Source organism: Notamacropus eugenii, chromosome 7 (genome assembly GCF_028372415.1).
Source record: "Notamacropus eugenii isolate mMacEug1 chromosome 7, mMacEug1.pri_v2, whole genome shotgun sequence".
Lineage (NCBI taxonomy): Eukaryota > Metazoa > Chordata > Mammalia > Diprotodontia > Macropodidae > Notamacropus > Notamacropus eugenii.
This window is the reverse complement of record NC_092878.1, coordinates 24269529-24341617: the sequence shown is the minus strand read 5'-3', so window position 1 is coordinate 24341617 and position 72089 is coordinate 24269529. Positions and strand designations below refer to the sequence as shown.

At 37.6% G+C, this 72089-nt stretch overlaps 1 pseudogene; it reads left to right on the top strand.

The window, feature by feature from the left end:
- The first annotated feature begins 30141 nt into the window (after positions 1–30141).
- Positions 30142–31158, top strand: LOC140513508 (actin-related protein 3 pseudogene; annotated as a pseudogene).
- Positions 31159–72089: the final 40931 nt, after the last annotated feature.

Genomic DNA, 72089 nt, shown 5'->3' with positions numbered 1-72089 from the left:
AGGCATCCTTGAACTACTGGGGAATAACTTTTTCTTGCCATATAATCTGGAAGGCCACTATGGTGACAGCGAAGTTGCAGACACAAACTCAAAAGAGGAAAACAATGTCAAAATGCCAACTTGCAAAGCCTCAAATGGGAATATGAATTGGTCTCAAGTACAAAAAGTCCTTATGGAAGACTAAAAAGAATCTTTAAAAATCAAGGAAGAGAAGTAGAAGAAAAACTGGGAAAAGAAATGTGAAAGAACTATGAAAAAACAGTCAACAGTAGGAAAAAAATCACCAAAATTGACTAAAGAAAATAACTTCTTAAAAACAGAATTGGCTAAATTTGGAAAAAAATTCACTGAAGAAAACATCTGCTTTAAAACTAGCGGAGGTCAAATAAAAAAGGAGGTACAAAAACTAAGTGAAGAAAACAATTCCTTAAAAATTGAAATTGTGCAAGTAGATACTAATGATTCTATAAGACATCATGCATCAGTCAAACAAAATAAAAAAATGATCCAGGAGAAATAATTTAAAGATTGAAGGACTATTTGAAAGCCATGATCAAAAAAAAAGAGCCTGAACAGCATCTTTCAAGAAATTTTGAAGAAAAATTGCCCTGACATCCTAGAATCAGAGTGTAAAATAGTCTTGAAAGAATTCATGATCATTTCCTGAGATTCCCAAAATGATAGCCTGTCCCATGTGAGTCCATAAAATAGTCTTTTTGGCAAGCATACACTTTGCAGTTGAGCAACATGGTGAGCCCATCGGAGTTGCGCTCTCTGAAGCATAGTTTGATTGCTTGGCAGTTCTGCTCAAACAAAGACTTCAGGATCTGGTACCTTATTCTGCCAGGTGATCTTCAGAATCTTCCTAAGACAGTTCAAAAGGAAGTGATTCAGTTTCCTGGCATGGCACTAGTAGATTGTCCATGTTTCACAAGCATACAATAATGAAGTCAGTACAACGGCTCTGTAGACCTTCAGTCTGGTAGTCAGTCTAATACATCTTCTCTCCCAAACTTTTCTTCAGAGCCTCCCAAACAGTGAGCTAGCTCTAGCAATGCATACATCAAGCTCGTTGTTGATGTGTACATACCTGAAAAGTACACTACCAAGGTAAGCGAACTCATCTACAGCATTCAAAATTTCTCCATTTGTTGTAACCAATGGTTCCACATATGGATGGTATAGTAGTGGTGATGGAGCACCTGTGTTTTCTTGGTGTTAATTATTAGGTCAAAATTAGCACAAGCAGCAGAGAATTTCTCCATACTTTGCCTTTTTGTCTTGGTTTGTAGCCTTTTCAAATTGAAGAACTTACCATCAGTATGGTAATTGACCTTGATGCTGTGTTCATCCTCATTGAAAGCATTAGACAACATGGCTGAAAACATCATGCTAAAAAGCAGGAGAGCAAGCACACAGCCCTGTTTCACTCCATTGGTGACTGGGAAGGCAGGAGAGCATTGTCCACTATCCAGAACCCAGGCAAACATGCCATCAGGAAATTGACATACAATTTTGATGAACTTCTCCAAGCAACCAAATTTGGACATAATTTTCCATAAGTCCTCATACCTAACAGTGTCAAAGGCCTTGATCAAATCTAAGAACATTATATGCAGACCTCTCTTCTGCTCCTGGCATTTCTCCTGGAGTTGTTGGGGAGCGAACACCATATTGACTATTCCTTGGCCCTTTCTGAAGCCACACTGGCTCTCAGGCATATGACCATCTTCCAGGTGAAGGATCAGCTTATTAAAGACAACTCTAGCAAGAATTTTGCTAGCAATGATTAAGAGAGAGACCCCACTGTGATTGTCACAGGACCATCTATTCCCTTTACCTTCATAGAGATGGACAATGGAGGCATCCTTGAACTCCTGACCCAGGTGAGCAAACGCAGTGTTGTACACCAAATCTCTGAAAGCTGCCCACTCTTTTTCTTTTTCTTTTCTTTTCTTTTTTTAAGCAAAAGCAATTTTATTTATTTTTTATTTCTTTAAGGTTTATTTATCTATTTTTAGTTTTCAACATTCATTTTTACAAAATTTTGAGTTCCAAATTTTCTCCCCATCTCTCTTCTCTCCCCATCCAAAAATGCAGTGCATTCTGATTACCCCTTCCCCCAATCTGCCCTCCCTTCTATCATACCCTTCCCTTCCCTTATCCCCATCTTCTCTCTTTTCCTTTAGGGCACGATAGATTTCTATACCCCATTACTTGTATTTCTTTTTTCCCAGTTGCATGCAAAAACAATTCTCAACATCTGTTCCTAAAACTTTGAGTTTCAACTTCTCTCCCTTCCTCCCTCCCCACTCATACCCACTGAAAAGGGAAGCAATTAAATATAGGCTATATATGTGTAGTTTTGCTAAAGACGTCCATAATAGTCATGTTGTGTAAGACTAACTATATTTCCCTCCATCCTATTCTGCCCCCCATTTATTCTCTTCTCTCTTTTCACCTTGTCCCTCCTCAAAAGTGTTTACTTCTAATTACTCCCTTTTCCCATTTGTCCTCCCTTCTATTATCCCCCCACCCCTCTTATTTCATTTTCCCCTACTTTGCTGTAGTGTGAGATACATTTTCATACCAAATTGAGTGCGCATGCTATTCTCTCCTTAAATCAAATGTGATGAGAATAAGCTTCACTTTTCCCTCTCATCTCCCCTTTTTGTCCCTCCATTGAAAAAACTTTTTCTTACTTCTTTTATGAGATAACCTGCCCCATTCAATTTCTCCCTTTCTTCTCCCAACATATTCCTCTTTCACCCCTTAATTATATTTTTTTGGTATCATCCCTTCCTATTCAACTCACCCTATGCTCTCTCTCTCTCTCTCTCTCTCTCTCTCTCTCTCTCTCTCTCTCTCTCTCTCTGTATATATATATATATATATATATATATATATAGTATGTGTGTGTGTGTGTATGTGAGTGCATAATCCCTCAAACTACCCAAAAAATTAGGGAAGTTTCAAGAATTACAAATATTATCTTTCCATGTAGGAATGCAAACAGTTCAACTTTAGCAAGACCCTTATGATTTCTTTTTTCTGTTTACCTTTTCATGTTTCTCATTGTTCTTGTGTTTGAAAGTCAAATTTTCTATTCAGCTCTGGTCTTTTCATCAAGAATGCTTGAAAGTCCTCTATTTCTTTCAATGACCATTTTTTTCCCCTGAAGCATTATACTCAGTTTTGCTGGGTAGATGATTCTTGGTTTCAATCCTAGTTTCTTTGATTTATGGAATATCATATTCCAAGCTCTTTGATCCCTTAAGGTAAAAATTGCTAGATCTTGTGTTATCCTGATTGTATTTCCACAATATGCAAATTATTTCTTTCTGGCTGCTCGCAATATTCTCCCCTTGACCTGGGAACTCCGAAATTTGGCTACAACATTCCTAAGAGTTTCTCTTTTTGCATCTCTTTCAGGAAATGATCAGTGGATTCTCTTATACTCTGGTTCTAGAATATCAGGGCAGTGTTCTTTGATAATTTCATGAAATATGATGTCTAGAACCTTTTTTTCGATCATGGCTTTCAGTATTCCCATAATTTTAAAGTTGTCTCTCCTGCATCTATTTTCCAGGTCAGCTGTTTTTTCAATGAGATATTTCATATTATCTTATATTTTTTCATTCTTTTGGTTTTGTTTTATAATTTCTTTGTTTCTCATAAAGTCATCAGCTTCCATTTCCTCCATTCTAATTTTTAAAGAACTATTTTCTTTAGTGAGCTTTTGAACCTCCTTTTAAATTTGGCTAATTCTGCTTTTTAAAGTCTTCTTCTCCTCTTTGGCTTTTTGGACCTCTTTTTTCCAACTGAGTTAGCCTAATTTTAAAAGTGTTATTTTCTTCACCATTTTTTTAGTCTCCTTTAGCAAGTTTTTGACTCACTTTTCACAATCTTCTTGCATCACTCTCATTTCTGTTCTCAGTTTTTCCTCCTCCTCTCTTATTTGATTTTCAAAATCTTTTTTGAGCTCTTTCATGACCTGAGACCATTGCATATTTTTGGGAGGTTTTAGATGCAGAAGTCTTGACTTTTAGGTCTTCCCCTGATGGTGTGCATTGCTCTTCCTTATCCAAAGAATGAGAGAAAATACGTGTTCACCAAGAATGTAGCTTTCCAGTCTTATTTTTACCCCTTTTGGGGGCATTTTCCAGTTACTTGAATTTTTAATTCTTTGTCAAGAAGAAGGTATTCTCTGGGGACCTGTAAGTTCTCAGTTCCTCCAAGGTGGCACAATAGAAGAAGAGGAGTTTACTCCTCTCCTAGCCTGTGCTGTGGTCTGAGAGCAACCACAAGCACTCTTCTGCCCAGGATCTTTGAGTAGGGTTCCCTGTCCAGAACCTCCAGTGCTAGTGTTCCTTCTCATGCCAGGAACACCACTCAGGGCTGAGACTCAGATCAGCTGCCAAATTCCTCCAAGGTCTTTAAGCCAAGGGCTCCCAAAATGGATGCTCCCACTGAAGTGGCTGCTGCTGGAGGGACCAGACCACAGTCCCTTCTCACTCAGGTGAAAGAGCTCTCTCACTGACCTTTGAAGTTGTCTTCAGCATTTGTGGGTTGAGCAATCTGAGATCTAATGTTGCTGGTGCTCTGGTCCTGTCCCTTCTGTGCCATGCAGCCCAGGCTGGGCTGTGCTCAGGTCCACATCCGGTGTGACAGATCCTTCCTATCAGTCTTCCAGACTTTCCTGGGCTGGAAATCTCTTTCCCTCTGTCTCTTTGTGGCTTCTGCTGCTCTAGAATTTGTTTAGAGTCATTTTTTACAGGTATATGGGCTATGGGGGGGAGCTTCTACAGGTTTGTCCTTCTACTTCACCATCTTGGCTCAGCAAAAACCTGCCTACTCCTTCTCTGCTCCACTGTTGCTAACTATGTGTTGGCTCAACTTTCCCTCCAAGTTAGCAACAAACTGTTCATGCTCAGAGAAGAGCTCTGATTTGTTGACATTAATTCTTCCAGTAGTCATTTTGCCTTGGGGGTGGCACTTTTGATGAATAAGAATATTTAGCTTGGAAAGGATAAGTCTATGATCAGTCCAGCACCACACATTGCTTTTGTCATTCTCACATCTTATTTGTCTCTTCCCCTTACAACTGCATAGTCTATTAGATGCCAATATTTGCTGTGAGGGTGCATCCATGAAGTTTTATTGCATTTAGGTAAATGGAAAACAGTGTTGGTGATGAGGTCATGTGATGCACAAATCTTCAATAGTGAACGACCATTACTGTTGCTGGTTCCAATTCCATTCCTCCTTAGGACTCCCTGCCAAGTCTGATAGTCTGAGCCTACACTAGCATTAAAGTCATGCAGATTTATAAGCTTGTCCTCTTTTGGCACATTGATAATAAAGCTCTCTAGGTCTTCATAAAATTTTTCTTTGACCTCATCAGGGTTTGTCATGGTGGAAGCATAGGCACTGATGACGGTGGCATGGCATTTTCCTACAAGTGGCAATCACATTGTAATGAGCCTATCATTCATACCTTTTGGCAGGCATACCAGCTTATTGATTAGATTAGTTTTGATTGCAAAACCTTCACCAGCTTCAAGGCACTACCCTTCACTGTGGCCACTCCAGAAAAATGTGCATCCAACTCCAACTTCAGTAAACTGACCTTCATTTGCCAGCCTTGTTTCACTGAGGGCTGCTATTTGGATGCAATACCTGTTGAGTTCTCTTGCAACAAGAACAGTTTATCTTTCAAGTCTACTGGATTTTGTGTTGTCTATAAGTGTATGTACTTTCCATGTGCCAATGGTGAGTGGAATCATCTTTGCAGATGTTTTTGTACATTTTGTACATATTTTTGTGTTTTGAGCACATAATGGGATTCCCCACCTGCCATGGTAATCAGGCCAGGGTTGGATAAGCAGACAATGTTTAGTGCACCTGTTCTAGCCCCCTTCCTCACACCAGGAGGTGGGCAGTGTGATCCTTAAAAGGCTGCTCAGAGAGCCAGGGGGCTGCCAAGTCCCACTACTGCTTCCAGTGAAAAATGATCCTATGGCCTCGGCCATCTGTGTGCAGAGTTGTGACTACAGCTCCCAGTGTATCTGCACCTGTTGTTTCATCACTTGCCTGTCACCACAGGACCTTGAGGCATAATAGTAAAATGGTATGGATGACGTCTTTTGATTTATATGTAAATGGGATTTAAGTGAGGCAGAGTTGCACGAAGTCGTTAGCCTCACTCTCTCCTCCAGAGTCATTATAGTCCAGTGGCAGGACAGAGTCAAGATGGCTGGAGGTGGCTCAGGATGCAGTGGATGACCTTGGTGTCTTTGGTATCTAACCAAGCTCTAAGCACTCCACATTACCTGCTTCAGATGTCTTAATGGACATTGGAACAAACTGTTCTCACCCATCCATTCCAGCAGAGGAAGTCTTCACATGCTTGGGATAGACATTCCCATAACTCACCAATAGATTTGAGAACCCTTGGTTACCCTCAACCTGTTTCATCTGTTGAAACAGTTTACTGGTGTGTGGCCACTGCGTATGCTGCAGCTTCTTGGAGCCACAGGTGAGAGTTGGGTGGAATAGGTGGACACTAAAGGTGAAAAGAGCCCCAAAAAGGGCTCAGCAGCCATCACACCAAAGGTACTGGCCCTCCCTGAACACACCCTATAGCCCACAGGGAAGAAATAAGATGGAGAAAAATACACAGTTAGTAATCGTAACTGAGGATAACACTCACATAAAATGAAGTGGATAACAGAGTGAATTAAAAACCATAATCCTACAATATGTTCTTTACAAAAAACACATTTGAAGCAGAGAGAGGCACAGAGAGTAGAGGTAAAAAGTTGGGACACAATATATTATGCTTCAGTTAAAATTTTTTAAAAAGCAGGTACAGCAATCCTGATCATGGACAAAACAAAAGCAAAAATAGATCTAATTAAAAGAGACAAGAAAAAAACTACATCTTGATAAAAGGTATCAGAGGTAACAAAGAAATATAATACTAAAAATATGCACCAAGTGTGATAGCGTCCAAACTCTTGGAGAAAAAGTTAAATGAGTTACAAGAAGAAATAGACAGCAAAACTATACTAGTGGGGCACATCCTCCACCTCCTCTCAGAATTGGATAAATTTAACCACAAAATAAACAAGAAAGAAGTGAAGGAGGTGAACAGAATTTTAGAAAAATTAGATATGACAGATCTTTGGAGAAAACTGAATGGGGATAGGCAGGAATATAAGTCGTTCTCAACAAAAGTTGATGCATGAATTAAGGCACAAACAAACCTCATAATCAAATGAAGAAATATCAAGATCATGATGCAATAAAAATTGCATGTAATAAAGGGCCATGAAAAGATAGATTAAAAATTCATTGGAAACTAAACAATCTAATCCTAAAGAATTAGTGAGTCAAATAACAAATTATAGAAACAAATCAATAATTTCATCAAAGAGAATGACAATAGTAAAAACAAATACCAAAATTTATGGGATGTGGTCAAAGCAGTACTTAAGGGAAATTCTGTATCACTACATCCTTATTTGAATAAAATAGAGAAAAAGCAGATCAACGAATTAGGTTGAAATTAAAAAAGACAGAGAAAGAAAAAAAATTAACCCCCCATTTTAACACCAAATTAGAAATTCTGAAAAGCAAAGATGAGATTAATAAAATCAAAAGTAAGCAAATTATTAAAGTAATAAATAAAACCAAGATTTGGTTTTATAAAAACAATAAATATATAAATCCTTGGTTAATTTAATTTAAAGTAAAAAGAAAGAAAAGCACATTACTAGTAACAAAAATGCAAAAGATGAATTCACCACAAATGGAGAGGAAGTCAATGCAATAATTAGGAGTTATTTTGCCCAACTGTATGCTAATAAATCTGAAAATCTAAGTGAAGTGGATGAATATTTACAAAAATATAAATTGCCCAGATTAAGAGAAGAGGAAATAAAATATTGAAATTACCACATTTTAGAAAAATAAATTCAACAAGCCATTAATAAACTCCCTTAGAAAAAATCTCCAGGCCCAAATGGATTTACAAGTAAATTTTATCAAATATTTAAAGAATAATTAATTCCAATACCATATAAACTATTTGGAGAAATAGGTGAAGGAATCCAACCAAATTAATTTTATGACGCAAATATGGTGCTGATAGCTAAACCAGGAAGAGTCAAAACAGAGAAAGAAAATTACAGACCATTTCCCTGATGAATATTGATGTAAAAATTTTTAAATAAAATATTAGCAAAGACATTACAGAATTTATCATGAAGATAATACACTATGACCAGGTGGAATTTGTATCAGGAATGCAGGACTTGTCTCATATCAGGAAAACAATAGAATAATTGACCATATCAATAACAAAATCAACAGAAATCATGAGATTATTTCAATATTTGAAGAAAAAGAAGATGACAGAGTAGGATGGACCTCCTCTAGTTCTCCCCCCATAGCCCATAAAATACCTGCAAAAAATGACTCTACACAAATTCTAGAGCAGCAGAAAACAAAATGATAGAGTGAAATAGATTTCCAGCCCAAGACAGCCTGTAAGGTCAACAGGAAAGGTCTGTTGCACCAGTCTTGGAGCAAAGTCCAGCCCAGCCCAGCATGGGCCACTTGGCACAGACAGATCTGGAGAAGGCTTCAGGGTGACAAATCATGGGCAGGTACTGCAGTTCCCAGATTTCTCAATCCACAAACACAAAAGACAGCTTCAAAGCTCAGTAAGAAAGCTCTTTCAACTGGGGAGAGGGGAGCATGGTCAGGCCCCAGTCCTGGCCCCAGGATGGTGGCAGCCACTGCAGGAGCAGTTTCCATTTTTGGAGCCCTCTGCCTAAAGACCTGGGGGGAATCAAGTGGCTGATCTGGGTCTCAGTCCTGAATGGCAGTCCTGGGATGATGAGGAGCACTGACATGACTGTGGGGAGGGAATCCTACTCCTAGTTACAGGACAGAAAAAGTGCTTTTGTTGTTCATAGACCAGAATGCAGACCAGAAGAGGAGTAAACTCCTCTCCCTTGATTGTACCACATTGAAGGAACTGAGAATCTACAGGTCCATAGAGATATCTCAGTGATCAGCTGCACAAAACCTCTGAAACTTTAGGTAGTATACTATCCACTTGACATAGGACTCAAAAAAATCAAATAACTTGCTGGGGAATTGCCCAAAAAGTGGAAAAAATAAGACTATAGAAGGCTACTTTCTTGGTTAAAAGGTATTTTCTCCCATCCTTTCAGATGAGGAAGTCAAAACACACCATCAGAGGAAGTCAGTAAGGTAAAGGTTTCTGTATCCAAAACCTCCAAAAAAAAAATATGCATGAAAGAGCTCACAAAGGATTTTGAAAATCAAGTAAGACAAGTGAAGGAAAAATTGGGAAGAGAAATGAGAGAGATGTAAGAAAATCCTGAAAAGTGACACAATAGCTTGCTAATGGAGACCCAAAAAATGCTGAAGAAAATAACACTTTTAAAAACAGACTAATTCAAATGGCAAAAGAGATCCAAAAAGCCAATGAGAAGAATGCTTTAAAAAGCAAAATTGGTCAGATGGAAAAGGAGGTTCAAAAACTCACTGAAGAAAATACTTCTTTAAAAATTAGAATGGAGCAGATGGAAGCTAATGACTTTATGGGCAACCAAAAGAATGAAAACATAGAAGACAATGTGAAATACCTCACTAGAAAAACAACTGACCTGGAAAATAGATCCATAATAGATAGATCCGTAAATAATTTAAAAATTTTTAGTCTACCTGAAAACCATGATAAAAAAAAAAAAGAGCCTAGATATCATCTTCCAAGAAATTGTCTAAAAAAACTGCTCTAATATTCTAGAACCAAAGGATAAAATAGAAATGGAAATAATTTATCAATTACCTCCTGAAATAGATCCCAAAAGAAAAACTGCTAGGAATACTGTAGCCAAATTTCAGAGTTCTCAAGTCAAGGAGAAAATATAATAAGCAGTCAGAAACAAAGAATTCAAGTATTGTGGAAATATAATCAGGATAATACAGGATTTTGCAGCTTCTACACTAAGGGATTGAAGGGCTTGAAATATGATATTCCAGAGGTCAAAGGAGATAGGATTAAAACCAAGAATCACCAACCCAGAAAAACTGAGTATAATACTTCAGGGGAAAAAAATGGAATTTCAATGAAATAGAGGATTTCTGAGCATTCTTGTTGAAAAGACCAGAACTGAATAGAAAATTTGACTCTGAAATGCAAGAATCAAGGGAAACATGAAAAGGTAAACAGGAAAGAGAAACCTTAAGGAACACATTAAATTTTAACTGTTTACATTCCTTCATGGAAAGTTGTTATTTGTAACTCATGAGACCTTTTTCAGTATTAGGGTAGTTAGAGGTAATATATATGTATAGGAATTCAGCTTAAGGAGGGAATAACATTTGGATATGGAAATCTATTTTACTCTGCAGAAGGGCAGGGGGGAAGGAGATAGGAGAGGGAAGACAATAGGAGGGGCAGAAAATTGGGGAAAGGGATAATCAGAAGCAAGGATTATTGTGGGAGGACAGGTCAAGAGAGAGAACGGAATAAATGGAGGGCAGGACAGGACAGAGGGAAATGTGGTTAGTCCTTCACAACATAACTATTATGGAAGTGTTTTGCATTGTCACACATGTATGATGTAAGCTAAATTGCTTATTTTATCAATGAGGGTGGGTGAGAAGGGAGGAAAGGACAAAATATGGAACTCAAAGCTTTAATAATGTATGTTAAAAATTGTTTTAGCAGACTCCTGGAAAATAAGATATACATGCAGTGGGATATAGAAATCTATTTTGCCCTACAGGAAAATAGAGGAGAAAGGGATGGAAGAAGGTAGCCTAATAGAAGGAAGCAAAGACGGGAGAAAGGGGTGGCTAGGGTACATGCTGTTCTGGTGTGGAGGGTGAGGAGAGATGGGGAGAAAATTCTGAATTCAAATTCTTGTGGAAGTGAAAGTTGAGAACTAGAAAAAATAAAAATATACTAATAAATAAATAAATTGAACAATCCATAAAAAAATAATTGAAGAAAAAGCTTTTGACAAAACACAGAACCCACTTCTATTAAAAACTTTGGAGAGCATATAAATAAATGGAGTCTTTCTTAAAATAATAAGTAGCAACTATCTAAAACCATCATCAAGCATTATCTGCAATGGTGATAAGCTAGAAGCCTTCCAATAAGACTGGAGCGAAACAAGAATGCCCATTATCAGCACTGTTATTCAATATGGTACTAGAAATGTGAGCTTTAGCAGTAGGAGAAGAAAAAGTATTTGAAGGAATTAAAATAGGCAATGAAGAAACAAAGCTATCACTCTTTGCAGATGATATGGTGATATAGAGAATCCTAAAGAATCAACTAAAAAGCTACTTGAAATCATTAGCAACTTTAGAAAAATTGCAGGATATGAAAGACACCCACATTAATCATCAGCATTTCTATATATTAGTAACAAAACCAGAAGCAAGAGACAGAAAGAGAAAATTCATTTACATTACTGCACACATTATAAAATATTTGTGAGTCTACTTGCCAAGACAAACACAGCAACTATATGAACATAATTACAAAATACTTTTTATACAACTAAATCAGATATAACTAATTAGAAAAATATTAGTTCCTCATGGGTAGGCTGAGCTAATATAATTAAATGACAGTTCTGCCTAAATCAATTTACTAATAAGTAAATTGATTTAGGCTATACCAATCAAAGTAACAAAAAAGTTATAGAGTTAGAAAATAATAATAAAATTCACCTAGAAGAACAAAAGTTCCAAAATATCAAGGGAAATAATGAAAAGAAATGCAAGGGAAGGTAGCCTAGCCTTACCAGATCTAAAACTATTATAATGCAGTATTATCAAAACTACTTGGTACTGACTAAAGAAATGAGTAGTGGATAAGTGGAATAGGTTAGGTACACAAGAAATAATAATCTAATACCATAGTAATCTAGTGTCTGACAAACCCAAAGACATCAGCTAATGAGTTAAGAACTCATTATTTAACAAGAGCTTTTGGGAAAACTGGGAAATAGCATGGCAGAAACTAGGCAGGGACCAACATCTTACACAGTATACTAAGATAAGGTCAAAATGGGTACATGATTCAGACATAAAGGGTGATACCATAAGTAAATTAGGAGAGCAAGGAATAGATTACCTGTCAGATTTATGGAGAAGGCAACATTGTGAAATACAAAATGGATAATTTTGGTTACATTAGATTAAAAAGTTTTTGTACAAATAAAGGCAATGCAGTCAAGGTTAGAAGGAAAGCATAAAATTTGGGAAACATTTTTTATAGCAAATGTTTCTGCTAAAGGCCTCATTTCTAAAATATAAAGAAAACTGAGTCAAACTTATGAAAATATAAGTCATTCTCCAATTGATTAAAGGTCAAAGGATATGAACAGGCAGTTTTCTGAAGAATAAACTAAAGCTATTTATAGTCATATGAAATCTAATCACTCCAAATCACTATTGATCAGAGAAATGTAAATTAAATCAACTCTGAGGTACCATCTCACACTTATCAGATTGGCTAATATGACAGAAAAGGAAAATGATAAGTGTTGGAGAAGATGTGGGAAAATTGGAACACCAATGCATTGTTGGTAAAATTATGAATTGATCCAATCACTCTGGAGAGCAATTTGGAACTGTGCCCAAAGGAAAATCATGCTATGTATACCCTTTGATCCAACATTACCACTACTAGGTCTATATCTCAAAGATATTATAAAAAGGGGGAAAGGACCTACCTGTATTAAAATATTTATAGTATCTCTTTATGTGGTAGCAAAGAATTGGAAATTAAAGGGATATTGATCAATTAGGGAATGGCTGAACAAGTTGTGGTTTATGAATGCAATGAAAAACTATTGTGCTGTAAGAAATAATGAGCAGGCAGATTTCAGACAAACCTGGAAAGACTTTGATGAAATCATCCTGAATGAAGTGAACAGAACCAGGAGAACATTGTACAAAACAAAAGGCCAACGATCAACTATGATTGACTTAGCTTTTCTCAGCAATACAGTGATCCTAGATAGTTCCAAAAGACTCATGATGGAAAATGCTATCCACAGTCAGAGAAAGAACTACAGAGTCTGAAGGCAGATGAAAGTATATTATTTTCGCTTTTTGTGTGTGAGTGTGATCTTTCCCTTTTGTTCTGTTTCTTCTTTCACAACATGACTAATGTGAAAATATGTTTACGTAATTGCACATGTATAACTTATATCAGATTGCTGGCCATCTTGGGGTGGAGCATGATAGGGAAGAAAGGAGGGCACAATTTTTATAGAAACTGAATGTTGAAAACTTTCTTTGCATGTAATTGGAAAAAATAACATATTATTTCCAAAAAAAATCATATTCTTTGCTTTGAGAATGAGATTATTCCAAGCTTATTCCATAAAGCTTATTCCAAACTACTCCTTTGGGTCTGAGTCTTGTAGTCACTTAGGAGAGGTGCTGCTCCTTAGTTCTCTCTCTGAGGAAATAGCCCTTTATTGAAATTATTTCATTCACTGGTACACAGGGCAAGCAGCAATGAAGTTTACATTTCAAGCCTGCAAGCTAAATTTTGTTGATCCCCTCCCTTCAAAGAGTCCACATTATATATAACAAGAATCTTTCTCCCTTAACATACTAAGTGTTGGGGATACAAAGAGAGATAGGTGATAGATAGAAAGAGAGGAATGAAGGAATGAACAAAGGAATGAAGTAAGGAAACCAACATTATTAGGCATCTACTATATACCAGACACTATGCTAAGTGCTTTACATATATTATCTCATCTGATCCTCACAACCTTCCCAGGATGTAGGTGATATTATTATCATCCTCATTTCATAGATGAAGAAACTGAGGCAAAAAGAGATTAACGGACTTACCCCGGGTGAAAGCACTAGTAAGTGTCCAAGGCTGGAACTCATGTTTTCCTGTTTTCAGACCCAGAACTCTATCCTATCTGAGTCACATAGCTGCCTCAATGATCTTCTTAAAAGGTGGCAGCCAGAACTGAACACAGTGCTCCAAATGTGGTTGGACCAAGACAGTACAGAGAAACTGTAATCTCCTCGTCCTCATTGTAATGTTCCCAAGAATACATTAGCTTTTTTGGCCCCTGAATCACACTGCTGACTCATATTGAACTTGCAAGACACTAAAATCCTCAGATCTTATTTTTTCTAAGAAAATCTCTGTCTCATCAGGTCTGACTTGAAGAATTCATTGCTGACTAAATGTGGAACTTGAATCACCATTTAGTTGCTCCAAGGTAGTCACCTATTATACCATGTTGTGAAAAGCCATTGTTCAGGAGATTAAAGATAGAAAGTCATGCTCAGACTCATGGAAGAAATTAATTGAAGGACCTAGAATAAAACCCAGGTTTCCTAACTATACAGTATTTTCTTAGGTCATCATCTTAAGGCTTTTATTCTTAGGGATGAAATATAGTTGATCAGAAGTTATTCTGAAGTCATTCACAGACTGTCACAAGTCTTTCTTGACAGCCCCATCACAAGCATAAAATAAGATGTTGGGAATAGATGGCCTCTGAAATTTCTTCTAATGCTAGATTGGTGATTCTGTGCATGACAGGTTCTAGATGATTATACTACATATTAAAAAGTGACTATTGTCCTTACTTTCAGGAAGCTTACAGTCTAGTAAGGAAGATAGGCTAAAATATAACCCATATGGTATATTTATGAACACATAAATAATGAGGGGATAGGATGATCAAGAAAAGATGAGTTGTGAACCACTTCTTTGGAGGAAACATAAACTTGATAGCAAATCCTTTTGAGTAACTGAGTATGAATCTAAAAGATGAGAGGGAATGGAAAGGCTGCAATTAGTACCACAGGAAAGATCATTTATATCATTGAGATTCTAGTTCCATCAAATCATAAAGGGAGATATCAACAACTATGCTGGTGGACTGAAGTATAGAAGGGATAGAAATTCCCAATAGAAACACACCTTAGGCTAAATACTTTGGAAATAATCAGCTTGCCTTCAAGGTGACCAGATTCCTCACCAGGAAAATAGGAAGCAAGTGGCCATGGAAAGTCAGAATTAACCAAGTTCTGATCTGTCCCAATGATTCTGAACTGCTGCTCCCTCATAGAGCTTTCTTTCTCAGTAATCTGTAACTCTCTGCCTTAACAGAATCATATCTTCTATTTTCTAACAAGTTTCAGAAAGGCTAAAGAGTGATCTATTTTTAAAAGCACCTATACTTTAACCTTGTATCTGTTACTGAGGAAGGAGAAGAAACATCGGGACAGTCTTCTAAATTTTAATATGGCCTCAACTGAATACCGAGTGAAAGTTAGCTTTCACTTTACAGTCATCCATCTATCCATCTAGTGACATCACTGTTCCAAAGCAGGCACTTCACAGTTAATGTTTAGATAAGTCCAACAAAATTTACTGCCTTGAAAGTTACGAAAGGGAAAGTTTTAAAAGTCTAATTTACCCATGTTTATAAAAAGTAGGACAAGCAGTGAAACAGAATGGTAAATATCCCTGACGGTGTGTGATCTGCCCAAGAAGGGAATTCTAGATATCCTTGCACACAGTGTTCACTCTATCTGAAAATCATAAGAATAATTTAACTAGGATCTAATTGTAGCTCTATAATGTCTACAGAGAAGGAAAGAAATAATTTTCCTCTAGTATTTTTTCAAGCTATTTACCTTCATGTCCCCTGGAACTCTTTAAATAACATGCCTTGCAAAACCAGCCAGCAAACTGCTCTTGGCTCCAACAATCATTAAAGAATTTATAAGCTGTTTTCTCTCCTATCCCTGGAGCCACTGATGAGGGAAGCAAAATCCAGACATTTGCAACTCAACACCCCAGAGAAACCAGGCTGATCTGATCAGTGGTGTCAGGGCAACAGTCATTAAAATGTGATAGGTGTGACCCTCACTATACCCAGCTGTGAACTGGGCCACCAGAAAATAAATATCCCTTTCGAGGTGGTGATTTTTGCTACTGGGCCACCCTTGTGAAGAAATGGCTTATAACATATAAAGAGTCTAAAGATCAGGGGCCAGTGCATGTAAACCAGAATTCTCCAGCAACACTTTAGAAATTTCTTATATTTCCTGCCCATGATCATGTACAAACAGAGAAGATATGGCAGCAGTGACTCAGTGGGTCTCCCTGGGGAGCCTGTAGGAAGTTTGAGGAGTCCCAAGGAAATGCTCAGATTTGGTATTGATCTGTTAGTGATAGTGGTGCTTGGTTTGCCACAAATCATGTTTTTTTAAAAAGACTTCCCTGTCTTGGATTTTCAGGAAGATTCTATGAAAGGCAGTGTGGTATAGCAAATATAGCAATAGACTTTGAGTCAGAAGACCAAGATTCAAATCTTTCTTCATGTACTTAAAACTATATAACCTTAGACAGACCACTTCATCTCACCAAGTCTCAGTTTCTTTATCTGTAGCTAAGAGTATCAGACTTGATCATTTCTAACATCCAGCTGTGAATCTATGACTCTTTGATCTGAAATTTAGTCCAGTTTTACTAACCAAAGAGGTAATGTAGCCAAAGTATTCTTGTTGTGTAACCTGAGGTCCAAACCTAGTATATTTGCATAAGATTCTCCTTATTGGTGAAAAGAATGATTCCTCAAAGCTGCTTGCTTGATCGAAGGGTAGAGATGTCACAACGGCTTGGGAGAAAAGAGTACTTCATCTTCCTTCTTGCCTTGAATGAGGACACATGTGGATCCAGTCTCTCTTTGAGAAGAAATTCAGAGAGAAGCAAAGGCTGGCAATGAGGGTCATGGTGCAGGACAAGCTTTCCCTATATGCCTGCTTTCCAAAGTCTTTTCTTTCATCTTTCTGAGGTTCTCCCCAAAAGGGTTCTGGATCCATGCATGATGTCTCTGAAAGTATGAAGAAAGAAAATATCTCTATGCTGAAGTTCTTGTGACAACTCTGCCCCTCCACACACATAGGCATGTGGTTTTGAGCACTCATTCTCTTCATCAATAAAGAATTTTATGCAAATGTGCCAAGCTTGAATGCTAGGTTAGATTCAGAATCATGAATGCATGAGGTCAAATCCTTTATCTGACCATGGATGAATTATTTATCATCTCTAAGTCTCAGAAAGATCCTGACCTGTTAAGCTGAGGAAGTCTTTTAATCTAGTGTCAGAGGAAGTTCCCATGCTGATGAAATCAAAGATCTTGCTTGAGACTAGAGAGCAAATGCCCTATAGTAGCTTATTATCAAGTTACCTACTTGCAGTGGTAAATCAAATTAAATTATAAATGAACAGGGTTAAAGTGCAATAGGTAAAATGAGAAAATTATCAGAATTGACTGTAAAATATTATATTAACAAAACTTAGAATTGAATGGAAATCAAAATAACCTACAAAAATATTTTAAAAGATCTGGTCCAATGCCTCCCCATGGTATAGGGGTAACCTCGGGTTTTTCAGGTCCATGACAGCAGACTCTAAGCTCTGGTACATTCTATACTGTGGGAAAAGTTGTGCGTGTCACCAGAAAAAAGCCGAATCTATTTTCCAAGGAACTCTGTAAGAATGAAGAGGAATATCACCAGTAAGGTTTGGCCATGAAACAAAGGAAAATATGTAAATAGTCTTCGTTCCAGTAAGAGTGTCTTCTACTTCTGTAGTAATCAAAACAGAGAGGCAAAAAAGAGGGCAGAGGGTGATGGTGATGATGATGATAACAGTAAGAGTTAGCATTTCTGTGGCATTTTAAGGTTTTAAGTGTGCTTTCCAAATGTTATCATATTTGATTATTCCCATTTTACAGATGAGGAAATTGAGGTAAAGGTCTTTATTGGGTCACGCAGCTAATAAGTGTTTGACACCAAATTTGAACTCAAATATTCTTAATATCAAGCCCATTAATATATTCATTGCAACATCTAGCTGCCTAAAAATCACACAGTTTATGTAGTATCTTTATTTCACTTTCACTACTGGTGTGAGGGGAGAATCTCTGAGTCAGATAGATTTGCAAGTGATTTCTCTCAGATGTTTAAAAAACAGGCAGCTGGGTAGCTCCGTGAATGGAGCACTGGTCCTGGAGTTAAGAAGATCTGAGTTCAAATTCAGACTCAGACCCTTATTAAGCTGTGTAATCTTGGGCAAGTTACTTAACTTCCATTTTCTTCAGTTTCTGTAACTGTAAAATGGGGATAATAATAGCACCTTCCTCCCAAGTTGGTTGTGAGGAACAAATGAGATAATAACTTGTAAAACACTTAACATGGTGATCGGCACAAAGTAGGTGTTGAATAAATGCTAGATATTATCATCATCATGATCATTATCATCCAGGCTTAAGAAATGTTCTCAATAACTGAAAAAGAACTCTACCATTTTTTAAAATGAAACAAGTGTGGTCCAAATATGTAAGTCATAAAAAAATAGTGCATTAAATCAACTGAGATTTTAAAAACCTCTATGAAAATATAGCATTCATAAAGGGAAGGGAAGAAAGATTTATTGATTGTCTATTATGTACCAGGTACTGTTCTAAGCACTTTAAAATATTATTGCACTCTATCTTCACAATAACTCTGTGAGATGTGTAGTTATTATTTCCATTTTACAGTTGAGGAAACTGAGGCAGACAGAGGCTAAGTAAGTTGCCCAGGTCCACACAGCTAGAAAGTATCTGAGCTGGATTTTAACTCAGATCTTCCTAATTCCAGGGTCAGCTCTTTATCTATTATGTCACCTACCTGCCTCATTTTGAATGATAAAAACCATAAAAAGCATAATCAAAGGAAATCTATCTTAACATAAAAACATGACTGACACCAAAAGCAAAGATACCAAAGTGGTTTGCCATTTCATTCTCCAATGGATTAAGGCAAACTGAGGTTAAGTGATTCACCCAGGGTCACACAGTTAGATTTGAATTCATGAAAATGGTTGGATTGAATCCAAATGGCTGTACTTGAGGACCTAGAGGGCCACATGTGACCTTGAGGCTTCAGGTTCCCCACCCCTGGTCTAGATTGAAGCAAGTGATGGAGAATCAAACAGATTAAACTTAAAGTCTGTCAGAAAACTAGTTCCAGCAAGCCTTGAGTCACAGGTGGTAAAAGTGTGAAGTCTGATTTGAACTGAGGTCTTCCTGACTATAGGTCCAGCACAAACTGCCTCATGAATGAAAAAAGGACTTGAGTACTTACTGTGAGTCAAGTACTGCATTAAACACTGCAGACTTAAATACAAAAATGATGATATCGCCTGCCTTCAAGGAGCTTACACTTTAATAGGGAGAGACAATACACATAAGCAATCGTTGACCAGGAAGAAAAAAATTTAGGGATGAATTTTACAGGGATAGTAAGTGAAGCCATTGGGGATTGGACTGACACACCCTTCAGGACCAACAGCAGAGTTGATTTGACCATGGTTCCAGAGAAAGTGAGTAGGTAGGGAAAAAAGGGCATGAAGAGTATGCTATCAGGGTGGTTAGGCAGGTGAGGCTTCCAAGAAGTAGGGAGTAGGTATTTAAGTAAAGCATGTATGGAGTCCACCTAAAATAATGAGCCATGTGAGGAATTCAACAATCAAGAAACCAGTAATGGGTTGCAATCAGTCCTAATAGAGAGAAAACCCACATTTAATGAGATCATTGATATATCAAAGTCATTTTCATAATTGTTTTGCATAAATGTTTCATGAATGTTAGATAAATGTATTGTCTCTTCTCCCTCTACCACCCCTCCCTCCAAAGTCTGTCATATACTCCAAGGGGAGGGTGGTATAATAGAAAGATACCGAATTTGAAATCAGAAGCTCTGTATTCAAATTCCATCTCCACCACTTACTATTAATGTGACCTTCAGAAGTTATTTAACCTTACTGGGAGGGGCAGCTAGGTGGTGCAGTGGACAGAGCACTAGTGCAGGAGTCAGGAGGACCTGAGTTTAAATCTCATCTCAGATACTTGACACTCACTACCTATGTGACCTTGGATAAGACCTTTAACTCCAATTGCCTCATCCTGGGTTATCTCCAGTCATCCTGATGAATATCTGGTCACTGGATTCAGATGGCTCTGGAGGAGAAGTGAGGCTGGTCACCTGGACAGCCCTCCCTCACTCAAACAAAGTCTAGTGCAAGTCATGTCATCATTTCTCTGATGGCGTGGTCTTCTTTGACAATGAAAGATGAACACACACAACCTTACTGGGATTGTTTTTTACATCTGTAGAATAGGGGAGGGTTTGAATTTTTTGTTGTCATTCAGTCGTTTCAGTTGTGTGCTTTTCATGACCCCATTTAGTTTGCAATGGTTTGCTATTTCCCTCTCCAGCTCATTTTACAGATGAGGAATCTGAGGCAAACAGGGTTAAGTGACTTGCCTAGGGTCACACAACTAGTGAATGTTTGAGGCTAGATTTGAACTCATAAAGATGAGTTTTCTGCTCTATCTACTGTGCCATCTAGCTGTCACAGTGAAATTCTAAGATTTCCTTCCAGTTTTAAATCTGTGATCCTCTGAATGGCAAAAGGTAGCTCTTTCCTAGCTCCAGAGCAACAGATATCAATTGTAATCATGGGCAATTTACTTAACCTTCAAGGGTCTCAGTCTCTAAAAATAAAATAAAATAAAATAAGGGGGAAGAGCCCATAACATGAGTCAGTACATGAAAAATCACCTTCTCATAAGGCTAGATAGTTATCTGAGACAGTTTAAGTGCAGTACTGGGAGCAGGGATTTGGAGTACAACATTACATATGAATATAAGAAAATGAAAAATGAAGTGTGAATGGGGGCTAAGTGTTTAAGGAGTATGAGTGGCTTGTCTCTAGAGAGCCTTTCAGTTCCATGGCTCTCTGAGAGCATGATTTGTGTCATCTGAGACCAAGTTTCCCCTTTCTAACCACAAAGTGGAAGGACACAGTCTGACTCATAGAGGGAAAGAGAGAGAAAATTTGCAATCAATTCATGACTTCTAATCTTTTCTCTACAGAGCGTTATGCTTCCAAAAGGCCTTTTCAGAGATTCCTTGAAAGAATGTGAAGAGAATACAATGAAAGATCAAACTTGATAAATGTAAAATCTACTGGGATAATGGAAATTGGGAAAATCAAGGGAGATATTGATACTCAGCCTGTTTGAAAAGCTTTAAGGACACCTGGGCCAAAAGCCAAAAGCAATCTCAACACTAATGGAAAATAGTTCAGGCTCCCCTACACATTGGGCGCCAGGAAGGAATATTTCCACCCATAATTATTACAAAGAATGACAACACACAGGATAAATTGAAGCAAAAAAAAAAAATACATAGTCACTGAGACTACAAACTTATTCCCACCATGAACACATTTATTTTCACAATCTACTTTGGTCACAACATAAATACAAAATAGAGGAAAGAAGCTACAGAATTGATCATTTTCCAACTGAAATCAATCCAGCAAGTGTTTACCTACTACAAACTTACTATGTGCAAGGTAACATGTTAGGTGCTTTAAATACAAGGACAAATGCAAAGATAGTCCCTGACTTCAAGAAGCATCCATTCTTTTAGCTTACTGGTTTATATGAATTTATTCTCATTATTGGGATAGCGAGTATTTTAGACAACCACAATCAGGAAGCCTTCTATTTCCACAATTCTGTGGTTGGAAAAAGGAGTAAAGTAATGAAGAAATAACAAGTCTCAAAGTGGTTTTAAAGAGCGGGGTAGCTATATAGACACCAACTTTTATTGATAAGACTTCTGTATTGAATAGGCTGTTGAAGAGACCAATTGACAGATTGAAAGATAAACAGACATAGAAAGGGAGGGATGGAGCTAAAATGGAAGAGCACAGAGAGCAGCACAGCTGAGCTCTCACAACTTTCCCTCAAATCAAATTTTGGACCATCGTAGTCAACAAAATAGCAAAGTGGGACATTTTTCTAGACTGAGACAATTTAGGAGATTGGCTGGAGAGGTTTGTGACACAGGAGTGGGAGCTATCGTCATGGATACAGCTACGAAAGCAACAGCATAGAGTCCTGGGGATCTCTCAGACCATAGATGTTAAGGTGGTTAGACAACTGGTAAGAAAAAGGTTACAAAGGACCCTTTGCTGGCATGGGGTTCAACTGGCTGTAATGGGAAACTTTATTGCTGATATCCAGTTCTGGGTCTCAGCTCCAAGATACAGAGGAGTACTTGTGATCAGTTACAAGGGAGCATGGGCCCTGGTCACAGGTACAAGGCAGAAAGGACCACTAGCATTTGTGGTGGCAAGAAAACAGGACCCTTTTCTGGGTAAAAATCAGAGTGCAGACCAGGAGAACAGTGACCACACTCTTCCAGAATAATACCACCTTGGAAACACCAAAAACTTGCAAACCTTTAGAATTAACTATAAAAACAGCAGCACAAAAAAGTCTGAAGTTTGAAACAGTGTCTTCCTGCTCTGTACTTCCTACTTGCCTAACACTAATGTCAAGTTTAAAGTGTAGAAATAGACTGGAAAAATGAACAAAGAACAACAAAACCAAATGAAAATTGACCTTAAACAGCAACTGTGTAGTAAGGAAGACCAAGATATAAACTCAGAAGACAAACAATGTGAATACTTCTACAACCAAAATCTCAAAGAAAAATGCTAATTTGACACAAGCTCAACAAGAATTCCTGGAAGAGTTAAAGAAAAACATAAGAGTAATAGATGTACAATCGGGAAATGAAATGAAAATGATGTTAAAACAATCATAAAAATTACAAAAACAGCTGGGAAAAAGAGGCACAAAAAAGCCTGAAGAAAATAACACCTTAAAAAAAGGAATTGGTGTAGTGATAAAAAGAGGTACAAAAATTCACTGAAGAAAACAATTCCTTGAAGAAGAGAATTGACTAAATGGGATAAAAAACTACAAAAGTTCACTGAATAAAAAAGTTTTTCAAAAATTAGAATTGAGCAAGTGGAAACTAATGACTACATGAGATATCATGGAACAAAGATATCAAGAAATAAACAAATCCCCCAAAAGTCAAAAGAATGAAAAAATTGAAGAGAATGTGAAATATATCCTTGGAAAAAGCAACTGGCCTGAAAAATAGATAGAGAAGAGATAATTTAAGAATTATTGCACTACTTGAAAGCATGATTTTTTAAAAAGAAAGAGCCTAAAATCATACTTCAAGAAATCATAAACGAGAACTGTCCTGATATCTTAGATTCAAAAGGTAAAATAGAAACTGAAAGAATCTACCTATCACCTCCTAAAAGCGATACCAAAATAAAAATTCTTAGGAATATCGTAGTCAAATTCCAGCACTCCTAAGACAAGGAAAAAATATTGTAATCAGTCAGAAAGAAACAGTTGAAATGTCATGGAGTCAAAATAAGAATCATACAAGATTTAGCAGCTTTCACATTAAGGGAGCAGTAGACTTGGAATATGATAGTCCAAAAGGCAAAGGAGCTAGGATCACAACCAAGAAAAAACTACCCAACAGTACTAAATATAATCCTTGGGAACTGGGGGGTTTAGGAGGATAGATATTTAATGAAATAGAGGATTTTCAAATATTCCTGATTTTTTAAAAATAGAGCTGAATAGAAAATCTGATATTCAATTCAAGACTCAAGAGAATCATAAAAAGGTAAGAATGAAAGAGCAGTCATCAGGGACTCTACAAAGTTACACTTCTACATTCCTATATGGGACAAAAATGCATGTAACTCTTGAGAACTTAATTATTAGTAGAGCAGTTAGGAGTCTACATACAGAGGGCAAAGTAGTGAATAAATTACGTTCTGATAAGCTCAAAAAATGGAGTGTGAAAGAGGGATGAACTGGGAAAAGTGCGAAGTGAGAGGCAGAATGGGGAAATTTTTCTCACAAAAAGAGGCATGTAAGGAAGAGCTTTTATAGTGGAGGGAAGTGGGGGTATCCATTGGTTTAAAGAGTATATGTATATATATATATATATATATATATATATATATATATATATATATATATATATATATATATATATATATATATATATTCAGCTGAGTATAGAAATATCTTACTCAAAAGGGAAATAAAAGGGGAAGGGATCAGAATTAAGGGGAAAGTGATGATAAAAGAGATAGAAGGTTTAGGTAGACAGTGGTTAGAATCAAAAGGCATTTTTTTTTTTGTTTGCATTTTTTTTTATTATTAAATTTATTTATTTAACTTTTAACATTCATTTTCACAAAATTTTGGGTTACAAATTTTCTCCCCTTTTATCCCCTCCCCCCCCAAACACCAAGCATTCTAATTGCCCCTATGACCAATCTGCTCTCTCTTCTATCATCCCTCTCTGCCCTTGTCTCCATCTTCTCTTTTGTCCTGTAGGGGCAGATAGCTTTCTATACCCCTTTACCTGTTTTTCTTATTTCCTAGTGGCAAGAACATTACTCGACAGTTGATCCTAACACTTTGAGTTCCAACTTCTCCTCCTCCCTCCCTCCCCACCCCTTCCCTTTGGAAGGCAAGCAATTCAATATAGGCCATATCTGTGTAGTTTTGCAAATGACTTCCATAATAGTTGTGTTGTATAGGACTAACTATATTTCCCTCCATCCTATCCTGTCCCCCATTACTTCTATTCTCTTTTGATCCTATCCCTCCCCATGAGTGTCGACCTCAAATTGCACTCTCCTCCTCATGCCCTGCCTTCTATCATCCCCCCCACCCTGCTTGTCCCCTTATCCCCCACTTTCCTGTATTGTGAGATAGGTTTTCCTACCAAAATGAGTGTGCACTTTATTCTTTTCTTTAGTGGAATGTGATGAGAGAAGATTTCATGTTTTTCTCTCACCTCCCCTCTTTATCCCTCCACTAATGAGTCTTTTGATTGCCTCTTTTATGAGAGATAATTTGCCCCATTCAATTTCTCCCTTTCTCTTCCCAATATATTTCTCTCTCACTGCTTGATTTCATTTTGTTTTAAAGATATGATCCCAACCTATTCAATTCACTCTGTGCACTCTGTCTCTATGTATGTGAGCGTGTGTGCATGTGTAATCCCACCCAGTACCCAGATACTGAAATGTTTCAAGAGTTACAAATATTGTCTTTCCATGTAGGAATGTAAACAGTTCAGCTTTAGTAAGTCCCTTATGACTTCACTTTGCTGTTCACCTTTTCATGGTTCTCTTCATTCTTGTGTTTGAAAGTCAAATTTTCTTTTCAGCTCTGGTCTTTTCATCAAGAATATTTGAAAATCCTCTATTTCATTGAAAGACCATTTTTTCCCCTGAAGTATTATAGTCAGTTTTGCTGGGTAAGTGATTCTTGGTTTTAGTCCTAGTTCCTTTGACTTCTGGAATATACTGTTCCATGCCCTTCGATCCCTTAATGTAGAGGCTGCTAGATCTTGTGTTATCCTGATTGTATTTCCACAATACTTGAATTGTTTCTTTCTAGCTGCCTGCAGTATTTTCTCCTTGACCTGGGAACTCTGGAATTTGGCCACAATGTTCCTAGGAGTTTCTCTTTTTGGATCTCTTTCAGGCGGTGTTCTGTGGATTCCTTGAATATTTATTTTGCCCTCTGGTTCTAGAATCTCAGGGCAGTTTTCCTTGATAATTTCATGAAGGATGATGTCTAGGCTCTTCTTTTGATCATGGCTTTCAGGTAGGCCCATAATTTTTAAATTGTCTCTCCTGGATCTATTTTCCAGGTCTGTTGTTTTTCCAATGAGATATTTCACATTATCTTCCATTTTTCCATTCTTCTCTCTTTGTTCTGTGATTTCTTGGTTTTGCATAAAGTCATTAGCCTCCATCTGTGCCATTCTAATTTTGAAAGAACTATTTTCTTCAGTGAGCTTTTGAATCTCCTTTTCCATTTGGCTAATTCTGCTTTTGAAAGCATTCTTCTCCTCATTGGCTTTTTGAACCTCTTTTGCCAATTGAGTTAGGCTAGTTTTTAAGGTGTTAATTTCTTCAACATTTTTTTGGGTCTCCCTTAGCAGGGAGCTGATCTGCTGTTCATGCTTTGACTTCATGTCTCTCATTTCTCCTCCCAGCTTTTCCTCCACCTCTCTAACTTGATTTTCAAAATTCTTTTTGAGCTCTTCCATGGCCTGAGCCCATTGGGTGGGCTGGGACACAGAAGCCTTGATTTCTGTGTCTTTGCCTGATGGTAAGCATTGTTCTTCCTCATCAGAAAGGAAGGGAGGAAATGCCTGTTCGCCAAGAAAGTAACCTTCTATAGTCTTATTTCTTTTCCCTTTTCTGGGCATTTTCCCAGCCAGTGACTTGACCTCTGAATATTTTCCTCACACCCACCTCGCCTCCTGATCTTCCCAGCCAGCGTTTTGGGTGTGAGATTCAAATGCTGCTTCCAGCCTCAGGGCTTTTGGCGGGGGCAGGGCTGCTATTCAGTATGAGATTATGTTCTGGTGCTGAGGTCGGGGCAGGGCCACCTCTCAGGCTCAGTTCCCTCAGGGGGTTTATGCACAGACCTTCCACAATGGATTCAGGCTCCCGCCCGCTTGGGGAGCCCCTGTCTGCAGCCGCCTCTCAGCTTCTACCTCCCGGGGGGGCCTGAATTATGGGGGCACCCCACTCCCCTCTCGACCCACCAAAGAGACTCTCTCACCCACCCCTGTCACCTGTGGGTGGAGGGACTTGTGTGGCCGCTGGAGATCCCGTCCCTGAAGCCTGCTCGGATCTGTTTCTCTCGGTGCTGCAGCCGTGGCCGCAGCAGGTCTGGGCTGGGCTTTGCGTCTGCAGCGCGACGGACCTTTTGAGAGAGGTTTGCAGATCCCTCTGTGGGTGGAGGGACCCGCGTGGCCGCTGGAGATCCTGTCTGTGAAGCCTGCTCGGATCTTTTCCTCTCGGTGCCGTGGCCGCTGCAGGGCTGCACTCAGCTCCCAGTCCCTGCGCCCAGTCCGCAGCGCGAAAGACCCCCCCGCGAGAGGTTTGCAGGTCTCTCTGGAACCGAAATCTCCCTCGCTCCAATGTTCCGTGGCCTCTGGGTGCGGAATTCGCCGTGAGTTACTTCCCTGTAGCCATTCTATGGGTTGTGGGTTCAGAGCTATGTGTATGTGCGTCTTTCTACTCCGCCATCTTGGCTCCGCCCCTCCAAAAGGCATTTTTAAGGAGGGACAGGAGGGGAAGGAGAGAAAGGTAGAGGAAGGGAGGAGAGAGAGAGAGAGAGAGAGAGAGAGAGAGAGAGAGAGAGAGAGAGAGAGAGAGAGAGAAAGAGAGAGAATAGGATAGAGGCTTAGTAATCATAACTGTGAATATGTATGGGATGAACTCACCCACAAAACAGAAGCAGATAACTGAATGGGTTAGAAACCAGAATTCAACAATATGTTGTTTATAAGAGACATACTTGAAACAGAATATACACAGAGTTAAAATAAAAGACTGGACTGATAACTATTATGCTTCAACTGAAGTGAAAAGAACAGGAGTAGAAATCATGATCTCAGACAAAGCAAAAGCAAAACAGGTCTAATTAAAAGAAGTAAACAGGGAAACTACATTTTGCTAAAAAGGTCCCACAGACAATGAAGTGGTATCCAAAAAACAAAATTTAAGGGCAAATTTCCCTGGTAAAAATCCAATTTCTCAGGTGTGTAGGGAACCTAATCAAAATTTGTAAAAACAAGAGTCATCTCAAATTGACAAATGGTCAAAGGATATGAACAGGCAGTTTTCAGTAGGAGAAATCAAAGCTATCTATAGTCATATAAAAATTTTCTAAATCTATCGTTAGAGAAATGCAAATTAAAATGACTCTGAAGTTCTACTTCACACCTGCCAGAAATGTCAAAAGTTGAATGAAAATGAGAGAAAAAACATATACTGATAAACTATTGGTGGAGTTGTGAACTGGTCTAATAATTTTGGACAACAATTTGCAACTCTGCCCAAAGGGATCTAAAATTGTATCTACACTTTGATCGAGTAATAACACTATTAGGTCAGTATGCCAAAGAGATTGAAAAAAGATCAAAAGGACCTATATATACAAAAAAATATTTATAACAGCTGTTTTTGTGGTGGCAAAGAATTGGAAATCAAAGAGATGCTCATCAATTGGAAAATGGCTGACCAAGCTGTGGCATATGATTATGATGGAATGCTATTGTGCTATAAGAAATGACAAAGGGAGTGGTTTCAGAAAGAAAAAAAAAACATGGCAAGACCTACGGAACTGATGCAAAGTGAGATGAGAAGAATCTGTAAATTACTGTGCACAATGACTGCAGTGCTGTAATGGTGGTCACCTGTGAAAGACTGGATTGCTTTGATCAGTAAAATGATTCAAGATAATTCCAAAGGATTCTGATAAAAAAAAATACTGTCTACCTTCAGAGAGAGAACTGATGAACTCTGACTGCAAACTGAAGTACATTTTTCTTGGTCTATTTTTTTTCAATATGACTAATATGGAAATGTTTTGCATGATGTCCCACCTTTAATTGATATCATTTTCCTTACCTTTCCAGTGGGGCAGAGGGAGGACAGAGAAAGAGAATTTGGAACTCAAAATTTAAAAAAAAGAAAAGAATGTTAAAAATAGATAATAATTTTAAATTTTTAAAGGATTAAGAGGGATTCAAAATATAAAAAAACCCTGTAATAATGAAGTACAATTTTAAGGTTAGAACAAAAACCTACAGTGTAACATTCCTGGGAAAGTTCCTATTCACTTGCCTTAATATTCATTTATTTTCATCCTAAATAACTGTTTGATCAAAAAGAAAAGAAAATAGATAGAAACATTTATTTTGCAATTGCCTTGTACCAGACACTGTTCTGAAAACTCAAAAACAAGAAAAGATGGCACTCACTCTCAAAGAGTTTCATTCTAATAAGGGCAAACAAAACATAAAACAGGGGGTAGAAAGAAAAGGAAAAATATAACTGAATAAGGGAGCTGTCAGGAAGGTGGAAATGATCAGAGAATGAGCTCAAGTAAAATGAGGAGTCTCAGGGGCCTCTAAAACCTCTTTCAGCTCTAAATCTATGATCTTTTCAGAGTATCTCCAATTTATACATTTAGAAGCCACTTTAGCTCTGTGGGATGCTTCAACCAGTCTCTGAATGAGTTTAGCTCTATGGGATGCTTCAACCAGTCTCTGAATGAGGACGGTGACAAGGACAATGAAAGGGAGGGCATTGATAATAACTGCAGATAAATGCAGATTTCCATGAATTCTAGCATTTTCTTGGCTTATCTTTCATAATTGATCTAAACTACAGTCACAAAAATCCCAGATTATTGTTATTGTTGTTTAATTTTCAATCTCTAAGAAAAGAATTAAAAAAAAAAACTTGAAATTAAAAAAAAAAATGACAAGACGTATAGAGCTGACACAAAGTGAAGTGAGAAAAAAGCAGGAAATCATTGTGCCTTGACTTGCATGTGAATGGGATGTGAATGGGGCAGAATTGTGCAAAGGTGTCAGCCTCACTCTCTTCTCCAGTCATCAAAGTCTAGATAAGTATAAAAGGGAAGGAAAGATGTCAATGAACCACACGCTTGACTAGAACCAAGTATAAAATCAGATTATCACACATTCAAAGAAATCTGGATGATGTTCCCCCAGGAGGTGTTCAGTGACAACATTATCATCCTATTTCTTCTCTCCCTTTCACAACAAGCATTCTTTAAAAAATAAATAAAATAAAAATAAATAAACAAAACAAAGATGTGTCCATGCTAATTTTTTCTGCATTTTCACATCCCAACCACTTCTTCACTAAAGTTACTTGAGTGAACATGCTCTTTCCAAAGTTACCAATGGCTGGCGGGCCGAGGCTGCTACCCTCCCTCTCTGCCATCCACGCTCTGCCTCTGCTTCAGCTTCCTCTCTGCCTCCCAAGAGCAGAGAGCATGAGATCCACCTGGCTGTGTATGGTTAAATAGCCCCCACAACCAACCCCGTTCAAATTCCTTCTCCTTCCTCCCTCTCCCCAATCTTCCCCACATCCAGCACAGACCTGACAGTGGTAGCTGCAACAAGAGAAGGAAGTGGAAGATGGTAGACAGCTGAGGGTCGGTGTAGTGGACCACAGCCCCAGGTATACAAAATTTGGATCTGCTTGGATAAACATAGTTTATAATCCCTTCGGGTATTGCCATCAAGGAATCTGCAAAAGTAAGAGATCAAGCTCAAAGGAGGGTGATGAAGGTTTCTGATGATCTAGACTTCTTTTTTGGGGGGAAAGACAATCTATGGAAGAAAGTGGCCAATCTGTCATGGTACAGTTGAAGATAGGAACTTGATGTAGAGATTTATGGAACACGTGATCTTTAAATACCTAAGGGCAGAATCTGAAGATCATTATTTTCTTTTGACTGAACCTCCACTAAATACACCAAAAAAATGGAATATACAGTTGAAATTATGTTTGAATCCCTTAATGTTTCAAGCCTACAGAGATGTATAGGTTGTCTTTGTTTTAGCAACATGTTGGACTTCAAGACAGGTAGGAGAGCAGACACAGACTGGTACAGTTATAGACAGGGGAGGTAAATGTCACTCATATCATTCCTGTGGCTGAAGGGTATGTTTTTGGCAGCTGTATCAAGTACATTCCAATTGCTGGGAGAGATATAACATATTTTATTCAGCAGTTAATGAGAGAAATGAGATGGAGGAATTTCTCCTGAACAGTCTCTGGAAACAACTAAGGTGGAGGAGGAACATTATAATTAAGTCTGCATAGATTTAGTCAAAGAATTTAACAAGTGTAATACAGATGGGACAAAATGGAATGAATAGTATACCGGAATCAATGCAATCTCGAGGGAAGAATTTTCCATTGATATTGGTTATGAAGAGTTCCTGGGTCCAGAAATCTTTCACCCAGAATTTATTAATACAAACTTCACATAACATATCTCAGAAGTAGTAGAAGAGGTAATTTAGAATTGTCTCATCGATGTCAGAGGTCTTTTCTATAAAAATATTGTCCTCTCATAGAGTTCAACCATGTTCAGGGATTTTGAACGTTGACTATAATGAGATTTGAAAAGAACTGCTGATGCAAGGTTGAAATTACATGAAGAATTAAGTGGTCATAGACTGAAACACAAGCCTATTGATAGACAAGTCGTTACACACCACATGCAGTAAGTTCTTATCCCAGAAAATGGGGTCTTTGAGTCTATCAAACGGTAGACTGCTATATTCATTGACTTCTGTGTCTTCAGTACCTAATCTGTTCTACTGATCTACCCCTCTATTTCTTAGCCAGTACTAAGTGGTTCAGATGCTTGCTGTTTTATAGTACAATTTGAGATCTGGTAGGACTAGGCCACCTTCTCTAACATTTTTTCATTAATTCCCTTGATATTCTGGACCTTTTGCTCTTCCAGATGAAATGTGATAGTATTTTTTTCTAGTTCTAGAAAATAATTTTTGGTAGTTCGATTGGTATGGCACTGAATAAGTAAATTAATTTAGATAGAATTGTCATTTTTATTATATTAGCTCAGCCTACCCATGAGCAACTGATGTTTTTCCAGTTATTTAGATCTGACTTTATTTGTGTGAAAAGCGTTTTGTAGTTGTGTTCATATAGTCCCTGGGTTTGTTTCAGCAGGTAGACTCTCAGATATTTTAGAGTGTCTGCTGTAGCTTTAAATGGGATTATTCTCTCTATCTCTTGCTGTTGGGCTTTGGTAGTAATATATAGAAATGCAGATGATTTATGTGGGTTTATTTTGTAACCTGCAACTTTGCCAAAGTTGTTTATTAGCTCAAGTAGTTTTTTACTTGATTCTCTGGGATGCTCTAAGTGTATCATCATATCATCTGCAAAGAGTGATAACTTAGTTTCTTTTTTGCCTATTCGAATTCCTTCAATTTCTTTTTCTTCTCTTATTGTTACAGCTAGCATTTCTATTACCATATTGAATAACAGTGGTGATAATGGACATCTTTGTTTCACCTCTGATCTTATTGGAAATGCATGAAGCTTGTCCCTATTACATGTAATGCTTGCTGACAGTTTTAGGCAGATACTACTTATTATTTTATGGAAAGTTCCATTTATTCCTATGCTTTCTGGTGTTTTCAATAGGAATGGGTGTTGTATTTTGTCAAAAGTTTTTCTGCATCTATTGAGATAATCATGTGGTTTCTGTTAGTTTTGTTGTTGATATGATTAATAGCACTAATAGTTTTTCTAATATTGAACCAGCCCTGCATTACTGGTATAAATCCTACCTGATCTTAATGTAATATTTTCACGATAAGTTGCTGTATTCTTTTTACAAAAATCTTATTTAAAATTTTTGCATCTATATTCATCAGAGAAATTGGTCTATAATTTTCTTTCTCCGTTTTGGCTCTTCCTGGTTTAGGTATCAGAACCATATTTGCATCATAAAAAGAATTTAGTAGGACTCCTTCTTTGGCAATTTCCCCAAATAGTCTCTACAGTATTGGAATTAACTGTTCTTTAAATGTTTGATAGAATTCATTTGCAAATCCTTCTGGCCCTGGAAATTTTTTCCTTGGGAGTTCATTGATGTCTTGTTCAATTTTCTTTCCTGAAATGGAGTTATTTAAGTACTCAACTTGCTCTTCTGTTAATCTAGGCAATTTATACATTTTAAAATAATCATGCATCTCATTTAGATTGCCTAATTTATGAGCATACAGTTGGACAAAGTAATTTCTAATTATTGTTTTAATTTTCTCTTCATTGGAGGTGAGTTCACCCTTTTCATTTTTGATACTGATAATTTGGTTTTTTTTTTTAAATAAAATTGACTAAAGATTTACCTATTTTATTGATTTTTTTTCATAAAATCAGTTCTTAGTTTTATTTATTAGTTTGATAGTTTTTTAAATTTCAGTTTTGTTAATTTCTCCTTTGGTTTTCAGTATTTATAAATTGGAATTTAATTGAGGATTTTCAATTTGTTCTTTTTCTAACTTTTTCAATTGCATGTCCAATTCAATGATCTCCTCTTTCTCAATTTTTTTCTTGTAAGCATTCAGAAATATAAAACTTCACCTAAGGACTCCTTTCACTGCATCCCATAAGTTTGGGTAGGCCAGCTTGTTACTGTCATCCTCTTGAATGAAATTATTGATTGTTTCTATGACTCACTATTTCTTTGTTTGTTGTTTGACCCACTCATTCTTTAAGATTTGATTATTTAGCTTCCAATTAACTTTTGGTCTATTTTTCCAGGGACCTTTATTACATATAATTTTTATTGCATCATGATCTGAAAAGAATGCATTGACCATCTTTGGCTTTCTGCACTGAATTGTTAAGTTTTTATACCCTGTTATGTAGTCAGTTTTTGATTATGTGCCATGTACCACTGAGAAAAAGTTATATTCTTTTCTTTCCTCATTCAATTTTTTCCAGAGGTCTGTCTACCTTTTCCAGAATTCTATTCACCTCCTTAATTTCTTTCTTGTTTATTTTGAGGTTGGATTTATCAAGTTCATAGGAGGAGAGGTAGAGGTCTCCTACTAATATAGTTTTGCTATCTAGTTCTTCCAGTAACTCCCTTAACTTCTCCTCTAAGAATTTGAGTGCTGTATCACTTGGTGCATATGTTTATTAACAATATTATTTCATTTTTAATGGTGCCTTTTAGCAGGATATAGCTTCCTTCCTTATCTATTTTGATTAGATCTATTTTTGTTTTTGCTTTGTCTGAGATTAGGATTGCTATCTCTGCTTTTTTTTCATCAGTTAAAGTATAATATATTCTACTCCAGGGTTTTACCTTTACCCTGTTTCAAATGTGTTTCTTGTAAACAACATATTGTAGGGTTATGGTTTCTAATGCACTATGCTATCTGCCTCCATTTTATGGCACAGTTCATCTGATTTACATCCAAAGTCATGATTACTCTCTGTGTCTTTCTCTCCATCCTATTTCCCTTTCTGTTTATGGTTTAATTTCTTTCTTTTTCCTTCCCCTCCTCAGGAGTTTTACTTTTGACCACTGCCTCCCTCAGTCTTCCCTCCTTTCTATCAGCCCCCCTTCCTTTTTTTTCTTTACCATTTCTTCCCTCCCTTCTAACCACCCCATCACTTTTCTTTCCCTTTCCCCCTCCTACTGCCCGTAGAGTAAGTTATATTTCTATATTTGAGTATGCAGTTTCCTCCTTGAACCAAATCGGATGAGAGTAAAGCTCAAGCAATGCTCATCTTCCTCCTTTCCTTCCCTCTATTATAATATGTTTTTGTGCCTCTTCATGTGATGTAATTTACCCTTTTCTGCCTCCTCCTTTTCTCTTATCCCATTATAATCCCTTCCCACCCTCTAATTACCTTTTTTTAAATTTTCACATCAGTTCATCTATATCCACTCCCTCTATCTATGTGTATCTCTTTTAAACATCATAATAAATACACAATTATTGAGATTAACAAGTACTATCCTCCCCTATAGGAATGTAAACAGTTAGCCCATATCGAATAGCAAATTTTTCCCTTTTTATGCCTCTTTTGAGTCTTGCATTTGAAAATCAAATTTTCTATTGAGCTCTGGGCTTTTTATCAGGAAAGTTTGAAAATCTCTTGTTTCATTGAATGCCTTTCTCCTTGCCTGAAAGATTATGCTCAATTTTGCTGGGTAATTGATCCTTAGGCATAGTCCAAGCTCCTTTGCCTTAAGGAATATGATATTCCAATCCCTCCAGTCTTTTAATGTAGAAGCTGCAAGGTCCTGTGTGATCTTGACTGTAGTTCCTTGATATTTAAATGGTTTCTTTCTGAATGCTTGAAGTATTTTCTCCTTGACCTGATAGCTCTGGAATTTGGCAACAATATTCTTTGACATTTTCAATTTGGAATCCCTTTCAGGAGGTAATTGGCAGATTCTTTGGATGACTATTTTGCCTTCTGGATCTAGGATTTCAGGGTAGTTTTTCTTGATGATTTCTTGGAAAACATTGTCCAGGGTCTTTTTTTTCATCATGGCTTTCTGGTTCACCAATAATTCTTAGATTTTGTGAATCTATTTTCCTAGTCAGTTGTTTTTCCAATAAGATATTTTACATTTTCTTCTATTTTTTCATTCTTTAGATTTTGTTTGACTGTTAATGCCACATAAAGTCACTAGCTTCTATTTGCTCAATTCTAATTTTTAACTAATTGCTTTCTTCAGTTAGCTTTTGTACTTCCATTTCCATTTGTCCAGTTTTCCCAATTAAGCTTTATACATCCATATCCATTTGGCCACTTACTTTTTAAGGAAGTGTTCTCTTCAGCGAATTCTTTTTTCATTTTTGCAGTTTGTATTTTTAAAATCATTAGACAACTTTTCTTCTACCTCTCTAATTTGGCTTTTAAAATCCTTTATGAGCTCTTTCAAGAATGCTCTTTGGGTCTGAGACCAGTTCATATTCCCGTCTGAATTTTCAGATGTGAGTACAGTGTCAATGCTGTCTTCTTCTGAATTCATATTTTGATCTTCCCTTTCCCTGTAGTAAGATTCCATGATCTTTGCTTTTCTGATTTACTTCTTACTTGTAGTGATTGTCTTTTTCCTGGAATTTAAAATTGATCTCTGCTTCTGGGGTACAGTGAGCTCAGTCCCACATTTCTTTTGTTGGGAGTTTGGGACCTGATTTCTGGCTTTGTGTATTGGGGCCTCTGATTCTTTCAGCTAGAAGCTATATAATGATACAGCTTACCTGGTGCTGAGCTGGCTGGTGTGTGGCAAATCTGAGGCCAGTTGAAGTCTTTCTGAGTTTCCCTGGGGTTACACTGAAACACTAGGCATGAAGTGTTGAGGAAGAGTGGTCTGGCCATGGGAGGTCCTCTCCTCCCCAAGGTCTGCACTAGAGCACAGCCAGGCTCAGCAGCTGGTGAGCTCCCATCTGTGCTGGTATTTGCCCAATTCCCCTGGTTGTATTAAGGCATGCCTGGAGTTCTGGTGTTGCCCTCTATGGGCTCTACCCCCATGGGGATCTGCAGGTCCACTAAGGTGTTGCTTGATGGCATGCTTCTGGTCCTTCACTGGTCCCCTTCAGCCACAGCAAAAGGGACCCTTCCCGCTGGTTGCCCTAGCCTCCCTAGTTAAAAGACTGTTTATTCCTTCTTCTGGCTCCACTCTTCCAGGATTTTTCCTGGGGCAATATTCTCTGGGTTTTTGGAGGTCAACAAAGGGAGGGTGAGAGCACTTACAGTTTACTCTACCATCTTGGCTCCTGGAAGTTCAAGAAGGTTGCTTTCAAACATTTAATCTGTGGGCTGATCACCCCAGGAGTGGCTGCAGCTCCTGCTGAAGGCCCTCCATTTATCTCTCACTCAGTTCTGCAGGACTCCAGTCCTGTACTGAGAGGCTTGGGAACCCATATTATGGCTTATGATTCAGTCCACCCCATTCCCACTCCACTATGGCTATAGCCAAGTCTGTGCTGTTGTCACCTACATGCTCTGTGCTCTCCCAGTCCCATGCAACTGATTCTTCCCATCTACCTTCCACGTTGTCCTGGTCTGGAAATCTGTCACACTTTGTCTCCTAGTGGATTCTGCCACTCTAAAATTTGTTCAGATTCACTTTTTAGAGGTATCTGAAGGAGTTTGTGGAAGAGCTCAGATGAGTCCATGTTTTCTCCACCATCTTGGCTCTGTCCTGTAAAAACGTTTTTCTTTAGGCAATATTTGAATCTGTGTGTAACAAAAAGAAGGTGTTTTAGCTTTGTGACAAGATATTTTGAATATTTATTAATTTAACTGTATGTAGATAGCTCTCTAATGTTGGAATTTCATGCTTCCAAGTGGACAATGGAAGAATATGTTTATATTTCATACTTTTTTAGACTTTGAGGAAAAAATGTCAAAGAAAAACTATCATATTTGGGGAAAATAGAAGCCAACTATAAAGTAAAAATTTTTAAAGGCCTCATGACACCTGCTTACATACTTATGTATTTCTAATTGTAAAAATGTTCAACCATCCAAAAAAAATCTGGTTTTCTTCACAAGTACTAGCTGGATCTAAAGGTAGTATCTTTGGATTAAGTGATGCCTGCTAGCACTTTCTGAATACTTTCCTCCTGTTTTTTGCTTTAAAAGAAAAATAAAGAGAAATTTTTCAGACCAGTATTGCAACTATGTAGTGTCATTTCTGATAAAAAACAAATGCAAATATCAAAATTGGTTTATTTAGAGCCTAACACCATTCCAATAAAGACACAAAATTTCTTTTAAAAAAAGTTTCCAATGGCTCAAGATTGCTTCAACTAATTATTCTTTCTAAGTCTTCATCCGTCTTGATCTCTTGTCACTTTTGACACCATTGATTCTGTATATTCTCTTCTTCTTCAGTTTCCATGATTCTGGATTTCCATGATTTCATGTGATTCTCCTTTCTATTTTAAATCTCTTTCTTAGTCATCTATCTTGTTTTCTTTAACACTGGGTATATCTCAAGAATGTGTCATGATTCCTCTTTCTACACCTTCCCTCTCTGTTTATTTGTGTGTACATCTTTTTCTCTCTTTTGTTCTCTCCTTTTTCTCTCTCTCTTTTCTCTTTAATTTAATTTAATGGGCTTATTTATTTTCTGTTTCCAAATTTACATATCTAGTACTAAAACTGTAAACTCTGCAGTCATAAAATTAGCTCACTAGTCCAGCTAGCTGCCTATTGAACATTAATTTCCACCTAGATGTTCCATGGACGTACCAACTTAAATCATCTCAACAACCACCACAATTTATTTTGTGTCAAATTTTCATTTATTCATGTCAAATCATTCATTGAGCTTTAGTTCTACCTCTGCATAACTTTCCCATCTGTCCTTTTCTCTACACTAGTTTCAAGCCCTCATCACCTCTCACTTGAACTATTTTAATATTCTCTTAATGTCTCTCCAGTTTTTCCTCTCTGCAATCCATTCTTAGTGCAGAATAGAAAAACAAAGATTTTTGATTTAGAAATCTTAAGTGGCTCTCTATTTTCTATAGGTTAAAATACAAACTCCTCACTTTGATGCTTAAATCCCTTCACAATCTGACTCTAGGTTGCCTTTCCAAACTTATTTCATATTACTCTCTATAAAGGAGTTGATATTTCCACCAAATTGACCTATTTGCTTTTCCCTAAAATTGCCATTCCTTCTCCAGCCCTTTACATTAGCTTTCCCCCATACCTGGAATCCATTCTTTCCTAGCTGCCATCTCTTAGATTCTTTTTTCAGTGTTTGCTCCTCTAGAGGAGCTGGGTTCATTAGGTTTTGTTGTTGTTTTTTTTAATCTTCATTTCCCTTCCATCTAGTACTAGATATGTAAATTTGGAAATAGAGACCTTATACATAAGGAAGGTGTTTAGTAGGTACCTGTTATATTGAAGTGACTTTGCATAATTAATTCACTGGAAATCTTCAAGTGGAGGACTGATGACCAGTCATTGAAGAATACTGTAGAGAAAATGCCTGTTCATGTACAGGTTGGACTAGAAGACTTCCTGGGTCTTTTCTAAGGTGTTGCAAATACTGAGTAGTGCAAAAGGAGAATATTCTAACCTCTTGTAGCCTGGCTATGCCTGGAACTACATGTGGATGAGTCTTCAGGGGTCATTCCATAAAGCACAGGTGTCAAACTCAAATTGAAAAGGGTTGTTAAACCTGCTTTAGAACACATAGGGATCCCTGCAGGCTGCAATGACTTTAAAAACCACATATTAACATTATCTTATTTTCTACTGTATTTTTGTTTACTTTGCTAAATATTTCCCAATTACATTTGATTCCAGTTAGGGTACACTTGGGAATATTGGTCCAAGTCCATATGATTAACACCTCTGCCTTATAGCAAATGCCTGAGATTCCTAGGCAACTTCATGGGGACACATGTGGTTCAGCATTGAATGAATTGGCACTTTGGGGATGATTCAGAAAACCCTGAGTGGAATTTCAGTCCCCCAAGAAGTGATTGCTAAAGTTAGGGGTGGAGGTGTTGACAGCATCAGAGAAGATTGGTCACTAAGCCAGGAGGTGTGACCCACTAGATGAACTCTACAGTTATGTAATAGGACAATGGGCCAACAGTCCTTAAAGCATGGGCAATATCTGATGTCTGCTGTCAATCCATGTGGAGGCTTGGTGAGTCTTCTTCCAGAAATATGTGAAGGGGAAGCCTGTTCCTTCCCCACTTCAGAAGAGATGCAGATATGCTGATTGTTTTTTGGGGAGGTGGTTGTCATCTTACTGTGTGGTGAGAATAAGCCTTTGACTTAGCTTGCTGAGCCAGAACTCTGTGTATAAAAGGTTCATTTAAAAGAAGTCTTTTTTCTTCCTTGATGGCTCTTGAGGAGAAACAACTACTATGCATTTGGGGGTAGGGAGAACTCACCACCACCATTCAAACAGTGTGTCTATTAGCACACAACATCTTTTTTTCTTTTGTATCTTAGTTCTTGATCATAATTCTTTCCTGATCTTAGAGTATCAGAGACAGAACAGACAGAACAGAAGTGACCTTATGAGCTTCAAAAAGTTGGAAGAGGCATCAAAGGTCTCATGGCAAATGAAGCTATTTACAACAGTGGCTGAGTCCAATAAGGAACAAGCCCTGAGGAGTAACCTTGTTCTCTCTCTCTCAGGAGTTAATACATCCAGGGGCTAAGATGCTATATCATGCATGCAAGTGACTTATCCATTGACTATGCTGGATTCAGAAGCAAATTTAGTAAGGCAATATTTTATATGGAGAACATTAAGTCTGAGTGCATTCTCCCCAGGGATCAAATAAGTGGTTGAAGCAGGCACTGTGGAGCACTTTGTGCTTAGTCATACATTGAAGATGCCAAGGTCATCTATTGTTTCCTGGACCATCACCAGTCATGCTGACTTATAAGTATTTCCACTGGACTTTGATGACTCTGGGAGGGAGAGTGAAGAGGGAGGCTTTGTGCAACTCTGCCTCACTTAAATCCATTTCAAGAACAAGTCAAGACATAATGTCATTTATCCTCCTCCTCAAAAAAAAAAAAGGAAGAATGATAACAAAAGCAAGGAGTATGGAGGGAAGAATGCACAAGGATTCAATGAGGTATTGCTATACTTTATTCCATGTCATATTGTTTCACTAAAAACTGCTTTGTAAAAGATAACTGATGTCAATTAGTTGGTTGATATTGGGAGATGTTAACGTTTTGATTGTTATTTGGGAGAATATATTGGATGAGACTTTGTGAGTAACAGTATTAGGCGCCCTCATCCCTCAGGGTTACCCCTTGGACTGTGAGAGAAGCAGTAGTAAGCCACTTTATGGCTCATGGGGATTAAAAGGATCTAACCTACAACTAAACTAGGGGTGGCCCACATGAAGGGGACCTTAGACATCATTTAATACAGACCTATCATTTTGCAGTTGAGGAAATTGGGACTCAAAGAGGCTAAGTGACTGTCAGTCAAATACAAATTTGTCTTGAATGATCTGAACAATTATTATAGTCATAGTCCATGTGTTTCATTGAAAACACTGGCCTAGAAAACCAAGAAAAATAAAAGTTTTCCACTGGGAATTTTTAGAGACCAGATAAATAATAAAATCATAAAAAGTTGCTTTTTCCCTTTCTCCACCTAGAAAAATATAACCCATCCCATTGCATTTTGGAATTCGTTTTGCAAAATTGCAAACTGATGCAAGTGTCTTTGGGGGAGGAAGAAGATAAGTTAATATTCTGGCTCTGAAACATGCCTTTGGCCTTCTAAACAGAGCCCATTCCTTTTTCATGTAATTTTCAGGGTTATTTCATAGAATATCAGACTATACTCAGCCTTGGTCAAAACCATCAAGCCTATGAAGAGTTGTCCTTGACTTGAAGGAATCAGTCAAGGTGTTACTAAGTGTTAATTGTCTGATGTAACCCTGACAAGGTTTAAGGAAGGGGGAATGAAATAACCTTTTATTAATCATCTACTGCATGCTAGGCACTGTGCCAAATGATTTACAAACATTCTCTCTTTTGAGTATCATATTTTATCTTAAAAGATTAACTTAACAAAATCTTATTCCCAGGAATACAAGCAAGAAGAAAAAACAACACAAAAACTAATGACTGAAATAGAATTAAAACCAGTTTTCACTGAGAAGCTAGATGGTACAATGGATAAATCATGGGACTTAGAATCAAGAAATTCATCATCTTGAGTTCAAACCTGGCCTCAGGCACTTATGAGCTATGTGACCCTGGGCAAGTTTCTTAACCCTGTTTACCTCAGTTCCTCATCTGTAAAATGAGCAGGAAAAGGAAATGGCAAACTACTCCAATATCGTTGTCAAAAAAAACCCAGATGGGATCACAGAGGGTCTAACACAACTGAAAAGACCAAACAAAAAACTCAAGCATCCCCTCAAGATACTGCTTTAAACAAAAACAGAAGTTTATACAGCCCACTGCTACCATGGTCCCCAAAGGGGCCGAATCCAGGTTCAGTAATTCTACAGTTTATTCTCTAGTCAGACTCATAGCTGTGAACCCCTATTTCCATAAAATTTCACCAGATCAAGCTAGAAGACCCATATATTTAAAATAGGAAGAATTTAATGGAACATAATTGGGAATTGGTAGCAAAGAGCTTGACCAAGTATTAAAAATTCTTAATATCCATTCCCAATTACAGCCACCACGAAGGCATCCTTCAGGAATCTCAGCTCCGAATTCATTACTCTACATCCTCAGGATAGCAAGATGAAGATATGTGAGGCACTTTCAGAAAACTACCAAGGAAATTTTTTGTAGGTCTTGGGAGAACTGGATTTCTAAGTAATGTATGTATTTATCATCATCATGGAAAGTTCAGCTGCTCTGTGCACCCAACTGTCGCACCATGAAACTGAATTTATAGGCTGGTGTCTCATGACCACCATCTTTTTTTCTTATCTTCCTTTCCCTATTTCACTTGGCTACTCACTAATGCCTTTTCAAAACCTCCCATTCTCAAAGCCTCATCACACTACAAATTCACGTTTCCTTGGGAGCATTGTGACAAAAAGAGCATGGTATATTGGGCCAGGCATACCTCCTTGCACTTTGAAGATAATATGTTAAGTAGGAATAAATGGTGAAATATAGTGATCATGTCATCCACTCTCTGGATGTACAAGCATTCATGTAGCTTCTCCAAAGTATTTTACCACAAAATTTAACTTTAGAAGTTTTCTTAGAAATTATTACAAGTGCATAACCTTGAAGAAAGCTCAGCCTCCTGGCCCCACAAAGATTTTCAGTCATATAAACTTTCCAAACTCTTTGGGTAGATTGCAAAAAAAAAGTAAGAAATGGCTACCGAAAACAACTGTCAACTCTGAACCTCACCTCCCTGATCTCCTCAGCACTAGCAGGAAATCTACTTCCAGGCCACTGCCCATAGGATCCTCTCCCTGTGACCTCTATAGGTCCCCATTTCCCCCCAAATCCCTGGGAAATTGAGGGTCAGATTTTCTAGAGACTGGGTTACCCTATCTCTTTGAATAATTGTAACTTCACTGTCACCAATTTCATTGTTTCCCTCCCCGCCCCATTGAATTGACCTCTACAATCCTTGCCCCTTTTTCTGGGCTATTCTATATAAACATATATTTGGGCTATTTTCTCTCCAGATTAAAAAAAACAAAACAAAAAACCTTAGATGTGAATCTAATACTCTTCCTCAAGTATTAAAAACATAGATTGTTCAACACCTGTTCACATGACTGGATAAAATATAACTCTGTTCCAAGTCTTCAACGATTTCCAAATGACCATGTTCTCTAATTTTATTCCACATATTGATTCAAGCAACTTTAATGAATCCCACTGGGAAGTGCATTGTTTTTTTTTCTCTGAACCAGCCTTTCTTTAATTTATTTCAATTTGTCTGAAGTCACTTTCTCATATTTTGAGCTAGGAAAGAGGAATGATTCATATCATCCTTGCTGGTTGTAAAGATATTCTGAGGTGAATATTTCATATAAATCTCAGAAGTGAAATATTTTGCATGAGAGGTAATAGAGGTTTGCAAAAATCAAAGCTCTACCTATGTGATAGTTCCTGTGGTAGGAACTGTGTGGTTTTGTGTGGATAGTAACACGGAGGAAACTGAAGAGCTCTTGTTAGGAAGGCGAGGCCTGGATGTATGACTTAGACTATTAAGGGCAAGGCTGTGTTCATGCTCTCCCCAAACCAGGATAGAGTTAGGTTGTTGTTCAATCATTTCAGTTGTGTCCGACCCTTCATGACCCCATTTGGGGTTTTCTTGGAATAGTTTGCCATTTCATTCTCCAGCTGATTTGAAAAATGAGGAAACTGAAGCAAAGAGAGTGAAGTGACTTACCCAGGATCACACAGTTAGTAAGTGTCTGAGACCCACTTTTAACTCAGGATGATGAGTCTTCCTCACTCCAGGTCTGGCACTCAATCTACTGTACTATCTAGTTGTCTTCCCTTCTCTTTCTATGCCCGTCCTATCCCTTGCAATCGCCTTTGTCCTCTATTAAGTGTTTATTGTGTACAAGGCACCACTCTAGGTTCTGGGGGAAGCAAAAACAAAACTGACAAAAGAGTGTCTGCCCCCAGAAAGCTTGCATTCAATAAAGAACTTAAATTCACGCAAAATTATATAAGTAAATAGAAAATTCAAGGAGGGAAGCATCACTAAATGTTTTTGAACGGTGGTGTGACATAGTCCTATGCTTTATGAAGATTCTTTCTGACATTCAGTAAAGAAGGAATTAGAAAGGAGAGTGACTGAAAGCAAGGATATTCATTAGGAAACTATTATAATAATCCAGGTACAAAGGAATGAGTTGTCCTGTTTGATTTTCTGCCCAGGTAGAAAGTGTAAATGTATTTCCTACAGGTATATGCTTCCAATTCTTTAATTCAGGGAACTGGGAAGAAGTTGAGGTTAAATGATCTTCCCAGGGTCACAGTCTATACGTGTCAGAGATAGGACATATACTCAAACCTTTCTGACCACGGAGTCAAATATCTATTCACCAGGCCAGAGTGCCCCCGGGTAGTTAATTATGTTGTTCTACTTGAGAACAGGGATTGGTTTATTTTGTTTTTCTTTATATCTCCATCTTAATACAGTGCCTGGCACAGAGTAGCTGCTTAATAAATGCTTGCAGAGTGACTGATTGACTACCGTTCCTGGGGTACCACCTATATAAGCATGTGGCTTCCAGAATATCTATTTTTGGTTCAAGGAAATTTATGAGTCCGAATCCATATACAAAGATAATCCATAAGTTCCCATACATGTGTTCAATTTTCCTATCATCAGCCAGAGGACACAATTAGTTCAAAGCAAAATTGTTTAAAGAAATGGTTTCATGAGAAGTTTTCTCATAGATCATTTCCTCTTAAACCCATGGTACACTCTCTTACAAAGATACAGGTGGGTAGAGTGAGTACGTATAACACTGCCAAGCTGCTCTTCTCTCAGTCAATCAATGAACTAACAGTCAACAAGCATTTATTAAGCACTTGCTATGGTCCAGGCACCATACTAAGTGGTAGGAATAGAAATATAATTAGAATGATAGCCCTTGACCTCAAGGAGCTTATTTTCTAATAGGGAAAGGCAGCATATTAAAGAAAGCAGAAAGGAAGGGAGGGGAAAGAAAAATGAAATAGACAGAAATTAAGTGACTTTTCCAGAAGCACAAATATAGTGTCTGAGGCCATATTTGAATTCAGGTCTTCCTGACTCGAGGCCAAATTCTCTGTCCATGGTACCACCTTTGGTAGCTATCCTTGGGAGCCATTTCTTAATCTATATAGTAATAGCTAACATTTATATAGTGCTTATTATGTACCAGGTGCTGTGTTAGTACAGTGTACAATTATTATCATTTTGCATATCATTATTGTGATTATAATCTCATTTGATCCTCACAACAATCTTGGGATATAAGTGCTATGGTTATTCCCATTTTATAGTTGGGGAAGCTGAGACAGACAGAAGCTAAGTGACTTCTCAAACTATTAAATGTCTGAGACTTGAATTCAAGTCTTCTTGACTCCAGGCAGAGAGCTGTATCTATTGTGCCATAGTTGCCTTCTTTGTGAAGAACACAGAGAAGATCTATTTGGAAAGACTGCAGAGTGTGAGTGAGGAACTTCTGTAAAATGAGGCTGCAAAGATAGGTTTGAGTCAGATTGTGAAGAACTTTAAAGACTAAACAAAGGAGTTTATATTTTATCCCAGAGGCAATAAGAAGCCTCTGGAGTTGATTGAATAGAGGAATTATGAAATCAGATTTCACTTAAGAGAGATCAAAAAAAAATAAAAATAACCTACATGTACAAAAATATTTGTATCAGCTCTTTTGTGGTGACAAAGAATTGGAATTTGAGGAGATGCTCATCAACTGGGAATGACTGAACAAGTTGTGATATATAAATGTAATGGAATACTATTGTGCTATAAGAAATGATGAGGAGGCAGATTTCAGAAAAACCTGGAAAGACTTAACATGGACTGATGTTGAGTAAAGTGAGTAGAACCAGGAGAACATTGTACAAAGTAACAGCAACATTGCTTACAGTCAATTTTTATAGGCTTAGCTCTTCTCAGCAATACAATGATGCAAGACATTTACAAAAGACTCATGATGGAAAATGTCAACCAAATCCAGAGAAAGAAAAGTGGAGTCTGAATGCAGATCAAAGCACACTATTTTCTCTTTGTTGTTGTTATTGTTGTCTCTTTCTCGTGGATTTTCCCTTTTTTTCTGATTGATCTTTCATAACATGACTAATGTGAAACTATGCTTTGCATGATTGTACATGTATAATCTATATCAGATTGTTTGCTGTCATGGGGAAAGGAGAGGGAAGGGAGGGAGGGAGAAAAAAATTTGGAACTCAAAATCTTATAAAAGTGAATGTTGAAAACTATCTTTACATGTAATTGGAAAAATAAAAATACAGTAGAACCTCGGTTTATGAATTTAATTTGTTCCAAGATTCTGTTCATCATGTGATTTGTTTGTATTTCAAAGCCATTTTTCCCATAGAAAATAATGTAAAGTCAGATGATCGGTACCAAATTCCCAAAAATATTCATGTAAAAATAATTATTTATGATTTTAAGTAAAATTTTTATCCTTAATGTGCTTGAAATACAATAGCAATGATTAGTATGCAATATAAGCAGAAAATAAAATAAACTAATCTGCATTTTACCTTTGAGAAGAGTCATTGCTGGCTTGAAGAAGATGAGAGGGGGGAGGAGGAAGAGGAAGGGTTATTGCTTGGAAGGAGAATCTCCTTCTATGAGAACATTGGAGATTTCAGGGTTGGAAGTGTTCTCTCATGCTACTTTCACTAAAAGTGAGACTAATAGTACTGCCTTCACTTAATTTCATGTTTTAGAATCACTTTTATGTTTTGACTCTGATTTTTTTTCTTTACATTTGCTTCTGACTAGTAATCTTTCTAACACTTGTTTTTGATGTTTTTTCAGTTTTCAACAATCACTTCCATAAGTTTTAAATTTTCTTACCCTCTCTCCCTGAGACAGCATGCACTCTTATATGGGTTCAAACAAAAAAAACATTGCCCTAGTTGAGTGTCATTCCTTCACAAGCCATTCAAGTCCAAACATGATATTTGTACTGTGAATTTTTGTTCTTCTTGTAAGACAAACTTTATGAAAAATTTTTCCTCATCTAGTGAAGCATATGTAAACCAGGTTACTTATAAACTGAGGTTCTTCTGTACTATTAAGTGGACCACAAAAAAGAAAAAGAAAAATTCTTTTGGCATAGTATGTAGGATGGATCTGAGTGATGAGGCAAGAGCAGGGGCTTAAATTAAGGTGGTAGCTGTGTGAGTAGAGAAACACCAGTTCAGATAAGATCTTTCCTGTTTGACTCCTAGATCTAGGATTAGACACTATTACATGCCTCCCCAACCCCAAATCCTCTCTAGCTTAGGGGCAAATAAATTTTAGTGAGGACAAAAGATAACCAAATCAGGCAATGTCTAACATTCTTCTTCATTATACACATTATTTGGGGTGTATGGGTATTCAGGAAGGACTTGGACATCTGGTGTGAGAGCTTACCAAGCCCTTTTCATGACTGCCCATTCACTTTTGGTGTCCACCTGAAATTCAACTCTCACTTGCCGATCCAAGAAGCTGTAGCATGTGCAGTGGCAAAGTCCCCTTAAACTGTGTTAGCAAACTGACTAAACAAGACTGAGGGCAACTGATAGACATCAAACTTATTAGAGGGATATCTACCCCAAGAATGTGAAGATTTTCCCACTGCAAAATGGTCAGATAAGAAAAATTTCTTCTATCAGTCATGCAGGAGATTGAAGTAGGCCCTATGGAGCACTTAGAACTTCGTCAGACATAGAAGATTCCAAGGTCATTCACTGCAGGTCATCATCAATTGTCTTGATTTTTGTCTTTCCACAGGACTTCAATGATTCTAAAAGAAAGAGACTGATGACTTTGTGCAGCTCTGCCTCATTTAAATCCAATTCACATACAAGTAGGCATTAACCTGTGATATCACTGGTCCTCTTTGAAAACTAAGAACAAGATCAGATCTGAAAAGAAAATTTGACTTTCAAACACAAGAATCAAAAGAAACATGAAAAGGTAAACAGGAAAGAGAAATCATAAAGGACTTTCTAAAGTTGAACTGTTTACATTCCTACATGGAAAGATAATATTTGCAATTCTTGAGACTTTTTTCAGTATTTTGGTAGTTGGAAGCATTATTGTGTGTGTGTGTGTGTATGTGTGTGTGTGTGTGTGTGTGTGTGTATGCATATAGACAGAGAGCACAGGGTGAGTTGAATAAGAAGGGAGGATATCTAAAAAATAAAATTAAGGCGTGAGAGAGGAATATATTGGGAGGAGAAAAGGAGAAATGGAATGGGGCAAATTATCACTCATAAAAGCAGCAAGAATAAGCTGAGTCAATGGAGGAGAAAAGGGAAGAGGTGAAAGGAAAAAAGTGAAATTTAACCTCTTCACATTTGGCTAAAGGAAGGAATAACATGCTTACTCAATTTGGTATGAAAATCTGTGTTACACCACAGGAAAGTAGAGGAGAATCGGGACAAATAGGGTGAGGGGGATGATAGAAGAGAAGGCAAATGGGTGAAGGGAGTTATTAGAAGTAAACACTTACAGGGAGGGACAAAGTCAAAAGAGAGAACAGAATAAATGGGGTGCAGGACAGAATGGATGGAAATATAGTTAGTCTTACACAACATGACTATTATGGAAGTCTTTTGAAAAACTGCACATATGTAGCCTATGTTGAATCACTTGACTTTTCAATGGGGATGGGTGGGGAGGGAGGAAGGGAGAGAAGTTGGAATTCAAAGTTTTAGGAACCAATGTTAAAAAACATTTTTGCATACAACTGGGAAATAAGAAATACAGGTAACGGGGTATAGAAATCTATCTTGCCCTATAAGAAAAGAGAGAAGATGAAGATAAGAGAACGGAGGGGTGTGATAGAAGGGAGGGCATATAGAGCAAAGAGGTAATCAGAATGCAAGGCATTATGGGGTGGGGGAAGGGAGAGATCGGGAGAAAATTTGGAACTCAAAATTTTGTGAAAATGAATGTTGAAAACTAAAAATAAATAAATAAACATTTAAAAAAGAAAAAGAAAACTAAGAACAAACAACACAATATGTGTCAGTAAGTCCAACATCCAGTTGTTTTGCCCATATAGTTTGTCCAGTAAAAGAAAAAAAACTCAGCTTCCCTACTGGTAAATAAGAGACACTTCTCTGACTTATCTAAAAGTGATCAAATAGCTCTGACTTTTAGCAAACAATAGATGAAAGAAAGGTAAAAAGAAAATTTCTAGTCTAGGGACAAGGAGACAGAAACATAGAATTAGAAACATAGAAGCTAAGAAATGAAATGGACAGATTTCATTTTAGTTTTTGGTGAGGGGCTTTTTTGGAGTAGAGGAAGGGGAGTTGTTGCGGAATTGCTTGATAAGGAAAATCTGGTTCAGACCATGAGTCTAAGCAACATGGAACTAAAAGGTAATAGACTTCTCAGAGTCACTAGTCAGTGTTCTGAGTTTAGAATAAGTTAGACTCAGGTAGACAGGCAGGGGCATGTGGGCCAAGGAATCTGTAAACTGTCTTCTAAGCTCAAAACAGTCGAATGCCACATGTCCTCAAGGCTGCAGGTTTCCTGATCTAGTCTGTGATTCCTGACCTGTATGAACTGTGTTAGATTCTTACCCTTTGGTCCCTAAAAAAGTGGTTATTGTTATTTGTTTGTTTTGCTGGTTTCTAGAATAGCCTGTGTGGTACTGCCTGTGAGCTACTCTCAATGAGCACAAGGAAGGATGTGATTCTATCTCCATAGTAACAGGAAAGAAGATTCAAAAATTCCAACAACCTAGTCCCTGCCCTAGTCACACAGCACCTCTCTATCTCCCAAGAGGGATTTCCCTGGCATAATCCCTACATCTGACTCAGACCAACAAACCCAACCAAAACAAAGTACCACAGTTAATTCAATTGAACATCTCCCACTCAAATGTTGTCTCAGACTACCTCGTTTTCCACAGATCAGCAGCCAGTTCAGAAAGGACAAGTCATATTTTCCCAAATACCTTTCAGAGGTTCTTCGCTGGCAAATCACCATTGTTTGAGTGCTGGAACAGCTAGTAAGTGAGAGATCCTAATGGAGGCTTCTCAAATGAGTGGGTCCCAGAGAAAATGATGGTGTTAAATGGCAAAAAAGAATTATAGAAACTGGTCAAACTGACCCATAGGTATACATTGGGCCTTAGAACAAGCATTGTCCTAGGCATGTCATTCACCAAAATGTCAACTAGTCTCCAGCTTTGTTTTATTTTTGTAAAGATTGGGCCTCCCTGCCTTGCCCAAACTGGAAGTACATGAGTCACTGATGGCCCCATCCCACTAGTGATCAGAATGAAAACCGATTTGGCCCTCTCAATTTTGACCTGAGCTGATTTCTCCCTCCTTAGGCAATCTGGTTGCCCCCTGCCACCTGGGGCTTACTTGTTAATGCTGGACTTACTGTAGACATCTAATAAGCATAGCCTACTTCAGCTCAGAGTTTCTGAACCCAAGAGGTGCCCCAGAGCCAGCTTCCCTAGTAGTTTATAGAAAAGAATCACAATGCCTGGCCTCCTTTCTTTCAAGACAGGCCTCCAAACTTGTTTCAGGAATGTTGGGAAGTATATAAAATTTGGTCATCAGTAGTCCCTAAGTGTTTCACCTGCTCTTTGCTACCTATTCTCTTCACAGGAAGTGGGGCAACTAGAGGCTTGAAAATTATTCTGGGGGACAGAGCCAAGATGGAGAAGGAGAAAGACTTACATACTTTAGCTCTTCCCCACAGCCCATGAAATACCTGTAAAGAAAGACTCTCAGCAAATTCTAGAGCAGTGGAAGCCACAGAAAGACAGAGTAGAGATTTCCAGCCCAGGATGACCTGGAAGGCTGACAGGAAAGGTCTGTCACACCATACATGGAGCAGAGTCCAGCCTAGCCTCAGTCACATGTCTCTGGAAGGAGCAGGACTGGAGCAGGCTTTGGAACGAAATCCCGGAAGCAACAGCAGTTTGCAGATCCCTCAACTCACAGGTGCCAAAGGTCAGTGAGAAGGCTTTCTCAACCTGAGCAAGAAGGAAGCAGGGTCCGCCCCATAGGAGAGGCTGAGGAGCAGAGGCTTCTGGGGGCTGCAGCAGGCAGGCAGCAGCCAGCATCCATTGTTCCATTGTTGGAGCACTGAGCATAAAGCCTCTGCGGGAACTGAGCAGCTGATCTGAACCTCAACCCTGAGCACAGTCCTGGGGTGAGCAGGAGCACTAGGACCCTTCTCTTGACAAAGTATTCAGAAGTCAAGTAACTGACTGGGAAAATGCCCAAAAAAGGGGAAAAAAATAAGACTATAAAAGGTTACTTTCCTGGTGAACAGGTATTTCCTTCCATCCTTTCGGATGAGGAAGAACAAAGCATACTGTCAGAGGAAGTCAATGCTTCTGCATCCAGTACCTCCAAAATCCAAAGTATTAGAAACAAATGTGGAGAATTGTTATTGCATATAGCTGGGAAATAGGAAATACAGGTAATGGGGTATAGAAATCTATCTTACCCTTCAAGAAAAGAGAGAAGATGGGGATAAGGGAAGGGTGGGGTGTGATAGAAGGGAGGACACACGGAGGGAAGTAGTAATCAGAATGCAAGGTGTTATGGAGTGGGGAGAAAAATTGGAACTCAAAATTTTGTGGAAATGAATGACAAAATCTAAAAATAAATAAATTAAACTATATAAAAATTAAAAAAATAAAAATCCAACTTGATCACGATGAGCAAATTTAAAAAAAAAAAAAGAAAGAAAATTATTCCCATGCTTCTCTCTGGATGCCAGAGGTATACTACTGCCGGAAAGAATACACCTTAGGGTACTTCTTAGACTCTGGCCTTTCTAGACCCCTATCTATACTATCTTGTATGCACTTCCCTCAGGTAGTGATAACTTAGCTGAAAAACTAATCCTTACTGATCGTTAATAAGGAGCTCTGATGTTGTTTCCAAGTAAAGTATATTTATTTGTAATATATTCTTCCATGAAATTTCTCCACAAAGAAGTAGTTTTATTAATAGAACTTTAGGGGACCATGGAAGGTGTAGAGATGAGATGATGGGGGTTAAGGGAACAGCAGGATCTTGAGTAATCTCACTCCTGAAGCATGATGCCCACCTCCTGACAGACGTGATGGACATGGGATGCAAAACGAGACATATCATTTTTGACATAACTAGTGTGGGAATTTGTTTTGCTTGACTGTCCATAATTGTTTCAAAGTTTTGCTTTGTTGTAGCTTTCCCCAGTCCCTCCCTCAATTGTGGGTAGAAAGTGGAAATAGTTTTTTTTTTTAAACAATTTTAAAAATGTTAAAATTTAAAGCCCCTCTCTTCTCCTACCATACCATAATATTCAACAAATGTTTGTTGAATTATAATTATAAATTTGGGCTGAAATCTTAAAAGTCATCTAGTGCAACCCTCACACTTTATAGAAAAGGAATTGAGACTGACAGAGATTAAGTTAAGATTTGCTCAAGGACATTTGGTTACTACGAGATGGGATTTAAACTTTTTTCTGACACCAGATCCACCAAGACCAAAAATGGCCTTGAACTCAGATTTTCTTTCCTGTCAACTACAAAGCACTATATAATCATAATTTATTATTATTTTAGGCAATAAAAAATCTTTGAAAGTTGTGGAACAAAAGAGCGATGCTATGATAGGAAGATTAAACTGATAGTTTGTCTGTAGAAAGGATTGGAGTTGGAGGAGTCTTCCATAGTACCACAATTGAACTAGGCAGCCACCTCCTATTCTACCCAGGCATACAACTGGCCCTGACAAAGGATAGGATTCTCCTGGAGGAAAATGATCTAGATCCTAGAAGATCCCAGAACCCAGAACTTTGCATGGATGTTAAGAGCAGAGGCTGGTCCTTCTCTTAAGAGACAATGTTTTCAAACATTTACAAAGAACATGTTTAACATTAGTCATAACTGTAGCTTTAAATCTAGAAGAGACTTCAGAGATTATCTAGTCCAACTCTCAATTTACAAGTGAAGAAACTGAGACAAGAGTTTAAGCTACTTGTCTAAGTCACTCAAAGGCAAAAGAAATAACTCGAGGCCCAGATGAGCTGACAAACAAATTCAACCAATCATTCAAAAAGCAATTAATTTCTATACTAAGTAAATTAGAGAGAGAGAGAGAGAGAGAGAGAGAGAGAGAGAGAGAGAGAGAAAGAGAAAGTTTATCAACACTCAGTCTATGACATAAAAATGTCCTTTATGTCCAAACCATGGAGAGATAAAGCAGAGAACAAGACTATAGAATATTATCATTAATAAATACTAATGCAAAAATTTTGGCAAAAAGGCAACTGAAATATATTTAAAATGATTTTTTACTGTGACTCAGTTTGATTAATATCAGGAATGCAGAGATGGTACAGCATTAGGAAAGCTATATACATACCAGGTTAATAAAAATCATGTGATTATACTGATGGAAGAAAAGCCATCAATAAAATGCAGCATTCATGTATCTTAAAAGTTTAGGGTCAAATTGCAAATGTCCCTGAATGCAATGCCAAAAAATTTGGATTTTATCCTCTGTCAACTGGAAAACAATATATAGCTATAACTTTTTATTATTCTGGGAAATGGGAAACCATGAAAGGTTTTAGAGCAGAGGAGTAACACCATTATAAGAAGATTGTATGTGTACAGAAAGCATTGGAACTGAGAGATTCTTCCAAGAGACTAATCTATTTTATAGGCATCTACACTAAGAGAAAAACAGTAAGAAAGGAGAGAAGAAAGACAGAAAATGACAGTAACATGACAAGACCAGTAGTCTTGTCCCTGATGCCACAAGCAAACTGTTTGCAAAATATTTGCTCACATATCCATGGGTTCTAGAATTGAAAGGAAGGAAACAGAGCATCCAACTCAACCTCATCATTTTACAGATGAGGACAATGAGACTCAGGGTGGCTAAATAATTAACCAAGAGGTTCTCCAAGTAGCAAATAACAGGGCTGGGGTTTGAACTTGGCTGCTCTGACTAGTTACCCTCTTTCATCCCTTTCTCCTATGAGGGCAATCAATAAGCCTAAAAATAAATAATTATAATAACAACTAGTCTTTATAAGCACTTTAAGGCTTACCAAGTATTTTGTATGTTATTTCATTTGATCCCCACAACTCTGTGAAGTTTCTGCTATTACTCATTTCACAGATGAAGAAACTGAAGCTGAAAGAAATTACACAACCTACTCAGGGTAATACAGTTAGCAAGGTTGAATTGGGATTTAGATCTTTCTAATTTCAAGTCTGATTCTAGAGTCTCTGTGCCAATAAGCTGCCTTTACGTAGCCGTGTACCTAATAGATGCAGTATTGTTTTGTACGTCAGTCCATTATATATCATAGGAAAAATGAGGTCCCAAAAGCTTAGACTACTTGTCCGGTGTCACACAATAAAATCAGTGATAGCAGATTTACAAGCCAGAGGTCCCCATCGGTGACATACAGGGGATGCCATTACTCATCTTCCATTCACAAAAACAGCATCCTGTCTATTCCCTCCCTCCCAGCAGTCCCTCGTAGTGTTTGATGGCTTTACCTTTCACTGTACTGACTTGTACGAACTATGTCAGTCTAATGATAAAATCATCAAATCAACAGAAATGAGTCTCAAATATATAGATGACCCCTTGAAGTTATATTCTGCTTTGGGACTCAGTTATTCATAGCATCTCCTAGAATATCTATTGGAAATTAAGCTTCCCAAGTTTCCTGAAGAATAAAATTTCAAACACCATCTGACTATCCTCAGTCCTCTCCTCCACATATTAATGGGTGGGTAAGGATCCCATTACTGTGGAGTTAATGTTTATGTATCAAATGGATGTGGTCCCTAGTTTGGGTTCTGGGAATATTTGCATTTTGGCAGCTCCCTAACCTGTCTCCATCCCTATCTGAGCCCAGTGATTTTTACTAAGGGCTGTTCTCTTCAAAGGGAAAGAGGGTAATGTGAAATCTTCAGAAAGCTAAACAAACACCCTGATAGGCTTCACATTTGAATATACGTTAATGGAACACCAATATCTAACAACTAAAACAAAATTGGGACCCAATAGTCTTCGGTAAATGTTATGAGCACAAAGAGAGTACAGTGTGCTTCAGCCTGCAAAACAAGATGAAATTTTTCAAGAAAATTTTGTAGAGTACAAAAGGTCAAAGAAAATTCTATCTTGCTCTCAAAGAACTAAGTTAAAGGACAATGTCATACTCTTTCCCTCCACTCCCACTCTCATCTGCATCTGCTACTTCAGTCATGTACCACCTTCAACCATGTACCTGTAACTGTAGGTGACCATGCTCAGTCCTCTTCATTTCTCTTTTTGCTCCCTCTCTTGCCATGTCCCCAGTTCCAATGGGTTCAATGATCACCTCTAAGCAGATGACCACCATATCTATATATCCTGCCTCTCCTGGGCTTTTGTCCCATATCTCCAACTGCCTATTGAACATTTTCAACTGGAAATCCCATGGGTATCTGAAACTCAAATGTCCAAAAATATCCAAAACAGGATTTTTATCTTCCTTGAACTACTTTGTTCTACACTTCTTCCAAACTTCCCTATTGCTGTTAAAGATATTACCATTCTACTAATCACTTAAGTTCCCAGTTTTGGTATCAGTTCCAACTACTCACTCTCTCTATCTCCACAAATTTAATCCATTGATTAATTTAATCTATTGATCCATTTAATCTATTGATTTGATCTTTCCCAATAGCTATTTAACTGAATAAGTAATATGTTATTACTTAAATGTATATAATTTCTATTACTTTATTTTTAACAATTTTTTTTAAATTTTGAATTCCAACTTCTCTTTCTTCCTGTCTGTAGTCACTCCCTCATCCATTGAGAAGGCAAGCAATATATCAATTATATATGTGAAGTTATGTATATTATTATATATTATATTACTTCCATATTGACATGTTGCAAACAATATGGAAAAAAACATAAAGAAAGTGAAAAAATATGCTTCAGTATCTACTTATAGTTCATTAGTTCTCTCTCTTTCTCTCTTTCTCTCTGGAAGTGGATAGTATGCTTCATCATAGGCCCTTTGTAATTGTCATGGATCATTATCTTGATCAGAGTAACCAAGTCTTTCAGAGTTGACCATTATTGTAATACTGCTTTACTCGGTGCAGTGTTCTCCTGATTCTACTCATTTCACTGCTTTTCTGTTTTCCCAGCAATTTTTGTCAAATGGTGAATTCTTGCCCCAAAAGCTTGGAGCTTTGGGTTTATCAAATACTAGATTACTATGGTTAGCTACTACTTTGTATTGTGTAACTAATCAACTTGTTTTGATGAATGTCACTTTGTAATATAATTTGAAATCTGGTACTCATAGACTGCCTTCATTCACATTTTATTTTCATTGATTTCTTTGATAGTCTTGATCTTTCGTTCTTCCAGATGAATTTTGTAATTAATTCTTTTGCTCTATAAAATATTTTTGGTAGTTTAATTGGCATGGTACTGAATAAGTAAATTAATTTAGGTACAATTATCATATTTGTTATATTGACTTAGCCTACTCATAGCAATTAATATTTCTGTGCTTGTTTAGATCTGTGTTTATTTGTGTGAAAAGACTTTTTTAATTGTGTTTATATAGTTCCTAGGTTTGTCTTAGCAGGTAGACTCTCAAGCATTTTATGCTCTTTGTAGTTATTTTAAATGGAATTTTACTTTCTATATTTTCTTTTGGGGTTTTCCTAGCAATATACGGAAATGTTGATGATAGTGTGGGTTTATTTTGTATCCTGTAAATAAATCTGCCAAAGCTGTTCATTGTTTCAACTAGGTTTTTTTTTTTAAAGTTGATTCTCTAAGCTTCTCTAACTCTACCCTGATATTATCTGCAAAGAGTAGTTTTACTTCCTTATTGCCTCATTTTGTTCCTTCATTTTTTTCTTGTCTAGTTGCTATAGCGACTAGACAAGTATTGCTACTGTGCCTGCATTTATAATATTTAAATATTAGTGGTGATAGTAGATATCCTCACTTTATCCCAGTCTTTTAAGGCTTCTAGTTAATATCCATTACAGATAATATTTGCTCTTGGTTTTAGAAAGATATTACTTACTGTTATAAGAAAGGCTTCTTTTATTCATAGGTTTTCTAATGTTCTTAAAAGGAATGGTTGTTATAGTTTGTCAAAAGCTTTTTCTGCATCTATTGAAATAATGATTGTTGCTGTTTTTTAAAATTGATATGGTCTATTATGTTGATAGTTTTCTTAATACTGAATCAGTCCTACATTCTTAATATAAATCCCACCTGATCATAGTTGCATCCCCAATTCATTGATCAGTTCTTTCTCTCTTTTATATGTATGCATTTAGAGATATAAATTTCTCCCTAAGTCCTGGTTGGCTGCATCCCACACATTTTGGTATGTTGTCTCATTTTTGTCATAATCATTAATAAAATTAATGTTTCTACAATTTGTTGTTTGACTCACTCATTCTTTAGGATTAAAGTATTTAGTTTTTGATTATTTTTAATCTACACTTCCATAGATCTTTACTAAATGCAATTTTTGCCCTAAAATCTGAAAAGTGTGCATTTAATATTTCTGGGATTTTTTTCATTTATTTGTGAAGGTTTTATGCCTTAATACATGGTCAATTTTTGTGAATGTGCCTTGTATAGTTGAGAAAAAACTATACTCCTATCCACTTCCATTCAATTTTCTCCAGAGATCTATCATATCTAACTTTCCTCAAATTCTATGCATCTCCTTAATTTCTTTTTTATTTATTTTCTGATTAGATTTATCTAGCTCTGACAGGGGAAAGTTGAAGTCTCTTTCTAGTAGAGTTTTACTGTCTCTTTCCTCCTGTATTTCATTTAACTTTTCCTTTAAGAATTTGGATATTATGCATTTGGTATACATATACCATGTTTAGCATTAATTTTACTTCATTGTCTATGGTCACATTGTATTTTTCATCCATTGCCTTCTTTCTATTCGTACAGCCATCATTTTAGTAATTATCCCTCTTTACCTTATGATGATGAGAAATGGACTTGAAGTCAAAGGGAATGTGTCCAAATTCTATATATCCTACTTACTACCTGTGTGACAGGGGCAAATCACTCCCCCTTGCTCCAAACATCAATTTCCTCATCTGTCAAATAAAGGAGTAGGACAATATGGGAGCTGAGGTCCATTTCAACTCTAAATCTAAGATCCTTTGACTTCTCCACTGAGTTAAAGCAATTGGATTCCCTATCTCATATTGGAGAAGGGCCTCTAATCTCTTCTCCACATTGCTGTCAAATTATATTCCCAAAGCACAGACCTGATCATATCACTCTTCCATTTACAAAGCTCCTATGGCTCTCTATTTCCTCTGGATCAAAGACAAACTTCTCAGTTTAGCATTTAAAACCTTAACAATCTGTCTGCTACCTAAATTTCCAAGTTTATTACTCACCACTGCCCATCACATACTCTAAATTCCAGCCACTGTCTTCTTTACAGGACATGGAGACTTCAGAAATTCAGAGACCAAGAGAACCCTATAGCCACATTCTTTCAGCCCAAAGACAATTGTACTTTCACACTTCTTCTTAGTGAAACCAAGTGTGATGTCAGTTGGAAACACAGCTTGATTTCAATGTTACCTGAGCTCCACAGTCAGATGAGTTTGGGAGCTCTTTTTTCTACCCTACTAGGCTTTGAAGACGTTTTTGCCAAAAAGGTTATATAAGAGATCATCTAAAGATAGCTTGGGAATGAATTACAGTGAAAAAAAATGTTTCTTAAGAAGACCCTTGTATTTTGAAGAAGACACAGTCATCAAATCTCAGAAGATCAAGTAAGGTTTAGGAACAAGTTCAAACCCATTTAAAAAGGAGCATACTTTTTTTCAGCTATACATGGCACACTCACAAATGGACAAATTCAAGCACAGAGTAATCAAGGTCATGACCTTTTGAAACCATTTATGATGTTGACCCTACTATCAACCAGTAGCGGTTAAATTACATAATCCTACATCTCTATGCCATAATACTGGTAAGAGAAACAAAATGCCATGTTAGGATATATTGAAGAAACTAGGATTATTTAATCTGAAGAAGAGAAGACTGAGGGAAAGAAATTATATCTCTCTTTAAGAACTCAAAATATTTTCAAGTAGATGAAGGGCTATATTTCTTCAGTTTGACACTAACGGTCAGAAGTAGGAGGAATGGGTGAAAGTTGAAAATGGCAAATTTAAGTCTGATATTACAGGGAAAAAGACTACCTAGTAATTGGAGCTGTCCAATCACTCTTGGAAAGAGTAATTTCCCTGTCACTAGAAGTCTGAGCAAAGAGAGGATGACTACATATCAGTTGTGCTACAGGGGAGATTATTTGGGGGTAGTGGTAGCATATGTTGGACTTACATGACTTCTGAGGTTTCTTCTCCTAAATTCAGAGATTCCAAAATCATTCTTTAAATACTGGCAAAAATGGATAACAATTATTTTGGTCCAGTTCTCCTACTTTATACCTGCCTATATGTCTCTGAGCGGTGAGACAACACTCCCCTTTTTTGGCCATAGTCCTATGGCCATGATCATGATCATCTGGCCCATCAAAAGTCATTTGTAAAATGTTTAAGGTTTCACAAAGAATTTCCTTTCAAAACTAATCTCCAATTTACAGATAAGGAAACTGGGCTCAAAAACTTGTTTATTATTGTCAGATCCTGGCTTTGAACTCACATCGCCTGACAAGTCCAATGCTACACCATATTTACCTTGCTATAGGAAGCATTCTATTGATTCCTTTGGCTTCTTTCCTGCAAATTCTTTTTATAGGGTAAGACAGTTAAATGAGCTTCCTTCATCTTATGTGACAGATCAAACTCCTTGGGGGAGAAAATAAATCTAAAATAATATTCACTTACTTTTCAGGAGTCACTAATATTGACAGTTATTTGTACTCTCCAATCAAGAAGAGGAGCCAGCTATAGATGCAATGAATGACTTACCCTGGCAGGAGCCTGGGGAAGAGGAGAGAAAACAACTTAGAAATTCTTCAGTGCTGCTGGGCACCGAGTATAACTCATTGGCTAGCTTTGTGATGACTTTTATTTGAAGGGTTCCAGGGAACTGGTAGGTAAATAACCAGCAAGGAGTCATAACACTAAGGACAGAGCAAAATGTTATTTCCAAGCTTATGAGGCCTAGATGACCAATTTAACAGCCATAATTTAGCCTCTGAGAATAGGTGTTCTTTGAAAATTCTGACCCAAATTATCCCTGGGTCCTGGCAGTGAGTACAATATGGGGGACTAATCACTCTGATCTTTCTTTTCCTTCCATCTGAATCATTAACAATTCCAGGCATTTTTCTAGTCCCTAAGGTCTTCCAAGACTAGACTTTCTTTCTGTAAAAATCTGTCACCATATAACAGCATATGTGAATGGTTATTAAAATGTGATAGGTGCCAATGCCAACTCTACCATCCAAATGCATAATTTGGAGTAATTCAGCTAACTTATCCAGGACTTAGTATTTTCAGCTGGAAAATGGAGAAGCAAGTCTAGAAACATGTTAATATCTGAGATCTCCCACTTCATTAAGGTGAGTGGGTAGGAGCAGGTCAGAATTGGGAATGAAGAATGAAGATAAGAAAGGAAGATGAGAGAATGAAAAAGTGAAAAGAAGGGAGGGAGAAAGGGAAATAAAAAAGAAAGCATCAAGAAGAGAAAAGAAAAGGAGACAGAAGAGATAAAAAGAGGTTAGATTAGTAACTAGATAAGATGATTCAATGATACAGCTGAATAAGAAAGGTTGTTTGGATACCCTGGAAAGTGGTATAGTGGGAGGTTACTATTGTTAGGTGCTTATTTTTCAGTGACCAAATCAGAATTGCTTAAGCTTGCTTGGACGCAACTAGGAACCCATTGATTCACTATCCTTCGTGCATCATTCCAACATTTCTTGAGCACTTCAAATATTATTATGTGAGAAAAGAGAAGAGAAAGTGTTGCATTGACTCTACTGGAGGGGTGTTTACTCTGAAACTGACAAAGGGCAGGAAGCAGAGGGGAGAGGGAGAGAAATCCTGAATTGTTATTTGGAGTCTTGAACACTTAGAATTTAACTTTCTGTCAATCAGTTAATTTTATCTGGGGGCATGTTTATCAGATATTGTATGTCATTTCACTAGTTAAGACTTCAGATGCAGTGAATTTTGCTCTGAACCATAATCTCAAATATACACCTTGAAATGAAAGGAAATGCTAAAAACAAACAATTTGAAAAATTCACTATCCATAGGTCCTTGTATTCAACTTTTCTCCCTGAAAAAGAGGGGGACAAATTCCTCTTCATTGAGAACAATAAAAATGAATATCCCATCTCATCCTTTTGTAAAAATTTTGTCTCAGAATCTCAAAGGAAACACAAAGAAACTACATCAGTGGTGCCAATCTTGTGAATTCAAGATGTACCAAGATATTTGGAAGAGCAGGAGTCCTTCTTGCTAGCTAATGATCATCATGGCAAAAAAAAAAAATCTTAAGGAAAAGATGTAGTATCCTAGGTATAATCAATAACTATTGTCTAAAATATTTCCCAGTGACATGTGAATTACTAACCTTTTCCCAGGTTCTTTTCACATGCAAGCCTGATCCCACTTTTTTTAACAGAGGGCAAATCAAAACCAAATGGCCAGAATGACAGAAAAATGGTTAAAATTATGGTTAAAACAAGTAACATCTATGCAACTTCAATATCAATGTACAATTTTGGAATTACAGAATGAGATCTGAAAATGATCATCACAAGAAAAATAAATAATATTAATAAAATACAGGGCTCATCACCCTAAAAGCACCCTAAAATAACACTAACACTTTCCAAAAAGGAGGAAGAAAATTGTGAAGATGTTCCTAGAACTTATCATGAACAATTTAAAAATCTACAGAAAAATCTACTTCGGGATAAGTAGACATCACTTTACTGAGCAATAATAAAGGTTGTTGCCAAATATAACCAGAAATGATTTACCTAGAGATGGAGTTTATGAAATGGCAAAGAGCAAAACAGAGCCAAAGGCCCCCTCATGGGCAACAGCCAGATAAACTCAGCCAACAAAAAAAAGTATCAAGAGGCAGATTGATTTGTGGAAATAGAGGGATCTAGGATGATAGTTCAAGACTTGGTCATTGCCCTCAGAAATTACATAAAAGTTATTCTTAAGAAGCATAGATTTAGGGATCAGAATAGATTACATAAGTGGACATTGGTGGCTTTAGATGCCTATTAGTAATCAGGAATTCCCCAATGCTTTTTCTCGTAAGACTCTGGAGGACTTATCTTCTTTCATTCATAAAGGATGGAGAAGAAGAGGAGAAGCCATGTAAGAGGCATCTACATCAGAAGATTTGAGAAGATGGGATAGATAATGTAATTGGATATTGGCAGAGATGTCATTGACATACAGGTATGCCTCTACATTTTGATACACAAGGAAAACAGTAGAAACAACAACACATCATTGCAAACTATAAAATTTACCGTCTACCAAATATCATGCAAAACATATTTGGGTGTCTAGAATTATACGCTAGAAACTTTCTATTTTTAATGGGCTGACAGATAATATGTCCCTGTGCTACAAATAATGACATCAAATTATTTTCGAAAACTCAGACAATAACTAGCCCACCTGAACTGAACTATTACCCATAATTTTCAAAATATGAGATCAATCTATTAAAACATATTAATTGATATTGGTATATATTAATATATAATATTATATTAATATATTAATTGATGTTACTATACAATGTCCTATCTAAATGAAGCAAGTAGCTTCCAAAATATTGTTGGTGCTGTTTATCTTTCATTTTCAAAAAGGACCAATGACATCATGGGGTGATGCCTTGACTTACACATGAATTGGATTTAAGTGAAATAGAGTTGCACAATCATCAACCTCACTCTCTCATCCAGTGTCATCAAAGTCCAGTGGCAAGAAAAAGTCAGGACAATTGGCTATGGCCTGGGATGCAGTAGATGACCTTGGCATTTTCAGTTTCTTGCCAACCTCTAAGCATTCCACAGAGCCTACTTCAGTCATGGCTACTGGAACAAATTGTTCTCATCCTCCCATTCCACTGGGGAAAGTCTTCATACCCTTGAGGAAGACATCCCCCTAACTCACCAATAGGTTTGAGGCCTGTCTGTTATCCTCAACCTGGTTTAGCTCATCTTCCAAAATGGTTTTACCAGGGTATGGTCACTACACATACTATAGCTCCTTGGAGTCACAGGTGAGAGTTGGGCCACAAGTAAACACCAAAGGTAGATGAGCAGCCATGAAAAGCCCTCTGCAACCCTCACACCAGAGGTGCTAGTCCTTCTTGAACACCCCATATACTCCATTCACATATATAGTTTTCAAAACATACAGAGCTATAGGAAGAGATCAAAATCAGGTAGCCACAAAATGAAGTAGTTATCTTTCTTCCCTGTTGTCTATGGAGTTGAACGAAGGATCGTTCTCGTGAGCCTGAAGAGGATTACATAAATACTTCTATTCAATTTCAAAAATTAGTTCATTTATCTAACTGTACGTTAGTCCATAGAACATTAAAGGTTAGTGACTTGCCTCAGAGTGGTTTTATTTGAACCCCATTGAAAAAGATGAGAATGAAATGATGATGACAATGGTGGTGGTGGTGGTGGTGGTGGTGGTGGTGGAGGTGGTGGTGGTGGTGGTGATGGAGATAATCTATTTCACCTGATTCTTAATCCAGTATTCTTTCCTTTTAGTTCTTTCAAAGTCAGCTCCCTATTCTTCCTTCTTTACCTGCATCTAGTTTGCCAGTCTTTCATAGATGAGTTGGACTTGCTTTTCCCAAATTAGATACTTTTTGTTAAAAGCCTAAAGATTAATCAGGCAGATAGAATTTATTGATCTTTGGCAACAATCACTTTCCTTCCTTCCTCTGGGTGGGACTAAACCATCTCTAGGTTTCTTTTTAGCTCTAAATGTTCAGATATAGATATCAAGACAGCAACTACTAAGAAGAAAGAGGTGAAAGGCAAGACTTTGCCACCAAACCAGACTGCCTGGGCACCTTAGGGCTGTCTGACTTGGGTGACAGTATAGTATCATTAAAATTATTACCATGTATAATGATATATGTCATATTATATTACATGTCATATTGCATATTTTTACCTATTACAAGATCCTAGATTTATAGCTGGAAGAGACCTCAGAGATCACCTAGTGCAAAGCCCTCATTTTTTCAGTTGAGTTAACTGAGGTCAAGGGAGGGGTTATTGAATTAACTTTAAGTCACAAGTCGTATCTGACTTCTGCTGCATCGTTCTGAATCTTAAGGCACTTGGAAACAATATGAAATGAATCTGAGCTTTCTAGTTGCTTCTGAAAATGGCTCTTTGGGGTTTGGGGGTTCATGGCCCCCAGGCCCTAGCTGTCCTTTTTTTGCTAGCACATGAATTTTGCATGCAAAAATGAATAAACTCTTTTCCCCATTTCACCCTTATAAGCTTTCCTAATAACAAACTGTTTGCTTAGTTCTAGTCGCCAAATGGTACTTTTGTTATGGAAGCAGTAGCCAGAAATGCAAAGGATTTGAGTCACTCAGCCCAGCTATTTCCTTCGGAATCAGCCACTTGAGCCAAGCAAATTCTATTTTGCCTTTTCAAACTGGGAGTCACTCCTCTGCAGCAGACACTTGGATAACCTACAGGCAGTCCCAGGGTCACACCCTGTTCTGGAAGTGGGGGGAGAGGTTAGGGGAGGTAATAGTGGGGGATATATTAATAGATTGTAAACCAATTCCTATGTTTATGTAAGGGCAGCTAGGTGGCACAGGATAGACTTCTGGGCCTGGAGTCCGAAAGACTCATCTTCCTGAGTTCAAGTCTGGCTTCAGACACTTACTACTTGTGTGACCCTGGGCTAATCACTTAACCGCATTTACCTCAGTTTCCTCATTTGTAAAATGAGCTGGAGCAAGAGAATGGCAAACCCCTCTGGGATCTCTGCCAAGAAAAGCCCAAATGGGGTCATGAAGAGTCCAACACAACTGAACAACAAATGTTTATGCCCTTGAAGAAAATAGTAAGGGACTGCTTTTTTTGAGGGGGGGGTGGCAAGTAGAATTACGGGAGAAGCTGGACACTTGGGGTTAGAGAGACAGAGATAGGTGACTGATTTGTGCATGAACAGGGAGCAAGGGGAAGAAACAAAAAAGAAAAGAATGTTTTCTAGCAGATATTACAGAAATAGCTTTACAAGGAGGAAAAGATAGATCATAGGTATGGCACTTGAAGGTTTATTGAAAATTTTCTCTATGGCAATGATATATATGTACACACACACACACACACACACACACACACACACACACACATATATATATATATATATATATATATATATATATATATAACGGATGTTATTATCCCCACTTTACTGATTAGGAAAGTGAGGTTCTAAGATAGAAATTGTGGCCCAAAGTCACATATGGAGTCAGAGCCAGTATTTGAACTTATGTACCAATAGCTGATTACCAGAACACTTGGAGGTTTGCAAAGTTCTTTATAAACATTGCCCCCTTTGGAGCTGCAGGACAGCCCTGCCACCTTGTTCATTTCCTATCAGTTATTCTGATTGGTTTCAACTCCACAAACACCATGCTTCCTCCCAGAATAAGCTCAGCACCTGAAATTTTATCCTCATGTGGTTACTGGGAGTTCCCATAACTTCTTGAAGGCTTTCAACATGGATACCAACATGTTGAACCCAACCATATGGAAACTGGCTAGTTTTTCTCTTCCATGCTAAAAGGCAACAAGACTCAAGTTCAAATCCTGCATTAAAGGCTTTTTAGTTGTGTGAAAATGGGCAAGTCATCTAAGCCCTCTGTGCTACTGTTTCCTTACCCATAAAATGGAAATAATAATTTCTGTAGCATTAATTAAAAAATTCACAGGGCTCATTCCTTCAACTTTTCCAATGTGTCAGAACCCAAGACTTTGCATTTTAGAAGGATAGTCTTCAAAGACACAGTGACAGTGCTAAAATGAGAAAGCAGAACACAAGGGCAATGGCTGTTGAGGCTGATAGATAGTGCAATGGAAAAAAAAACGTTGGAGTTGGAGTGGAGAAGTTCTGAATTCAAATTCAGCCTCCAGCACTTAGTAGCTATTTGACCCTGGAAAAGTTATTTAACCTCTTTGTGACTCAGTTTCCTCATCTGTGAAATAGTGAATACCTCCCAGAACTGTTGTAAGGATCAAATGAGATAATATTTATAAAGCATCTTTCAAACCTTAATTATATAAATGTTAGTTTGTTTTGGTAGTAGTAGTAGTAGTAGTAGTAGTAGTAGTAGTAGTAGTAGTAGTAGTAGTAGTAGTAGTATAGAGAGTACCATATACCAAAATGTGTTCTTAAACTGGACTTTGCTATCTTATTTTGTAGGGTTTTCTTTAATATTTTGATAACTATTTCAATATAATTGGTTTCCTTTCTTACACTATGTATTTTATACCTATTTAAAAACATTATTCTGGAAAGAGGTCCATAGGCTTCACCATACTGCCAGTAGGGACCATGATATGGCAAAGGTTAAAAATCCATGTCTATGGTTTTGTAAAAACTCCCCTAGCCTGGATGCACAGACTTGTTAGTCACCAAGATAGTATCAGAGGCTGGATTTGAACCTAGTTCTTCTTGACATCAAAACTAGCACTCTCTACCATGCTACCTCTTTAGGTCATAGACAGAGCCATGCATAGATCATCATCCAAGTGTGCCAACACCCTCAGCCCACATTCAATGCATATCTGGATTTGGCAGAACCATAGGGATAATAGGATCACATACTTAGCACTAGGTGGTGCCATAGTGCATGGAGCTCTGGGCTTGAATTCAGGAGGACTTATCTTCATAAGTTCAAATCCTGCTTCAAACACTTCCTACCTGTGTGACCCTGGGCAAGTCACTTAACCCCTGCTTGTCTCAGTTTCTTCATCTGTAAAATGAACTGGAGAAGGAAATGGCAAACTGCTCCAGGATCTTAGCCAAGAAAACCCCAGATGGGGCCACAAAGAGTCAGACATCACTGAACAACAACCTCCCAGCATTGTTGGGAAGATATAATAAAATATTTGTAAAGTGCTTTGCAAGCCTCTAGGCTGTTGTTCTGTCATTTTGTATATCTGAGTCTCTGTGACCCTAAATGGGATTTTCTTGGCAGAGATATGGGAGTAGTTTGCCATTTCCTTCTCCAGCTCATTTTACAAATGGGGAAACTGAGGCAAATAGGGTTAAATGATTTGCTTAGGGTCGCACAGACACAATAAGTGTCTGAGGTCAGACTAGAACTCAGGAAAACCAGCCCCTCTATCCACAGAGTCCACTAACTGTGCTTAAGTGCTACTTAAGCCTCTAAGTACTATTATATAAGTGATAGCCATTATTATTACCTCCCTTATATGATCTACAGATAAAGTTACTGAATGTTAAGAATTTAAGTGACCTGGCCAAGGTCACAGAGCTGGGTCTAAGTTCACTCCTACTGGGCATCTGCTACTCCATAGAAAAAGATGACCCTCCCAGGTTAAACTCATCACCTCTAATCTCATGAGCATGGAGTAACTGAAACCTTGACAACCACCTCCCTCAACCTCCTCTCTCCTCCGATTAGAGGTCTGTAAGGTGGAGCATCAAATTTCTCCCAGTGCCTTCCTTTCTAAAGGACATCAACTGGACTTTTGGGGCTCACTCCACTCAGTGTCTGTTTGCCTGACCTGGTTTCAACTCCACAGAACAAGACCCACCTTTGTCTTCCTCACCACTCCTGCCTACCTGCCTCCTTTAGTCTGCTGTCTCTCCCCCTGAGGGGAGGAAATGTCTCTTTTTTATTAGTTTCTCCAGTACTTAACACTGAAACCTGCACATAGTAGGCACTTAAATGCCTATTATTGGATCGGATAATATCACAGGAACATAAAAATAGAGCTTACCTCAGAGGCCAGCTAGTCCTAACCCTTCATTTTACATATAAAGAAACGGAGGTTCATAGAGGGTTGGTGTCTTGCCCAAGATCTCACACACACAGTTCTGTAAGAAACAAGTTCTGGGTTTTCCTGTTGCAAACATAATTAATATATGTGGCCATCAGCTTGGGACGAGAAGTTATTCCCTGATCAATAGTGATCTCAGTGTCTTCTCTACAGGCACTCCCTGTACTCTTGTGTAAGCCCCCACTCCTCACCCCTCAGTGATATACTGTACCTGGCACCCTTCCCTGTTTCAATCTCATATTTCTCAGGGAAAAAAACAGCAAAACAACTTTTCTTCACGTAGAAAACCAGTGGGCAGCTGGCTACTTCTGACTTGATAATGTAACTGTCAGAATATTTTGGCTGCCAAGCTCCTTTGACAGATAGCATGAGGTGCATTCTCCTTGCCTCAGGGAGATGCTTGCCAAACAGTCATAGGAATTAGATTCCAAGTTGGAAGGGATCTCAAGGCTCATCTATACAAGGATTCTTACCTTCTTGTGTGTCATGGACCGCTCTGAAGGTCTGATGATACCTATGAACTCCTCAGAATAAAGTTTACAAATGCATAAGATTGTAGAAGAAAGCAATGGTATTGAAATATAGCTATAAAAATATTTTTAAAAGAAAAATAAATTCATGACTCCAGTTTAGAAGTTCCTGATTTATACCATCCCCTTTCTTTCTTTCTTTCTTTCTTCCTTTCTTCCTTTCTTTCTTTCTTTCTTTCTTTCTTTCTTTCTTTCTTTCTTTCTTTCTTTTTTCTTTCTCTTTCTTTCTTTCTTTCTTTCTTTCTTTCTTTCTTTCTTTCTTTCTTTCTTTCTTTCTTTCTTTTCTTTCCATGTTTACTTCTTTGTTTTAATCCTGTCCTGTGATTTCAGTGGTGTGGGGAATTAAAGAATTTCATGTGAGGCAAGTCCCCATAATGATGTGGATCAGCAACTGTTCTCTGCTCTGAAGCTGATAGATAGACTTAGAGGGGTTGTCTAGAAGCACTGAGAGGTTAAGTGATTTTCTCAGGGTCACATAGCTAGTTTACTTATTGTGCTATCTATACTGCCTCTATTATGCAAAATGGACATTTATTTGTCAAATTAAATTTTATATGTCATTAAACTGATGCCTAGAGCAGTTAATTAACTTCCCCAAGTTCACCAAGGTTGTAAGAAGTAGAACCAAGAGTTGCAACCATGTCCTTTGACTCCAAATTCAGTGTTCTAGATTTCCACTATACTTACTGGAATTTCCTCTCTGACAGTAATAAGAGGGTTCATGTTACCTCACCTTAATTATAACCCACAGCTAACTTCCCAGTCTTTGAGGACCTGCCATTTGGGACCAAGTCAAGACAGAGTTTTCAAGGAAGCCCTTGACTTTCTTCTTTCCCTATATCTAGCAAGCTTCTTAAAAACAGAGATTACATCATTCCTGTCTTTGGTTTCCTATTGACTAACATAGTGTCTGGCATATAAGAGGTGCTTAATAAATGCTTGTTGATTGATTAATCCTCTTTCTACTTTCAGATTCTTCAGCTTTCTTGCTTAGGCCTTGTGATCCATTAGTATTAGTACAAGAATCTTTGCAAACCATTGTATATTGGAAAGATCATTGGATTTACAATCAAAAGACTTGAGTTGGGATGTCAGTTCTGCTACTTACAACTGACTAGTGATAGCATCCTTGTAATTTAGTTTCATCATATTAAATAAGGGTTCTGAACTAGCCAATAGCTAAGGTTCTGTCCACTTAAAAAAAATTAGCATCCAATCAGTGGGAAGACCCTTCACGTAACTGTCACATCTCAAGAAGGAGTAGGAATCCCAACATAAATAACAATCTGCCTCTTTTCCAGTGGTGAGAGAAAGCAAATTAACCAAGGAAATGCAAAGAGAGAACTGGCATTTCCATGTAAAGCAAAGAAATGAGGTCAGTAATTAGATTTAGTTGATAATATAAGCCTGGCAATTGAACTTCTGTATGAGAACCAAAGCAGCTTCGCTCCCATTAGGGGTCTGTGGGAAACTACTAGTTTCCATTAATTAGGTGAGGAATTTGTATATAACATCATAACATAAGTCAGGGAACTCACCATATATAAATATGCTTCTATCAGGAGCATCCAGGGATTTGGTCTTGAGTGAGATGAGGATGAATATGTTGTTCAGTCACATCTGACTCTCCTGGGAAGGGAAAGGAAAAGAAGGGAAGGGAAAGGAAGGGAAGGGAAGGGAAGGGAAGGGAAGGGAAGGGAAGGGAAGGGAAGGAAAGGGAAGGGAAGGGAAGGGAAGGGAAGGGAAGGGAAGGGAAGGGAAGGGAAGGGAAGGGAAGGGAAGGGAAGGGAAGGGAAGGGAAAGACATTGGAGTGCTTTGCCATTTCCTTCTTCAGCTCATTTGACATATGAGAAAAATGAGGCAACCATGATTAATTGAGGTGCCCAGGGTCACATTGCTAGTAAATGTCTAAAGTCAGACTTGAGTTCAGGAATATGAGTCCACCTGATTCCAGACCTGACACCCTATCTGCTGTACCACCTGGCTGCCCATAGAGTAGTACTAAAGTAGCTTAATTATTGACTTCATAAAAATAGAAGAGCAGTGTCTACTATCTTCCCCTAGGTTTGAATCTGGAACTTTAGGGAGTCTCTCGGGACCTGTCAAATTTAAAACTACTGTGGCCTACGTAGGGGCAAATGATTTCACCAGCAAGAAACTAGTAAATATTGCTAAGGATTATGAAGTTCTAGGCAAAGAACTTAAGGACATGAATGGTATTGACATCACTATTGCCAACAGAAGGCAGGGGTTTCAGTTGGATTTGGGCAATGAACAGCTGAGTAAGGAGATGGTTTCTGAGAATAGGTGAACTGTGGCTTAAAATATAAGAATTATGAGCTTTTGGCTAGGTACCTAGTGAAAACCAGCAATAATATTTTTTTTCCTGATTCTGGCAAATACAATCAGGAGGGTTAGGGAAACTTTTTTTCACTATATATTATAACAAGAGTGTTATATTAAAGGATAACAGGTAAAACGTAGGAATAAAAATACCTAAAGAGAATACCAGTAATTTTCCAGATGTAGTATCAAAGGAGAGAGCCAGCAACACAACTCATGACCAGAAATGTCTTTATATGGATGCACAAAGTATGTATCATGGACAGGTTTAATAAAAAAAGCTCAATAGTAATGCAAGGAAACTACTATGAACTGATAGGAGTAGCTAGGTTGTAGAGTGGATAGAACACTATCTTTAAATGCTAAACAATGCATTTCATATTTGATCCAGGACTCAAGAGGAGTCAATGAATATTGAGTGGAGGGAGGTGACATGATCAGACCCTGAGCTTTAGAAAAATCACTTTGGTGCTTGAACGGAGGAAGAACTGGAGTGGGGAAGAGACTTGAGGCAAGCAGACCCCCAGCATGCTATTGCAATAAATTAAGTGTGAAATGATGAAGGCCTGAACTAGAGTGATGGCATTGATTTTTTTAATTAGAAGGGAAAGAATAAAAATAGTTAACATCAAATGGAAATATAAGAAAAGTGAAAACTTCAAGAAGTTCAGGTCATAAAATCCAGGCGGATACATGTGAGAGGAGCAAAAGAGCTACAAAATGTGATTGCTACATTCTCTTGGTGATCTCCCACAAATCAGAAGAGATGCTGAGATATGAAAAAGATTAATATCATCCCAATTTGTCTTTTTTTTCTTTACAGGGTGGAGGTGGGAGTAGGGAGGGAATAGAAGAAAATTAGTCAAGATTTTGAGCTTACCTCCTATTCCTGGTAGGGGGTGAATTTTAGAAGAATTATTTGTGAGCATTTAGAAAGGGAAGCATTCGTTACAAGGAGCCACCCTAGAAACAGGTCATGGGAGACTAACATCATTTCTTTTTTTTTCAGACAAGATAACTAAAATGATGATTAAAGACAATGCTGTCCAACTCAGATAGAAATGGGGCCACCAAACCACACATAACGATTCCTGCAGGCCACATACTGACTTAGAGAAACACATATTAACATTATTTTGTCCTAATATGGTTTTATTTTGTTAAATATTTCTCAATTACATATTAATCTGGTTCACCTTTGGGAGTATTGTGGGTTTCCTGTTTGAGATTTCTGGTTTAGGGGATCACTTCAAGTGTAATCAGTGTAGATGTCAGTAAAACATTGGATAAAATTTCTTTTGTTATCTTTGTGGATAAGATGGAGGGATATGGACTACTTGATGATGACAAAGATGATGATGAGGTAGATGATAAAGATGAAGATGATGATAGCTGACATCTTTATGGTGCTTTGGATTTTCCAAAGGACTACAATATCTAATCTGATCCTTACTTCTGCCTCAGACT